The sequence below is a fragment of the Eleutherodactylus coqui genome, chromosome 3 (assembly GCF_035609145.1).
Source record: "Eleutherodactylus coqui strain aEleCoq1 chromosome 3, aEleCoq1.hap1, whole genome shotgun sequence".
NCBI lineage: Eukaryota > Metazoa > Chordata > Amphibia > Anura > Eleutherodactylidae > Eleutherodactylus > Eleutherodactylus coqui.
The window spans coordinates 49,588,998-49,661,086 of NC_089839.1; the positions used below are offsets into that span (position 1 = coordinate 49,588,998).

At 45.3% G+C, this 72,089-nt stretch overlaps 1 long non-coding RNA gene across 1 annotated transcript; it reads right to left on the reverse strand.

Annotated features, from left to right (window-relative positions):
• Positions 1–13,527: 13,527 nt before the first annotated feature.
• Positions 13,528–57,765, reverse strand: LOC136619737 (uncharacterized). The gene is made up of 3 exons (XR_010791017.1): positions 57,747–57,765; positions 40,398–40,479; positions 13,528–13,630 (listed from the first exon to the last, which is right to left on the reverse strand). It is a non-coding gene; the product is annotated as an uncharacterized lncRNA (long non-coding RNA).
• Between the last annotated feature and the right edge of the window lie 14,324 nt (positions 57,766–72,089).

Below are 72,089 nucleotides of genomic sequence, written 5' to 3' on the forward strand. Positions count from 1 at the left end.
TTCACCAAAAACTAAATTTTTAGCAAAGTTCGACCTGAAACACGGTTCTACTGGCTCAGTTCACTCAACACTAGTTGTGACTAATGTACTATGCAAGTGACCTTGACCTGAGCTATTATTTGGGTTCTTGTCCACTGTTCGAATCACTTGTCCTGGTTTGTTCTTTTCTATCTTTGATGCCAAAGGTGGGCCACGACTCAACATCTGATGACCCTCAGGGACACCAGCAGGAAATTACATTCAGGTCTCAGCTCAGTTCTGTCACTGCAAGAATAGTTAGGATTTTTTGGGGTTATCAAAAGCCACAGTACTGATGCTACAAATATTGAGGGAACCATCTAATACATAGACAGAGGAAAGAAAGAAGTGGGGAAAGATATAGGCAAAAAGTAAAGACCAAAGACTATTATTGCACTGTGGCCTCATTCAAATCACTGGGGCTGGACAACGGGATACGCCATAAATGTCTCGTAGCCGTGTCTTAGTTGAGCCGTGCTGTTTCTGTAAAGCCCATTCACTTCTGTGTGAATTTCATACACCATGTAGAACAACTGGCTTGACTATTTCTGTAATCTGTAAGTTGCCATGGTGTAAGGACTGGTATTCCCCTTTCAGTCCTGTTTGGCTGAGATGGGAACATCCCTTTAAAATAAAGCAACTTTATATTTAACTTTGTTTAGAAATTTCCTACTATTTTGTGTTCACATGAACTATGTGTCTCCAAGGTTACAGACTACAAACAAGCCCTGTGTAGTCTGTAACCATGGAGACACACAGTACCGCATAGTAGTTGTAGATATATATCGGTAGATTTTTAAATGAGTTTTTTTTTTAAAAGTCCATTCATTTTAATCTTAAACACATTGAAGCACTTTTTTTTTGCAAAAATGGAGACACATTAGACACTTGGTTTACATCAACATTACTGCTCATCTTGCATGAGCATTTCTTGGAGTCATGTGTTTTTGTTATATACTCCACTGCTCCATTTAGCTGAAGATAAACAACTTATAAAATATAGTTGCCCTTTAATATGAAATGAGATCCATTTTCCATACGGCTTGCTTACAGTCCTGACACTCACCATGACCACAGCACCCAGCAATGGAAACTTGGACTGAGTTACAACTTAATATCATAATTGAGAAGATGAAGAGACCCTGGAGCTGCCATGTTTATCGCTGCAACCACAGAGTGGATTGTATTACTGAGAAGGTTAATGAATGCCGCTCCCCAAGCAGAACCAGCTGAAGAGACGAAGACACTCTGATTACAGAACCCAAGCTCTGTGGCCCGCAGTACTAAACTGTACGTAGTTAGATTTTCAATAGTCTATAAAACAATAGGTAACAACATGATTGGGTTCACTTTGTTATCTACCTATATACCCATATCTACCATTATCTATCTATCTATCTATCTATCTATCTATCTATCTATCTATCTATCTATCTATCTATCTATCTATCTATCTATCTATCTATCTATCTATCTATCTATCTATCTCAATATATCTCCTATCTATTTATCTTCATATCTATCTATCAAAATTAATTAAATTAATGGTCAATTAAATTAAATGGTGACTTTGAGACATCTTGTGCTTAAGTGATAACTAACAAAAGTGCAAATCCCTTTATTTACTTAAAATAATATTTCTGAGTTGAAAAATGCATCTAAAGTGCTGGTCACTAGTGGTGTCCTTTCCTTCTAATTTGCTGTCCACTGCCAGTTGTCAAGTAAAGTCCATCTCCAATAACAGAGATCGCAAGATTCCCAGGTTCTTAGGGAATTAAGCAATGTGACAATCAAACCATTGTTTCTTATATTTATGGACTCTACAGTGACGGGATCTGCTCCACTTGATTGACGCATAGAAAATGTGATGCCAATATCCAAAAAGGGGGCTAAAAGTGAACCTGGAAACTACAGGCTGGTAAGTCTGACTTCTATTGTGGGTAAAATGTTTGAAGGGTTTCTAAGAGATGCTATCCTGGAGGACCTCAAGGAAAATAGTGTGTAACTCTGTATCAACACGGGTTTGTGAGAGATCGCTCCTGTCAAACCAACCTGATCAGCTTCTACAAGGAGGTAAGTTCTAGACTGGACTGGGGAGAATCATTGGATCTTGTGTATGTGGACCTTTCCAAAGCATTTAATACTGTGCTGCATGAAAGGTTGTATATAAAATGAAAATGCCTGGTCTGAGTGAAAATGTATGTAAAGGCCCTTTTACACATGACGAGTGTTGGGCAAACAGTGCCTGACACTCGTCCCTGTGTATACTCGGTCCCATGCTGTTACACAGGAATGAGTATCGCTAGATCGCTGACAGCGCAGCCAGCAGGGATAAGGGGCGGCTGGAAGAGAGTTCTCTCACTGCTCTCCCCCGCCCCTCTCTATTCACTGTAAGCAGCGAACGGCTGCTGTTTATACCAAATGATGTGTCATTCATTTTTTAAGCATGCTTAAAACTGAATGACTGGAAGATTCTTGTCCAATAGTTTAGTTTCTGCATGTTTTTACACGGGGTGCTTATCGTTCAAAACCCTGCAGGAGCTTGAACAACCAGAACGATAAACACCCTTTGTAAAAGGGGGTAAGTAACTGGCTCTGATAGAAAGCGGTGGTTATAAATGGTGCATACTCTGATTGGGTCACCATTACTAGTGGGGTACCACAGGGGGCAGTACTGGGCCCTATTCTTTTTAATATATGTTATTAATGACCTTGTAGAAACATTGGGCAGTAAAATATTAATATTTGCTGGTGATACAAAGCTATGTAAATAAATTAACACAAGAGAGGACAGAATGTGGTTGCAAATGGATCTGGATAAGTTGGGGGCAGAAAAGTAGCAAATGAGGTTTAACACTGATAAATGTAGGGTTATACACATGGGCAGAGGAAATACACGTCACCATTACACGCTAAATGGGAAACCACTGGGAAACACTGACATGGAAAAGGCCTTGGGGATCTTAGTTATCTGCAAGCCTAACTGGAGCAACCAGTGTCAGGCAGCTGCTGCCAAGGCAAATAAGATCATGAGATACATCAACAGAGACCTAGGGGCCCAGTATGAGAACATTGTTCTTCCTCTTTACAAGTCACTGGTCAGACCACACATGGAATATTGTGGACAGTTTTGGGCATCGGTCCTCAAGAAGGACATATCAGAGATTGAGCGGGTACAAAGTTGACAACTAAAGTAATAAATAGAATATGCGGACTACAAGTAGTGAATACTACCATATGTGCCGGAAAGATTGTGCGGCACCTAACTTTCCGCGGTTATTTTCAAACTCTTGCGCTCTGGTGTGGAGCTTGAAAAGTTGGCGAAGGGGAAGGGATTCCCCTCATTCAGGCGCAACTACGCTCCATGCAATGGTACTTCAGTTGTCATCTGCCATAGCCCATATGTGCTAAGGCACGGCGATTTGTGCATTTGGACACTTTAGTTAGAGCGCCAGCGTTGTATTTGACTGTTATCTGCTTGACAGTGCACCACCTGTTCATCAGAACGATTCCTGACATTCTTCTTTGACGCCTTTCGTCAACGAGTTGTTTATGTCCAAAGGATCCCCTTTCGCTGGATGTTCTTCCTTGATCACATAATTCCCGGTGTACCCTCCACTCTGTTGCATGACAAAACCCCAAGGTCGGCAATGAAATCCTGACCCCGGCTAGTTTAGCACCGATGACCCGGCCTCGTTGGAAGTTGCAGAATTTTCCACATTCTAATGTGGATTCACACTGAAACTGATCCACGGAAAACTTTCTCACTTGATTTGAAGCTGCACTCCGGGGTCACCGTTTCATTTCCATGCAGGCCCGCCCGAATCATGGTGTCCTTAATAAAGTGTCTCTTCAGTATATTACAAAGTTTCCTATTTCCATCTAATGAAAGTTACATTTCATAACCGTTAACCTTCCCAAAGTAGATTGACTGACTGCAGAAGACTGCATGGAGAAATGAAATATAATCTCAGGCCGTCACTCCGTGGAGAATGTCTCACGTTATAACGGTTCATTTTCTCTTAAAGTCATACGATGACTGGGAAAACTCTTCTGCATTCGAAAATCACTTCTGCATTCGAGCTTCTTGCAGCCATTTGCTGCCAAGCCTCTGATCGTCACTAACATTTCTTGTGCTATTCCGCAGCTGCTCATTCTTTAGTAAAAACAAATGGGGGCTGTTTGAAAGGGCCTCCGAGCCATCGGGACACTGGTGAGAAATATCATCCTGCCAGCTGTATTTATTTAGTGAGCTTTGGTGACAAGGCAGTTTTATTTTGTATGATACAGTGCTGCATTGTGCACTGGCTTTACCCAAACATCCCAGCGGAGACAATGTCACCATGCATGGCTTCCACCCTGCCAGTAATCCCGCTGCTTTCAACCTTTGTCAGCATTGTGCATTGATTGGCTCACAAGAGTCCAAAGATCTGTAACTCGGGGGCAAAAAAATTTGCATTTCTATATATTAAAATGCAGATAAACAAAAACAAGGGAAGAATCAGAGGGTTCATTCTATTCTTCTGACAGCTACCCCGTTACTTGCATTTATGCATTGTCATTGATTGAACAGCCATCCCAGCCAGAGTATTGCCATAGAGTACTATTACATGACTGCATTTAAATATGTATTTTTTCTTATTATTTGCATAGTTCTTCTGCATCCTACTACATATTCATGCACTGTAAGGACTGACGTTTGTGTGTATGGAAGGAGGGTGGGGGGATGGGTGACCCAGGGCCCCCATCACCATAGAAGCCCCCTTTCGTCAGCACCGCCACTACTGATGTTCAGCTGCAGCACCGGCCGTCCTAAGTGATCAGCTAGCATGCAGCTGAAAAGCAGAGACATGTACAGCTCAATGCCAGAAGGAACTGAGCAGCAGACTCAGGTCACAGCCTCCCTCTCCCCATCTGCGACGTCGCTTTCGAAAATTAAAGGTGTTTTCCCATTCCTTTAAATTGCTTCCCAACCACTCTGTCCTTCCCGGTTGTTGCTGACCAGGACATGTGACTGCTATAGCCAATCACTGGCCACAGCAGTGACCATCTATAGGCAGTGATTGGCTGCAGCAATCGCATGCAACAACCAGGAAGTACAAAATCTGACTCTTTTTAGCATTCCGTCACATGCTGTCCTATAAAAGTCTATGGGAGAGCGTGTGCACGGGATTCTGAAAAGAGTAATATTTTCCTACGATGTGCAGACTTCAGTGGCGGGCAATGCAGGAACCAGGAAACGGGTGAGTATAAAAAATACATCACCCGGCTCCCTGTCACCTCGCTTAACAGCACCGTAACATAGTTTATGGTGCTTTAGGCAGGTACTAGGTTCGCTTTAAAGGCTGGACAGGTGATAAAAGCAAATTCACCAGTCTTTGGTCCTCCGGGTTTCAGCTGGGTGGTTCCTGCTTCCTGTAGTCCATCACAGATGGCCCCCAGAGTTCAGGTGACCACTGCGGCCAATCAGACGCTGAAGCGTCACCACTCAAACTCCTGGCATCAGGGCTTACATCCTGGGTGCCATGATGTTAGGAGTCCGGAATGGTGATGCTATGTCATCTGATTAGCTGCAGAGATCACCTGACTTCCAGTGGCTGTCCATCTCTGGGGGTCGAAGACGTACTGGGGAAAATGATACTAAAACCAGTTCTGGAAATACCAGGCTTAGCACATTTTCCCCCGTGTGTCTTCAAAGTGGATTTCTACCATGGATTTGCATGAGGATTTTAGCCCCTTGCAGTGAGGCTAATCTGTGTACAGCAAACCAATGTTATATGTGACTTCTTTTTTTGCACAAAGTGGATTTAAAGTCCTCACATGGAGAAAATTACGGTGCGGATATTTCCATTCACACAAATGGGACATATGAGGAATTTGGGGCCCCACTTTCAATTTTGCCCATGGTCACACTTTGTCGAAAACCAGCTTTGTGCACTGTAGTACAATTTCAATGAACATTGTTCAGATTGATCCCCCTGGTTTCTGAATAGAATGCTAGCACTACAATAAAGAATGCCACTGTCGAAACAATAGGAGAAAAAAGGAAAGAAAACTAAGCTTTTGTGTTTATGTCATTCTTCATTTTGTTTATATAAAACAGAATAATTTTATGTGTATTTAACAGATAGATAAGATAGATGTTTATTTTACTTGTAGTGCCCCAGGGGCTCCTTCAGGGTAGCTACACAGTCACACGTCCTGTGACACCTAGCTATGTGCTCATACTGAGACATAGAAGGTGTTGTATGTCTGAAAGACCCTGTCTTTCCCCTTTTCTTCATGAGCTTAAGCTACCTACTTGGCAACAGCTGGCTGCTGATTGGCTGCTGATCATTCTATCCCTGATTGGTAGAGAGGGAAGGGTCAGATCCAATGGCGGGAAAGTGAGTAGGGCAAGGCAAGATGTTGGGAGGAGTTTGGAGAAAGTGCTGGAGAGGACAGGAAGTGAAGGAGGAGTTAGAGGGGAGTAGTGAAGAGGTTCTTGTCAGAGTAGAGCATGAGAGGAGGTGCACTGCAATGTGGAGAGGTTTAACATTGTCCGGAGTCAGAAACAAGCCTTTACAAGCTTCCAAATCAGGCGTAGTGTGGAGGAGAAAGATTGGGACTCATCTAAACAACAGTAAGTTGCACAACTCTAAAATGACTTCATTAACTGCATCGTAATTTTCAAGAAATCAACCCTCAGATAAATAGGTCTGTGGGAATTTTTACTGAGAAACCTTTAAATAAAGAGAGGGAAGTTTAAACTGAATTGTACTAAACTGGAACTTGGAGCAACATTAATTGTCTATGCAAAACAATACCTCTGCTATTACTGATGAACTGTACCTGTTGTTTCTAAATGTTACAAAAAGCTGAAGTAAACTGTGTACCTCCAGTTTGCAAATCAAAGCTACCAGGACACATGTCAATTATTTCATCATTAACCCTTTGAGTCCATTAAGGAAGAGGTAATGGTGTCATGTGACATACAACCATTGATAATTACTAACTGTAATAACCCTTTTGCCACTGTGCATGACTAAGCTGAGCCATCTGTCACCATTGCAGGGAGAAATTGCAGAGCCACTCGTGACATCCCTCTTGTTTACCTGTGGTCTCCGCCACATTGGCACGGCTCCGCTCAGACGCTGCATACTCACTGGCTTATCTACTGGTGTTACCCGGGTTTTTCACTCCTACAGCGTATTTCAGGAGACCCCATTCTAAATTGCTTGGCGTGACAGTAGCAACATATGTGGTCTATATGTCTAATAATAACAACCTTCACATGTTCATTGTAGTCCTTGTGAGGACCATATTGAAAATCTTATACCAACAAATTGGAATGCCTTGCTGCACTGACTCTTTCACTCTCTTTTTGAATTTGAACCTCATGCTTTTCCAAGGTCTCTGCAGCTCTTGATGTCCTGGCTCTTTCTTAGTACTTGAAATGGGGCCTCATGCTGCTCCATAGTTTTTGACACCCTTGATGTGCTAGCTCTTTCCCTCTCTTTCTGAATTTTAACCTCATGCTTTTCCGAGGTCTCTGCAGCTCTTGATGTCCTGGCTCTTTCTTAGTACTTGAAATGGGGCCTCATGCTGCTCCATAGTTTTATGACACCCTTAATGCGCTAGCTCTTTCCCTCTCTTTTTGAATTCATGTCTCATGCTATTCTGAGGTCTTTGCAGCCCCTGGTGTCCTAACTCTTTCCCACTCATTCTCAAGTCGTTGGACACATTGTTCGCTTGCCTGACTTGCTCGTAGTCATTTTGCTTTCTTTGCTTGAAGCTGGACTTGTCTGCAGACCCACGAGCAGATTTAACCCTGTTAATGGACAAAATCACCAATCACTAAGTATGAGTTTTTTGTGTGTATATGAGGAAAGTGGAGTACCTGGAAGAAAGCTGCACAAACACGGGGAGAACATGCAGACTCCATGCAGTTGTTAAGGGTAGTGTTCCAGAACGTCATCCTGGTCCCCTCCATAATTGTCATACATGTATTGTCTTATGTAGATGCACTGTGCAAATCTGTCATACGAATTTTCTGTATGTTTGTTGCACAGCTGCAGCATCTGAGGGGTTAACTCCCTTAAACTCATTGCCTGTCAGCTCTGCTGCTGAATGTATCTATCCTACTGCGTCATGTGGTACAAGTGAGGTTTTAAATGTGAGTGTCTGAGAGCGGGATGAGGGCCATCTTTAGTCCATCTTCAGGAGAAGGTAGTGCTAACACAGAGTTACATGGGCGCACCATCAGCTTTCATGTTGGTGAAGATGGAGGAAGAAGAATGACTACCCATAGTGTCTGGAGAGTGGATGTGAGAGAGTGAGTCCCAGCCAGAGCGAGAGCTCAATTTCCCAGTCCTCTAAAAAAAAACAGTTACCCGTTCACACCATAGGCATTATTTTTCCTGTGTGGCCGTCCGCTACTAGAATCACCACACAGAGGTAAGTAATTGTGACACCCACTCGGAGAATTTACGGGGTGCATCTAGGCTAAGCCTTTTCTTCCGTAATTTCCTGCCAGAGTGTATGTAGAGAGACCTCTACCTCTTACCTCCTCACGATTATATTTCATGTCCAGGACCGGTGACATATAGATAACGTGGACTATAAGGCCGTATTGTTGCTGTGTGTTTTTCCTCCCAACCTCTGAGCTTCTGCGTGTTACCTGTAATTACCTATATACAAAGTTTATTCCAGTAAAGTTTTACTGGGCCTCATTCGTTCCTGAGGTCCCGAGGTACGATACACTTGTCCAGTGTTTATTAATCCGCCTTGTATGAATGCCGGTGTGTGAAACGGTGGCGTCACGAACTTGACAACTGCTACTACCCTCATCCTGAGGACTACTGGCCCTGTCCTCTGCTGCAGTAACTCCTTCCGGGACCAGGAGTTGGTAAGTGCCACTGTGACAGGTCCATGCACTACACCCTCCAACTCCAGCCGTATGCATGAGTGGTGAGACATTCCCTGGAGTATTCCGCCACGAGTGGCTTATTGCAGAACTTGGCATCTCCCTCGCGGGATGTTACAGTTATCCATTTTCTGGTGTTGCTAAGGCCTCCCTCACACAGGGCGTTTGCAGAAACGCAGCGTTTTGCAATGCTGCGTTTACTGCAGATTCCGCCCCGTTTCAGCAGCGCTGGCATACTTTATGCTAGCGTTTTGGCTGCGTTTTCAGCTCGGCTGAAAACGCAGCCAAGAATGCTGAAAAGAAAAAAAAACTAAATACTCACTAGCCGCTGCAGTCCGGGTCGCGGCCGCTGCTCTCTGCCGCTGATCCGGGCTCCCTCTGCACTCAGAAGTCTATTGCCGGCAATAGAGTGCTGTGATTGGTTGTCGGCGCTTGCTCGATGCCCAATCACAGCCCTTCATTGACTGTCTCAGCCAATCAGAGCTTGCCGGCGCTGATTGGCTGAGACAGTCAATGAAGGGCTGTGATTGGGCATCGAGCAAGCGCCGACAACCAATCACAGCACTCTATTGCCGGCAATAGACTTCTGAGTGCAGAGGGAGCCCGGATCAGCGGCAGAGAGCAGCGGCCCCGACCCGGATTGCAGCGGCTGGGTGAGTATTACTTTCTTTTTTTCTCTCCACCTAGCAGGGACTGATTTTCGGGGTGAGGGCTTCTATTGCAAGCCCTCACCCCGAAAATCGGCGAGCGGTTAACGCTGCCAAAAACGCGGCATCAAGTGTTGCCACGTTTTTAGCAGTGCTAAAACCGCTGCCCGTTCATTTCAATGGGCGACGCAGGGCTGAAAACGGCCCAAAATAGAACATGCATCGCTGTCAAAGCGCAGCGTTGGAAGGCGCTGTGTTTTCAGCCCTGTGTGAGCAGCCCCATTGAAATGAATGGGAGTGTTGTACAGCGTTTAGCGCTGGGCTGAAAAGGCAGCGCTAAACGCTGTATAAAACGCCATGTGTGAGGGAGGCCTAACAGTACGTTACATAAGCTTGGTCAGATTTGAGCCTAAGATCTTAGACGCTAACTTCTGAGCCACCATGTTGCCAATAACCTCCCAACATAAACAACCCCACTTTTCTGAGCACCAGTGCACATTAATGAGGAAAAATTGACAACCACAAGGTTTTGCTGGGGGGTAAAAAGCTCATCGCTTTATTAAAACATTTCACAAAACAAGAATGAACATGCACTTTAAGGCCGCAGACGTTGCGTTTTAAAATATGCAGATTTCCATCGCGGTAGAACATGTGAAGTCACTGCGATTTTCCACAATGAAGCAATGATTATGATAGGTTCATCGTGAAAAAACACAGCATGCTGCGATTTTTATATGCGAGCGAAAAACCGCGGCGGATTTCCACTCATGTACATCGGGCTGCGCTTTCCATTGTTATCCTATGGAAAGCATTTCATGCATAACCCACGTGTGGACTATCGCCATGGATAACGCAATGAAGAATCGCCCGTGGACAGAAGGTCTAAGACAATTGCCTAAAATTTCTCCCATATATATAATATTTTTTATGTATTTTATATCACAAATTATTATTGTTAGCTTTTTTAATAAATATACAGTACAAATAATAAATACAGTTAGGGCCAGAAATATTTGGACAGTGACACAAGTTTTGTTATTTTAGCTGTTTACAAAAACATGTTCAGAAATACAATTATATATATAATATGGGCTGAAAGTGCACACTCCCAGCTGCAATATGAGAGTTTCCACATCCAAATCGGAGAAAGGGTTTAGGAATCATAGCTCTGTAATGCATAGCCTCCTCTTTTTCAAGGGACCAAAAGTAATTGGACAATGGACTCTAAGGGCTGCAATTAACTCAGAAGGCATCTCCCTCGTTAACCTGTAATCAATTAAGTAGTTAAAAGGTCTGGGGTTGATTCCAGGTGTGTGGTTTTGGATTTGGAAGCTGTTGCTGTGACCAGACAACATGCGGTCAAAGGAACTCTCAATTGAGGTGAAGCAGAACATCCTGAGGCTGAAAAAAAAGAAAAAATCCATCAGAGAGATAGCAGACATGCTTGGAGTAGCAAAATCAACAGTTGGGTACATTCTGAGAAAAAAGGAATTCACTGGTGAGCTTGGGAACTCAAAAAGGCCTGGGCGTCCACGGAAGACAACGGTGGTGGATGATCGCCGCATACTTTCTTTGGTGAAGAAGAACCCGTTCACAACATCAACTGAAGTCCAGAACACTCTCAGGGAAGTAGGTGTATCTGTCTCTAAGTCAACAGTAAAGAGAAGACTCCATGAAAGTAAATACAAAGGGTTCACATCTAGATGCAAACCATTCATCAATTCCAAAAATAGACAGGCCAGAGTTAAATTTGCCGAAAAACACCTCCAGAAGCCAGCCCAGTTCTGGAAAAGTATTCTATGGACAGATGAGACAAAGATCAACCTGTACCAGAATGATGGGAAGAAAAAAGTTTGGAGAAGAAAGGGAACGGCACATGATCCAAGGCACACCACATCCTCTGTAAAACATGGTGGAGGCAACGTGATGGCATGGGCATGCATGGCTTTCAATGGCACTGGGTCACTTGTGTTTATTGATGACATAACAGCAGACAAGAGTAGCCGGATGAATTCTGAAGTGTACCGGGATATACTTTCAGCCCAGATTCAGCCAAATGCTGCAAAGTTGATCGGACGGCGCTTCACAGTACAGATGGACAATTACCCCAAGCATACAGCCAAAGCTACCCAGGAGTTCATGAGTGCAAAAAAGTGGAACATTCTGCAATGGCCAAGTCAATCACCAGATCTTAACCCAATTGAGCATGCATTTCACTTGCTCAAATCCAGACTTCAGACGGAAAGACCCACAAACAAGCAAGACCTGAAGGCTGCGGCTGTAAAGGCCTGGCAAAGCATTAAGAAGGAGGAAACCCAGCGTTTGGTGATGTCCATGGGTTCCAGACTTAAGGCAGTGATTGCCTCCAAAGGATTCGCAACAAAATATTGAAAAAAAAATATTTTGTTTGGGTTATGTTTATTTGTCCAATTACTTTTGAGCTCCTAAAATGTGGAGTGTTTGTAAAGAAATGTGTACAATTCCTACATTTTCTATCAGATATTTTTGTTCAACCCTTTAAATTAAACGTTACAATCTGCACTTGAATTCTGTTGTAGAGGCTTCATTTCAAATCCAATGCGGTGGCATGCAGAGCCCAACTCGCGAAAATTGTGTTACTGTCCAAATATTTCTGGCCCTAACTGTATATACAATAAACCTGTACATACAGCTTAACTGGGGGTGGGAGGGAAAATCTGTTTAGCCAGAGGGAAGCCGCAAAAGAGGAAGCCAGTAAGCCCACCCCCTCCTTTTAACCCGCTAAGGAGGAGATGGGAAATGAGGGGGGAGGGGAGGGGTAACGTCCCACTACGCATATTAACTAAAGATAACCCATGAGACAATAGGTGAAGCAGGAAAAGAGGGGGGAGTTAACCCTCTTCCCCATTAGTGCTGCAAACTAGTCCTACCCCGGAGGGAAAGCCCAACTAACCCCCCCCCCCCCATCAGTCCAGAGGCACAGTCCTCATGTACTTGTATGCCCAACAGATAGACAGACAGGCAGATTATCAATGGCCTCAGTGGTCACATGGGTATATGAGCCTTTCATTGTTGCAACAAAGTAACCAAAGACTGGCAGCAACCACTGGACTAGTGTCACTATAGCCACCGGAGATTTAAGAGGTTAATATTGGTTATTTTTTTAATTTAGTATAATTCATGCATTTAGTCAAATGTTTTGCATTTGCAGAAATTCTCTTTAAAGCGCTTTTGGTGTATCCTCAGTACATTCTCTGGGACCCCACAATTAGCTGCTCACTGAAGCTCATATTCTAATACATGTAGCTGCTTTGCTGCCAGAAGCAGATGGTCATGTACATTGCGTAGTGGCCTGGCATGGTGAAGAGAAGAATGGGCCAGCTTGGTGGGGTTGGTAGTGTGGGCGGAGAGCCGTAAGGCAGGGGAGTAATATCATCTGCTCTAGGGGAAACATTCGCTTCCACATTCTCTGATGTAAGGACATGGAATGGGGAGGTAAGGAGGTGTACAGGTTGCGACCACGTAGCAAGAGTCCACTTATGCCGAATGACTGTCTTCAATGAGAAAAATTGTCTGCTTCAACAAACAGGTTATTTTTCATCCACATGACAGCATAGCTTCTGAAGGCAGCGTGAGTCAGATCTAACAGGGTCCAGGTCACGCTCCTCGGTCTCAATCAAACGACACCTCCTGGAGTCCAGAGCTACACTAATTTTTAGCTGCGATTTTAGGACCTCATGATGGCGTCGCTGTTGCATCACCTAATAATGTCATACCGAGGTCAGACTGTTGTTGGTAAGTACATTGGTCCTTTCTCTTTAACGTGAGATATTTAACACTGTCATCTAGAGATGTTCATGTTTTTGTACCGCCCACCGGCCCAAGTACGATTCCGAAACGTATTCTACGGTAAAAAAAAGGCCATGTCATTAAAGGGTCAATATGTTCTTTTATTAAAATGAGAAAAAAGACATCCTCTTCTACTGTTATCTAATGGTTATACATAACCTTCATCCAGTTAATAATTATATGTCCGCCAGTTGGTCCTTCATTCATATTCACATTTGGCCTCAGATGCTTCCTGGAGGATTTAAACATGACGGTGAATCACAAGGTAATAATTCATGCAGCGTCCACCCTCCTCAGATGCCCCGCTGGTCTTTAAGGTGTTGATGACCTTCTATGTTACCAGCGCTCCTTTCACAATATACAATCACCTTATCATGAAAATGACTGATTGGAGCACCTGCTTTGGTGCGTAAGTAGGTATCTGTAGACTTCACATGATGGTACGACCACCACTTAATAACTATTTGTAGACAAGGACATACGTACTATACCATAGAGGCAGAACAAGAGGCTGTTGAAGAGTGAGAGCCTGTAGATGGAGAGGGGCTTGCAGGTAGAAGATAGGAGAGGCCAACGGGAGGAATGATCATTGGAATGGAAGAGTCTTCCCACGTGACTATTTGCCAGATGTGTTTTGTTCCAGTAGGGATTAGAGGTGGTCTTTGAAGGCAGAATGAAAAGGGTTTTAAAGGGGTTTTCCAGGACTATTTTTCATTTTTCTATTGTTGACGACAGGTCATTAATAGATCCCTGCCAATCAGCTTATTCCTGGGGTCACTGTCACTGGGGTCAGCACAGGAAGCACTGACCATAGCACAGTAGCCCAGGTTGATACTGCAGCTAAGTTCCCATCTGTACCACATAGTCTACACTCATACAGCATCTTCAGCATGTGGCGCAGAGGGTTAAGGAAGCAGAATGCAGTCCTAAGCTCTCACTCATGACCTGAAGGTTTTGAGTTCGATCCCCGCATGGTTCGGGTAGCCGGCTTAAGGTTGACTTAGTCTTCCATCCTCCTGAGGTTGGTAAGATTAGTACCCAGCTTGGTGGTGGTGGGGTAATAAATAAATTACCTGTGGTATATGCTGCGCTATACAAATAACAAATCCCTTCCCCCCTGTTTCTAAAGTCAGTGTCTATGCATTGCTATAAATGCATAGTTTTATCTAAGGTAGCTACATTTTAAAGTGACCTTCCGGTCCACGTCTCTGACTACCTGATGCACACTTTGCATTAGGATGCATCTTTAGTAGAGATGAGCGAGCACCAAAATGCTAGGGTGCTCGTTACTCGGGACGAAATTATCGCGATGCTCGAGGGTTCGTTTCGAGTAACGAACCCCATTGAAGTCAATGGGCGACTCGAGCATTTTTGTATATCGCCGATGCTCGCTAAGGTTTCCGTTTGTGAAAATCGGGGCAATTCAAGAAAGTGATGGGAACGACACAGCAACGGATAGGGCAGGCGAGGGGCTACATGTTGGGCTGCATCTCAAGTTCCCAGGTCCCACTATTAAGCCACAATAGCGGTAAGAGTGGGCCCCCCCCAACACAACTTTCACTTCTGAAAAGCCCTCATTAGCAATGCATACCTTAGCTAAGCACCACACTACCTCCAACAAAGCACAATCACTGCCTGCATGACACTCCGCTGCCACTTCTCCTGGGTTACATGCTGCCCCCCCCCCCCGCACGACGCAGTGTCCACAGCGCACACCAGAGTGTCCCTGCGCAGCCTTCAGCTGCACTCATGCCACACCACCCTCATGTCTATTTATAAGTGCGTCTGCCAGAGGAACCGCAGGCACACACTGCAGAGGGTTGGCACGGCTAGGCAGCGACCCTCTTTAAAACGGGGGGGGGGGGGGGCGATAGCCCACAATGCTGTACAGAAGCAATGAGAAATATAATCCTGTGCCACCGCCATCAGGAGCTGCACACGTGGGCATAGCAATGGGGAACCTATGTGCCACACACTATTCATTCTGTCAAGGTGTCTGCATGCCCCAGTCAGACCGCGTTTTTTTATAAATAGTCACAGGCAGGTACAACTCCGCAATGGGAATTCCGTGTGCACCCACAGCATGGGTGGCTGCCTGGAACCCACCGGCTGTACATTAATGTATCCATTGCAGTGCCCATCACAGCTGAGGTAACGTCCGATTAAATGCAGGTGGGCTTCGGCCCACACTGCATGCCCCAGTCAGACTGGGGTTCTTTGAAAAGTGGACACATGCAGTTACAACTCCCTGTGAACCCACAGCATGGGTGGGTGCCAGGAAGCCACCGGCGGTACATAAATATATCCCATTGCATTGCCCATCACAGCTGAGGTAATGTCATGTTTAATGCAAGTGGGCTTCGGCCCACACTGCATGCCCCAGTCAGACTGGGGTTCTTTAGAAGTGGACACATGCAGTTACAACTCCGTGTCGACCGACAGCATGGGTGGGTGCCAGGAAGCCACCGGCGGTACATAAATATATCCCATTGCATTGCCCATCACAGCTGAGGTAATGTCATGCTTAATGCAAGTGGGCTTCGGCCCACACTGCATGCCCCAGTCAGACTGGGGCTCTTTAGAAGTGGAAACATGTAGTTACAACTCAGTGTGGACCCACGGCATGGGTGGCTCCCTGGAACCCACCGGCGGTACATAAATATATCCCATTGCAGTGCCCAACACAGCTGATGTAACGTCAGCTGTAATGCAGGTGGGCAAAAAATTAATTGGATTACACTGTAGGAGAGGGCCCCAAAAAATTGGTGTACCAACAGTACTAATGTACCTCAGAAAAATTGCCCATGCCCAACCAAGAGGGCAGGTGAAACCCATTAATCGCTTTGGTTAATGTGGCTTAATTGGTAACTAGGCCTGGAGGTAGCCCAGTTAAAATAAAAATTTGTTGAGGTGAAAGTTTCAACGCTTTAATGAGCATTGAAATGTATAAAAATTGTTTAGAAAAATTATATGACTGAGCCTTGTGGGCCTAAGAAAAATTGCCCGTTCGGCGTGATTATGTGAGGTTTCAGGAGGAGGAGCAGGAGGAGGAGGAGGAATATTATACACAGATTGATGAAGCAAAAATGTCCCCGTTTTGGATGGTGATAGAGAACGTAGCTTCCATCCGCGGGTGCAGCCTACGTATTGCTTAGGTATCGCTGCTGTCCGCTGGTGAAGAAGAGAAGTCTGGGGAAATCCAGCCTTTGTTCATCTTGATGAGTGTAAGCCTGTCGGCACTGTTGGTTGACAGGTGGGTACGCTTATCCGTGATGATTCCCCCAGCCGCACTAAACACCCTCTCTGACAAGACGCTAGCCGCAGGACAAGCAAGCATCTCCAGGGCATACAGAGCGAGTTCAGGCCACGTGTCCAGCTTCGACACCCAGTAGTTGTAGGGGGCAGAGGCGTCACTGAGGACGGTCGTGCGATCGGCTACGTACTCCCTCACCATCCTTTTACAGTGCTCGCGCCAACTCAGCCTTGACTGGGGAGCGGTGACACAGTCTTGCTGGGGAGCCATAAAGCTGGCAAAGGCCTTGGAGAATGTTCCCCTGCCTGCGCTGTACATGCTGCTTGATCTCTGCGCCTCCCCTGCTACCTGGCCCTCGGAACTGTGCCTTCTGCCACTAGCGCTGTCGGATGGGAAGTTTACAATCAGTTTGTCCGCCAGGGTCCTGTGGTATAGTATCATTCTCGAACCCCTTTCCTCTTCGGGAATGAGAGTGGAAAGGTTCTCCTTATACCGTGGGTCGAGCAGTGTGTACACCCAGTAATCCGTAGTGGCCAGAATGCGTGCAACGCGAGGGTCACGAGAAAGGCATCCTAACATGAAGTCAGCCATGTGTGCCAGGGTACCTGTACGCAACACATGGCTGTCCTCACTAGGAAGATCACTTTCAGGATCCTCCTCCTCCTCCTCAGGCCATACACGCTGAAAGGATGACAGGCAAGCAGCATGTGTACCCTCAGCAGTGGGCCAAGCTGTCTCTTCCCCCTCCTCCTCATGCTCCTCCCCCTCCTCCTCCTCCTCAGCGTGCTGAGATATAGACATGAGGGTGCTCTGACTATCCAGCGACATACTGTCTTCCCCCGCCTCCGTTTCCGAGTGCAAAGCGTCTGCCTTTATGCTTTGCAGGGAACTTCTCAAGAGGCATAGCAGAGGAATGGTGATGCTAATGATTGCAGCATCCCTGCTCACCATCTGGGTAGACTCCTCAAAGTCTCCAAGGACCTGGCAGATGTCTGCCAACCAGGCCCACTCTTCTGTAAAGAATTGAGGAGGCTGACTCCCCCTACACCGCCCATGTTGGAGTTGGTATTCCACTATAGCTCTACGCTGCTCATAGAGCCTGGCCAACATGTGGAGCGTAGAGTTCCACCGTGTGGGCACGTCGCACAGCAGTCGGTGCACTGGCAGATTAAACCGATGTTGCAGGGTCTGCAGGGTGGCAGCCTCCGTCTTGGAGTTGCGGAAATGTGCGCTGACCCGGCGCACCTTTCCGAGCAGGTATGACAAGTGTGGGTAGCTTTTCAGAAAGCGCTGAACCACCAAATTAAAGACATGGGCCAGGCATGGCACGTGCGTGAGGCTGCCGAGCTGCAGAGCCGCCACCAGGTTACGGCCGTTGTCACACACGACCATGCCCGGTTGGAGGCTCAGTGGCGCAAGCCAGCGGTCGGTCTGCTCTGTCAGACCCTGCAGCAGTTCGTGGGCCGTGTGCCTCTTCTCTCCTAAGCTGAGTAGTTTCAGCACGGCCTGCTGACGCTTGCCCACCGCTGTGCTGCCACGCCGCGCGACACCGACTGCTGGCGACGTGCTGCTGCTGCTCACACATCTTGATTGCGAGACAGAGGTTGCGTTGGAGGAGGAGGAGGAGGAGGAGGGTGGTTTAGTGGAGGAAGCATACACCGCCGCAGATACCAGCACCGATCTGGGGCCCACAATTCTGGGGGTGGGTAGGACGTGAGCGGTCCCAGGCTCTGACTCTGTCCCAGCCTCCACTAAATTCACCCAATGTGCCGTCAGGGAGATATAGTGGCCCTGCCCGCCTGTGCTTGTCCACGTGTCCGTTGTTAAGTGGACCTTGGCAGTAACCGCGTTGGTGAGGGTGCGTACAATGTTGCGGGAGACGTGGTCGTGCAGGGCTGGGACGGCACATCGGGAAAAGTAGTGGCAACTGGGAACCAAGTAGCGTGGGGCCGCCGCCGCCATCATGCTTTTGAAAGCCTCCGTTTCCACAAACCTATACGGCAGCATCTACAGGCTGATCAATTTGGCAATGTGCACGTTTAACGCTTGGGCATGCGGGTGCGTGGCGGCGTACTTGCGCTTGCGCCCAAACAGTGGCGCTAGCGACGTCTGGACGCTGCGCTGAGAGACATTGCTGGATGGGGCCGAGGACAGCGGAGGTGAGGGTGTGGGTGCAGGCCAGGAGACGGTAGTGCCTGTGTCCTCAGAGGGGGGTTGGATCTCAGTGGCAGGTTGGGGCACAGGGGGAGAGGCAGTGGTGCAAACCGGAGGCGGTGAACGGCCTTCGTCCCACCTTGTGGGGTGCTTGGCCATCATATGCCTGCGCATGCTGGTGGTGGTGGCTCCCCAGCTGATCTTGGCGCGACAAAGGTTGCACACAACTGTTCGTCGGTCATCAGGCATCTCTGTGAAAAACTGCCACAGCGTAGGGCACCTTGACCTCTGCAGGGTGGCATGGCGCGAGGGGGTGCTTTGGGAAATAGTTGGTGGATTATTCGGTCTGGCCCTGCCTCTACCCCTGGCCACCGCACTGGCTCGGCCTGTGCCCACACCCTGACTTGGGCCTCCGCGTCCTCGCCCGCGTCCATGTCCTCTAGGCCTACCCCTACCCCTCAGCATGGTGTATTACCAGTAGTGCAGAAACAGAACGCTGTAATTAAATGTGCCGCTTATTGGCCTGTGGTTGGAGGCTGACTTCGCTTACCGACCGCACAGCAGAGCCAGGAAATAATTTTGCGCAAGCCTGCGGTAACACTTAGCTGGCTGCATATGAATTAGGAGGACAACTACACCCAGCACAGACCCAGTACACTGAGGACAGTCACAGGCAGCCCAAATAGATTTTTTTTCCCAAATGTTTTTGGAAAGGCCCACTGCCTATATTCAATAAATATATGTCTTCTGTCCCTGCCTCACAATATATGTCTTCTGTCCCTGCCTCACCACTACTGGCCCTGCACTATGTATAATTACTGCAGGGCGCAATGCTCTGCACGGCCGATATACAAAAAAAAAAAAATGTGCAACACTGCAAAAAGCAGCCTCCACAGTACTGCACACGGTTAGATGTGGCCCTAAGAAGGACCGTTGGGGTTCTTGAAGCCTAAAATACTCCTAACACTCTCCCTATAGCAGCTCCGGCACCAACAGCACTTTCCCTCCTCTATGTCAGAATAAATCTGTGGCGAGCCGCGGGAGGGGCCGATTTTTATACTCGGGTGACACCTGATCTCGCCAGCCACTCACTGCATGGGGGTGGTATAGGGCTTGAACGTCGCAGGGGGAAGTTGTAATGCCTTCCCTGTCTTTCTATTGGCCAGAAAAGCGCGCTAACGTCTCAGAGATGAAAGTGAAAGTAACTCGAACATCGCGTGGTACTCGTTACGAGTAACGAGCTTCTCGAACACGCTAATACTCGAACGAGTATCAAGCTCAGACGAGTACGTTCGCTCATCTCTAATCTTTAGTCAAAAAACACTACATGCTGGGTCATATTTATCAATAAAGGCGTAAATTGCCTGACAAGTGTAATCTACGCCACATTTATGAAATAGGTGAATGGCCTTTGTAAAGGCTAGTAGATGCATCAAAATGCACCAAATTTGACAACATTAATGAAAGGGACATATACAGGCCAGAAAACAGGCAATAAAAGAGGCATAAGAAGCTGAGATGCGCCACAATTTATGCTAAAAGCAAAAAATTCACATAGATGAGCCAAAAGTGGAATTTGACTTTTCTCAAGATTGACCTCCGAGTGCATGCTGAGGTGATTATTACAGCAAGTGGCCATATAATGGATGTTATACCACTAAAATGATGAAATATGCTGGAAGAGTTTATAAAAACAAGAGCAATATGAGCGCCAAAACGATGAGACATGCACCAAAAAGAATGCTTAGTTGCGCCATAAACCACACAGATTCGCAAAAATGAGGTTGAAAGATTGCGCAATAAAATTGCGCCGAAGTCAGCAAATACATAGCGAGTGTCAATAAATGCACCAAGCCATTACCGAGGCTAGGCTATGCTTCCTTTGTGTACTGTCATGTGTTGGAAACTCCGAGGCCACGGCCGTATTCATATGGAGAAAAATATTGGCAGAGCCATTCAGCAATTTTCATTCTTTTTGGCGCAAATCAGTCGTAAATATGTTGTAAAAATAGTACGCCTTTGTCCAGTGCAAATTTGGCAGAAAAGGCTCCATAAATGCGCCCCCCCCCCCCCCCCTGTGTTAATTGCCCAATACTACTCATGTGAGCAGCACTGGTCAGTCCAAGCACCACGTAGTGTCTAAGACTAACGATGTATACTAATGCATAGTATACATAGTCAGTGAAGCGGTGCAGCCATCTTTGTTTTTGCAGGATCGGAGGGTCACTTTAAGCACCATGCTGAGGGTTGAGATGTTTTAAAAAATGAAATTTACAAGCAATTTAAAGGGAACCTGTCATCAACCATAAGCACCATAAACTAAATTAGAGTCCAGGGAGGTAAGTCTTATGCTTACCTGGTCTACCATTCTTGTGTATGCACTTCCATAAGGGTGAATGAGAATGCATGTCCTTAGCCTTCTAAAAAAAGAGCCATGCCAGCTGTGTGCCCGCTGACTTTGCTGGGGGGCACCGCAGGAACGGAGGAGAGGGTAAGGGCCTAGTTACACAGAAAGACAATCTTTCAAACGATTGAAAGATTGAAAGTTTTAGCAATCATTTTGCATAAAGTGTTAATGGACACTAATGTCCATTAACACTTTATCATCTTTATTTGCATGTAAAAGGGCCTCCTGGCGCTGTTTGCAGAGCCCAGCATGAGGTCTGAGCTCTGCACACAACTGTCAGGACTGCCGTCAGCATGCAATATAATCTCCCGGCTTGCGCTGAGAACACAGCATGCGGTCTGTCGAGAGATACTTTATCTCTCTGCAGGTGAACAATAGATTTTAAGCTCACCTTAAAATCATCATTCAGATGAAAAGTGCTCGCAACGATTATGGCTCATTTGCGGTCGTTTGAATGAATTTTGAGTGATAATCATTGCTTGTAAATAGGCCTTAAGTACCGTGTTTCCCCCAAAATAAGACCCTGTCTTATATTATTTTTTGTCCAAAAAGAGGTGCTAGGTCTTTTTTTTGGGGGGGGGGATGTCTTATTAGTTACCTAGCAGATTCAGTCCAGGTCCCTCTCGCTGTCCTCCAGAGCTCTGATGCACTTCTTGCAGTCCTCGGCCGCCCATAGAAGATCGCTTCCTGGTTATGGGATTCATAAATCCTGCCTTCAGGAAGTGATAGCTCTGATTGGTTCTCGAGTGCTGCTCAGCCAAGCAATGCGCTGTTTGATGAACTAATCACAACCATCGCATTGGTTCATCGAGCGCTGCATTGCTTGGCTGAGCAGTGCTCAAGTACCAATCAGAGCTATCGCTTCCTGGAGGTGGGATTTATAAATCCCATAACCAGGAAGCGATCTTCTGTGGACTGCAAGAAGCACGTCGAAGCTCTGGAGAGCAGCAGGAAGGACCTGGATCCAGCCTGCTAGGTAATGTATTCCTTTTTTTTCCTTTAATGTAATACAGTTAGGGCTTATTTTTAGGGTAGGGCTTATATATCAAGCCTCTACAAAAATCCAAAAAACTCGGGGCAGGGCTTATTTTCAGAGTAGGTCTTATTTTTGGGGAAACAGGGTAAGAGTCACAGCTCTCTAGACTCCCTGTCACTTAAACTATAAGCATCATAACGTCACTTATGGTGCTTATAGTTGATGACAGGTCCTCTGTAATAGTTAAAGGAAAAGACTCTCTGCAGGATGGAGTCGTCTCATCCTTGGTCATAGAGCCACATAAACTATTGACCCAGAAAGCACCATTTTTCCCCGAAGTGAGTGCTCCGGCATGTCGTGGCTTATTTGCAGACTACGGTTAAACAATGCACTTGACTCATCTGTGTCTCTTTATGAAATAAACGCCTATGAATTTCCTAGGATCTATTTATTTACACAGCACTATACTTACAGTCATTGTCTTCCCCCGACCACAGAACATGTACTGAATAGGTGAGTAGTCCAGACACAAAGCAAATATTGGGAAAAGGAGTGTCTACCTAGTAGTGCTTATCTAGGGCATTATGCAAAATGTAACACTTGTTATAGAAGTTGCTTCCTTGCTATGGTGATTAGTTACATCTATACAAAGTCAGCCGCTGAGGTCATCTCCATATTGGTGGTGGCGCTACATACATCTAGTAATGTTGTGAAAAGACACATTACCATTTCTGACATCACTCAATGTACATACATGTGAAATTACAAAGTGTTTAATATACAGTAGGAAGAAAAAACGCTCTCAAGGACAGCTGCAGTGGCGGATCTGATTCCTTGTATATGTCCTGGGTGGAATATCATCACTATGGCCTTCTAGTACAAAGGTGTAAATTCTAGATAAACTCCAGCATTTGCTTTTACACTTTGGAGACTGATCTAATTTCTCCACGAAACGCGTCTGCATGGGGAAGATCTAAAGAGGACACTGATATATATGTATGTAACACTGCTTTATATAGAATCACAGTAAAGGCGGCCGCAGAAAGACATGGGGATAAGTCTGGGGTTGATAACTTGATGTTTGGCCAGGATCCAATGATAGCTTAAATATCAATTTAATTTTGTGCAGAGAATGGTAAGCAATAGACTTTAAACTATTAATAGTTGCCAACTTCTGTATACTAGTCGGTATTATATCTATAGATGTCGTGGAATAACCCGGGGGTTGTGGTTGGCCATGATTAATAAGCTGGCCATGCACTTTAGATTATTGTGGTCCAAACCGGCAAATTTTGGCAAATTGGGCCAACCATCTAATGTATGGGATATACCCATGTTTCCTATGGGACTCTAGCAGGGAGGTGCATAGGTGCCGGAGGACCTCCATCGCCTCCCTGTATCCAGAAATGTAGTCATCCAAGTAGGTGTTCCTGAGATACAGGAACACACAATCGGTTGGAAGGATTAATATTTAGTGAATTTATTTGAGTTGAAGCCACTAAAACATATTTTTTATAAAACAGAATTAAAATAAAATGATTTAATAAAAGATAGAATAAAGACAATGATAAGATGCTACGAAGCAAATAAAAACAAAGGTAAAAAATAAGAAATACTCTGCAATGCGTTTTGGGGAGTTATAGCATAACAATCCCCCTTTTTAAAGTAGTAACTAGAGATGAGCGAGTATACTCGCTAAAGGCAATTGCTCGAGCGAGCATTGCCTTTAGCGAGTACCTGCCCGCTCGAGACGGAAGGTTCGGGTGCCGGCAGCGGGCAGGGAGCTGCGGGGGAGAGCGGGGCGAAATAGAGGGGAGATCTCTCTCTACCTCTCTCCCCCCCGCTCCCTCCTGCTGACTGCCGCTACTCACCGTTCCCCCATGCCGGCACCCGAACCTTCCATTTCAAGCGGGGAGATACTCGCTAAAGGCAATGCTCGCTCGAGCAATTGCCTTTAGCGAGTATACTCGCTCATCTCTAGTAGTAACCCTAACTGTCCACTTGACAAGTATACATAATAAAGGCAATCATGGCCCAAAATAGAGAAATGGCAGGAAGGAAAGGGGGCCAAAGCGACTGGAAATGGTATGCGCTCTGGAAGTCTTTGATCCCGCAAATGGAACTGGGTGTGTGCTCAAGGAAGCGGAACGCAGCTGGTGCGATCCAAAGGCCAGAAATGGCGAGTGGATATGGAGGGGATGTGATAACCTCTCGCAAGGTTCCACACGCCGAACTGCACAGTCCCGGCGACTGCAGTGACCAAATGAAAAGCAAAGTATATTGCACTAACATATGACATGTAGTAAATAATTACATAACTCAATAACACGATTTAAATGCAGAATAAGGTTAAAAGGGTAAGGGTGCCCACCCACTAGCGTTTTTTTTACTGCGAAATTCGCAGCGTTTTTTTCTTTCTGCAGGGGTCTTTGGGCTATGGAACATGTAAAGCTAAAATCGCGATCGCGCAAAATCGCGATATCGCGGTAAATCGCGATTTTGCGCGATCGCGATTTTAACATTACCAGTCCCATAGACCCCTGCAGGAAAAAAAAACACTGCGAATTTTGCAGTGAAAAAAAACGCTAGTGGGTAGGCACCCTTAGGCCTCCTTCCCACGAACGGATTTACGCCGCGTAAATTCACGGCAAAAATCCGCTGCGTGGCCCCCTGCTATTAGGTTCTATTGAACCTAATAGCACAATGCTCACGATGCGTAATTCCACCGCGAAATTACGCACCGCGATTTCTCCCGTCCTCACCCGCAGCATGCTCTATTTGCTGCGGGTGAGGACGGGCTGTACGCGCTGACGGCTTCCATTGCAGTCAATGGAAGCCGTCCGTTCACGCTATCTCCCGCTGTAACCAGCGGGAGATAGCGTGAAAAAACGCTTCCCCGCCTACCGCCGCAGCGTCATTTGACGCGGCCGGCGCGTCACGTGACACTGCTGGTCGCGTCACGTGACGCGGTGGGCGTGTTACACGACGCGACGGCGGTGGGCGGGGAAGCGGCTTCACGCTATCTCCCGCAGGTAAGTATAGGGGCTCTGGGGGGCGCCGTGACGGGCTTCACTGCGTAATATTACGCGGCGGAGCCCGTCACGCTCGTGGGAAGGAGGCCTTAGGGCTCCTTTCCACTGGCGAGAGAATCGTGCGTTTTCAGTGCGATGCGAGAGTGTGAGCTCTCGCAGGAAAGTCCTGCACATGTTGTTCTATGACAACCTTTCCATTAGCGATGTTTAAGGGTAAGCTGCGATGCGAGGATTAAAAATCGCAGCAGGGGGATTGTTTCAGCGTTTTGCGTTTTTCTCTCGCACATGCAGTGTAATGACAAAACAGATTCTCACATCGCATCGCAACGCAACGCAAAAACTTGCGATTTTGTAGCGATGCGATGCGATTTTGGCATTGCGATTTTCTCGCAGCGATTATCACTATCGCCAGTGGAAAGGAGCCCTAAGGGCGCCTACCCACTTGCGATTTTTTTTCCTTTGCGTTTTGCGTTTTTTCTGAAGAGCAATTAGGATAGAATGTGTTCCTGTCCACTTGCGTTTTTTTTTTCGGTCCGTTGCAATTTTTAACATAGGAACTGTCAGTTGCATATGTGTCCTTATTTTTCTCTTAATGCACCCATGAATGTCAATGGAAATTAACGGAAAAGGCGCGAAAAAGCCACGAAAATGCCACGAAAAAGCCACGAAAAACATGCGGAAAACACTGCATTTTTCACGCACGAAAATCGCAAACACAAGTGGGTAGGCGCCCTTAAAAATGCATATAAAATCGCACAAAACACACAGAATCAGGAAAAGGGAAAATAGTCCACGCAAAAGAACACTTACCCTTACTAATTTTTTTAAGTGATTATAAAAATATCCATAGTAATAAAAATATTAGGATGAGAATAAATTGGTGTTTATTCTCCGCAGTTCCAGTGGAAGTCAATGGAGTGCTAGTGCAAACAGCGCTCCATTCAGTCTCCTCCTCATGGGTGGGGGGGGGGCACAGTAACGAGGACTGTGGATACTTAACACCCGTTCTCTGGATCAGTATGGTTTTCAATGGTGAAAGTCCCATCCATCGGCAAGTTATCCCTTATTCTATGGATAGAGGATAACTTGCTATTGTAGAGGTAAAGGTAAAGTCCCCGGGTGCAAGCACCGAGTCATGACTGACTGCTAGGGTGATGTTTTCTTGGATGTTTTTTGCAGGATGGTTTGTCATTGCCTTCCCCAGTCATCTTTACCCCACCCAGCAAGCTGGGTACTCATTTTACCGGGCTCAGAAGGATGGAAGGCTGAGTCAACCTTGAGCCGGCTGCCTGAACTAAGCAATTGTGGAACAACCCCTTTAGCTAGAGATGAGCGAGCACCAAAATGCTTGGGTGCACGTTGCTTGAGTCAAACTTTTCGTAATGCTAGAGAGCTCGTTTCGAGTAACGAACCCCATTGAAGTCAATGGGGGACTCGAGCATTTTTGTATGAGACCGATGCTCCACATAGGTGATGACTTGTCAAACACCAGAAAACATCAGAAAGTCATTGAAACACCACAAAAACGGATAGGGAAGGGCAGGGGTAGCATGCATGGCTGCATCTGAGGCTCCCAGATCCCATTATTAAGCCAAAATGGGGGCAAGAGTCTGGCGTCACCCCCCTAACAATTTACTTCAGACAAACCCTCATTAGCAAGGCACACGTGCTAGCCAAGCACCACACTACTTGCCTGTGGGTGACACCGCTGCCTCTTCTCCTTGGTTACATGCTGGCATTGCTGCCCAACCCCCCCCCCTCCCCCCCCGCACGACCCTGCGTCCACAGTGCACCTAAAATTTTCCCTGCACAGCGTTCAGCTGCCCTCATGCCACACGCTCGCTTCATAGCCACACCACCCGCATGTCTATTTATAGGTGCGTAATGGATGAGGAGGAACCAGAGGCACACACTGCAGAGGGTTGGCAGGGTTACGCAGCGATCCTCTTTGAAAATGTTGGTGATAGCCCACAATGCTGTTGAGAATTGATGATAAATTGACGTACGATCATCATTCCAATCCCATGCCACCTCCGTCACAAAATTGTCAGGAGCCGCAAACGTGGGCATAAAGGGGACTCAGGTACCAGCACTTCTACACATCTTCACAATGCAGCAATACTCTGTGTGGGAAGCACGTGAGCGGGCCCAGGGTCAGGCTCGGTCCCAGCCTCCACCTTGTGTGACTCAAGGTGCCGTGAGTTACAAAGCAATGGGAAATCCATGTGTCCCCACACAATTCATTCTGTGTAGGTGTCAGATAGCTCAACACCGCAATGGGAAGTCTTTGAGTTCCTTGGGCTCGCCTATGCTGTCAGTGCACAAAGATAGTATTACACAGAAAGAAATAAGAGTGGCCAAACATGGCAGAGTTTCGCCATGCCAAGGACCTCGGCCTCGGCCCACATTTCTGCCCAAGTCAGTTAGTGTATTTGTGCCAGAGATAAAACACCGCGATGGGAAGTCTTTGTGCACCCACAGCATAGGCAGACCCCCTGTAACATTTCTGTAGCAAGAGTAAAGGCGGACCCCAGTAACATTTCTGTAGCCAAAGTATAGGTGGACCCCAGTAACATTTCTGTAGCAAAAGTATAGGCGGACCCCAGTAACATTTCTGTAGCAAAAGTATAGGTGAACCCCTCAAACCATTCAGTAGAAACTGTATATGCGGACTCCAGTAAGATTTCAGTATCCCAAAGTATAGGCGGACTCCAGTAACATTTCTGTAGCAAAAGTATAGGCGAACCCCTGTAACATTCCTGTAGCAAAAGTATAGGCGAACCCCTGTAACATTTCTGTAGCAAGAGTATAGGCGGACCCCAGTAACATTTCTGTAGCAACAGTATAGGCGGACCCCAGTAACATTTCTGTAGCAAGAGTATAGACGAACCCCTCAAACCATTCAGTAGAAAAGGTATAGGCACACCCCAGTAACATTTCTGTAGCCAAAGTATAGACGTACCGCAGTAACATTTCTGTAGCAAGAGTATAGGTGGACCCCAGTAACATTTCTGTAGCAAGAGTATAGGCAGACCCCAGTAATATTTCTGTAGCAAGAGCATAGGCAAACCATTCAGTAGAAAAGGTATAGGCAGACCCCTGTAACATTTCTGTAGAAGAAGTATAGGCAGACCCCAATAACATTTCAGTAGAAAAAGTATAGGCGGATCCCAGTAACATTTCTGTAGCAAGAGTATAGGCGAACCCCTCATACCATTCAGTAGAAATGGTATAGGCGGACCCTAGTAACATTTCAGTAGCCAAAGTATAGGCGGACCCCTTTAACATTTCTGTAGCAAGAGTATAGGTGGACCCCAGTAACATTTCGGTAACAAGAGTATAGTCAGACCCCAGTAACATTCTGTAGCAGATGTATAGGCGGACCCCAGTAACATTTCTGTAGCAAACGTATAGGCGAACCCCTCAAACCATTCAGTAGAAAAGTTATAGGCAGACCCCAGTAACATTTCGGTAGCAAAAGTATAGGCAGACCCCTGTAATATTTCTGTAGCAGAAGTGTAGGCAGACCCCAGTAACATTTCTGTAGCAAAAGTATAGGCGAACCCCAGAAACATTTCTGTAGCAAGAGTATAGGCGAACCCCTCAAACCATTCAGTAGAAAAGGTATAGGTAGACCCCAGGAATGTTTCAGTAGCCAAAGTATATGCAGACCCCTGTAACATTTCTGTAGCAATAGTATAGGCGAACCCAAGTAACATTGGTGTACCAAGAGTATAGGCGGACCCCTCTAACATTTCTGTAGCAAGAGTATAGGCGAACCCCTGTAACATTTCTGTAGCAATAGTATAGGCAAACACCTGTAAATATTTGTTTACCAAGAGTATAGGCGAAGCCTGGAAAAATTAGTTTGCTTACAGTACTGGCAATAGCCTGAAAAATTGGTGTACCAAGAGAACAAGTGCACCCCTGAAAAATTGCTCAACCGTGAGGGCAGGTTAAACCCACACACATTTTTTGAAGATACAGCTCGTTATTGGTTAATTTGTAACAGAGCCTGGAGGCAGCCCTCCGCAAAAATTGGTGTAAATTTAACTTTTATAACTTTAAAAACTGATAAAACTTTTAAAAGTTTTAAACAGAGCATTTTGGGCCGCATAGAAATTGGCATTTCAGCGTGATGACATGCTGGTTTAGGAGGAGGAGAAGTAATAATATCCGAGAGGGATAGACAAAGCTAATTCTCCCCTTTTGTTGGGGTGATAGAGGATGCATTTTTCTCCTGTTGCAGCAAAATGATTCTTTAGGATCCGCTGCTTTCCACCGATGGAGAAGAGTAGTCTGGGAGAATCCAGCCTTTGTTCATCTTTATGAGGCTAAGCATGTCGACGCTGTCAGTTGACAGGCAGGTACACTTATGATTCCCCCAGTTGCACGAAACACCCTCTCTGACAAGACACTAGTGGCAGGGCAGGCCAGCACCTCCAGGGCTTAAAGTGCAAGTTCGTGCCACATGTCCAGCTTTGACACCCAATAGTTGTATGGAGCAGAGGGATGACAGAGGACGGTGGTATGATCGGCTATGTACTCCCTCACCATCTTTTTACAGTGCTCTCTCCGACTCAGCCCTGACTGTCTAGTGGTGAACCAGCCTTGCTGGGGAGCCAAAAAGCTGGCAAAGGCGTTGGAGAGTGTTCCTCTGCCTGCGCTGGACATGCTGCCTGATCCCCATGCCTCCACTGCTAGTTAGCCCTCTGAACTGCGTCTTCTGCCCCTAGTGCTGTCAGATGGGAACTTTAGCATCACTTTTTCCACCAGGGCACTGTGGTATTGCATCACTCTCGTACCCCTTTCCTCTTCAGGAATGAGAGTGGAAAGGTTCTCCTTATACCGTGGGTTGAGAAGGCTGTACACCCAGTAATCCGTGTTGGCCAGAATGCGTCTAACGCGTGGGTCATGGGAAAGGCAGCCTAACATGAAGTCAGCCATGTGTGCCAGGGTCCCAGTAGGCAACACATCACTGTCCTCACTAGGAAGATGACTTTCAGGATCCTTCTCCTCCTCTTCAGCCCATACATGCTGAACAGATGAGAGGCAAGCAGCCTGGGTACCCTGGGTACTCTCTGCAGTGTGGCCAGCTGTCTCTTCCCACTCCTCCCCCTCCACCTCCTCCTCCTCCTCCAAAACACACTGAGATATAGACATGAGGGTGGTCTGGCTATCAAGTGACATGCTGTCATCTCCTGTCTCCTGTTCCAACCGCAAAGCGTCGGCCTTTGTGCTTAGCAGCGAACTTCTCAGAAAGCAAAGCAGTGAGATGGTAACGCTAATGATTGCATCGCTGCTCACCATCTGGGTAGACTTCTCAAAGTTTCCGAGTACCTGGCAGATATCTGCCATCCATGCCCACTCCTCAGTAAAGAATTGCGGAGGCTGACTACCACTCCGCCGCCCATGTTGCAGCTGGTTGCTCTACAACTATTGCTCTACGCTGCTCATACTGCTTGGCCAACATGTGCAGCGTAGAATTCCAGCATGTGGGCACGCCGCACAGCAGTGGGTGCTCTTGCAGCTGAAACCAATGTTGCAGGGTCCTCAGGGTAGCAGCGTCCATGGTGGACTTGCGGAAATTTCGCAGACGCGGCGCACCTTGCCGAGCAGGTCAGACAAGTGGGGGTGGTTTTTCAGAAACTGCTGAACCACCAGATTGAAAACGTGGGCCAGGCATGGCACGTGTGTGAGGCTGCCGAGCTGCAGAGCCGCCACCAGGTTTCTAGTATTTCCGCTTTCGCTCCAACACTTGTGTTAGGGACAATTGAACGCTGTGCTGAGAGACATTGCTGGATGGAGTGGAGGACAGTGGAGGTGAGGTTGCGGGTGCAGGCCGGGAGGTGCTCGTGCCTGTGCCCTGGGAGAGGGATTGGATTTGTGTGCCAGGTTGTGGCACAGGGGAAGAGGCAGTGGTGTGACCCGGAGGTGGTGAACGGCCTTCATCCCACCTTGTGGGGTGCTTGGCCATCATATGCCTGCGCATGCTGGTGGTGGTGAGGCTGGTAGTGGTGGCTCCCCGGCTGATCTTGGTGCGACACAGGTTGCACAACACTGTTCATCGGTCGTTCACGCTCTCACTAAAAAACATCCACACCTTTGAATGCCTACCCCTCTGCACGGAGGCTTGCCGCGAGGGGGTGCTTTGGGAAACAGTTGGGGGATTCTTCACTCTGGCCCTGCCTCTACCCCTGGCCACTCCACTGCCTCTTCCAACCTGTCCTGCTGCTGCACTTGCCTCGTCCTCTGAAGCCCTGTCCTCAGTAGGCTTAGCAAACCAGGTGGGGCCAGTCACCTCATCGTCCTGCTGCTCTTTCTCCGAATCCTCTATGCGCTCCTCCCTCGGACTTACTGCCCTTACTACTACTTCACTGACAGACAACTGTGTCTCATCATCCTCATCCACAAAAAGCTTTTGAGACAGTTGCCGTAAGTCCCCAGCCTCATTGTCCGGACTCTGGGAACTTTCGGAAGGTTGGGCATCAATTCCGACAAACTCCTCAGGTGAGAGACGATCCATTTTTTCCACTCATGACAGGGACCCGAGAACAGTTCCTGGGAGTCTGCCTGCTCCAAATATGCCATTTTCATGGAGTGAGGAGGCTGGGAGGAAGAAGGAGCAGCCGGAGGATTCATAGTTGCAGTCTCTGGGCAGCGAGTAGTGGACTGCGTAGAAGACTGGGTGCTCGATACATTGCTGGAAACATTTTCTGCCATCCACGACAGGACCTGCTCGCACTGCTCTGTTTGTAATAAAGGTCTACCACGCGGACCCATAAATTGTGATATGAAGCTGGGGAGCCCAGAAACTTGCCTCTCTCCCAATCCCGCAGCGGCTGGCTGTGATTCACCTGGACCAGGAACTGGGCCTCTGCCACACCCTCACTTGGACTCCCGCATCTGTGTCCTCGACCCTTACCCCTACTCCTCATCATGGCGGATTAAGAATAGAGCAGGGCCCAAATAAATTACCCCACTGTACAGCACTGACAACTGTGGCTTAATTCACCGCACACAGAGACTTGTAGATAGCGGAGGCTCTATGCTGTGACTTGAAAAAAATTAACCCGCTGTCTCGCGCTGATACCTTGGGGTAATTTACCGCTCACAGAGACTTGTAGATAATAGAGGCTGTATGGAGTACAAAAGTTGGTGCACTACTGCTCCCAGCCAGCCACAACTGTAAAGCACACGGTCAGATGTAGCCCTAAGAAGGACCATTGGGGTTCTTGTACGGAGGATCAGGACTGTATAACTTTCCCTATAGCCGTATGTAAAATCATGGCGGGGATTAAAGCCTCCTGCTTCTGTAATAAATCAGAAACAGGACGGATTGTCAGCTGTTAGTTACAGCTGATAACCCAGAGGGAGAAGTGGGTTTTAACCCTTTTTTGCCTCCTCTTTTCTTCAGTACACAGTGTTCAATTAGCGATGTGTGCTAAATGTAAAAGTGGAAGTGTTTCTTCCACTACGGGAGTCGGGGTTCACGTGACCATTGGGATTCCCTGCTACAGCAGAGCTGCAGGGTCATAGTAGACCCTGATTAGCTCTGCTAGTGACTAGTGTCACTACAAGGGATGTTTTTCCCTGTAATTGGGGCTTCTATGGATGCCCCAGCTACAGTGGGAAAGTATCAAATTTAAAAAAAGCAAAAAACATGTGAATGTCTCCCAGAGGTCTTACATGACGTCATGGGGGACAAAGATAGTAAAATACACAATTACATAAATAAATTAGAAAAAAATACAGAATAAAACGACAATATATACATGAGAAAAAAAATAACCCAAAACCGTTGCTGTAATCCAAAACCATACAAAGTCAGTGAAAAAGATATTAGAAAATAGCCCTATGTCACGGAGAAAAAAACGCAGCAAAAATAATTTTGATAGCTAAAGGAAAAAAAAATAGGGCAGTAAAACAACCACATGGGTAAAATCCCTAAAAAGTGTCTGGTCCTTAAATACAAAACAGCCTGGTCCTTAAGAGGTTAAAAAAGAGCTGGAGAGGTGATAGTTGAGTAATGGTGTGGGAAATATTTTTTGGCGCACCCTGTATTCTTTAACTGTTGATAGACACCACAATGAAATGTTGCGATTCTGAAGGCCAAAGAAGGACCAATGGACTACTATATGGGTGCCTAGAATTTGGCGCTGTATGGTTTGGCTATTTGTATACTTTTAGCCACTATACCACATGGAGTTAGGATCCAACAGAAAATAACAAAATACACATTGGACACCATCCAACAAAAGGTCGGCTCCGGTAATGCACAATGCTCTGGGAAGGAGCAGAGTTGATTGGAGGTGGTAGAGCCATGGCTAATAACACGTGTATGGTGATTGCATGATTGTTATGTAATGGAAAACAAAGTGAGATCATAAGTGAAAACTACGAATAACTCTGTCAACTTGAGGTTACTTGCAGCAGGGCTGAAAGACTTTTTTATATATTGTCTTCTATGGCACGTACAAAGTAAATAGTGATGAGGAACGGGGAACAATGGCATGCTTGTAATCGTTCTGGAGCATGGTCAGCAATGAGCACATTAATATAAATTGCTATATAGAAGTTTACATATTACTAGGAAACAATACACCAATGGCACATGTACTGAAAAGAATCTCCGGTCCAGAATAAACACATGTGAGTTTATATAATTACTGCGGTTTCCATAATTAAAAAAACAGGTTGTATTTTCTTTTTCATTTTCTTCCAAATTAAATGTTTAGCGTAGAGAGAACGCTCTATACTGCAGAGAAGTGCGAAATGTTAATCTAGTATAATATTATTTGAGCCTATGTAGCAGCAATGAGTAACCGATATGTTATGCTATCCTAGCGGGGCAGTAGTACACATTTGTTGGGGTACGCCCAGGGTATATCTATATCTTGGGCCCTGGTGCATGTGGTGGCTCAAAGGCCCTTCCACCATATAAGAGGACACCAGTATTGTAAATGGCACATGGTAAGTCAAGGTCACTAACGAAGATTTTGTATCAGGGGGCTTCAAGTTACAAATCTGGGTATACCGGGGGGAAAGCTTAAAGGGGTTGTATGAAGATTTCAAATTATCCCCTATCTATGGGTGTTTTTAACATCACACAGAAGAGAGAAAAATATGTATATGTTAGGCTGGGCTATATGGTAACTTGAGTCACAAGCTTCAGACAAATCATGCAACCGAAAACTTTTTTGCGATTTGGCTGAGACGTGCTGTAGCGTTACTATTTTAGATTTGTGATTTGGCTGTTAAAACAGTTAAATTGCAGGTATGTTGCAAGCAAGTCACAGTTGCACATGGCTTGCATTGTGGTCTATGCTGGAAAAATCATATGCAGGTTGTAACCGGTGGTCACTGTTGTAATTTTTTGCCACAGTAGTGTCATGGTAAGACTGCAGGTCACAATGCAAACTGTTGACAGCCATTAGGTGTGATGTTGCAAAGCAATGCCATCATCTTCATATTGCAAAGCCAGAGTTGCTATCTGGCTCTAGACTAAGTGGTGTTTGCTCCTTTGGACTTCGCTCTATTGGTCTAAAAGACACTGCTCTCTTCTGGTTCACCTCCTACTAATCTCACCGCTCCTTCAGCGTATCCTTTGCTGGCTCTACCTCCCCTCCTCTTCCTCTTCTGTTGGGGTCCCCCAGGGCTTGGTCCTCAGCCCCTTCCTCTTCTTCATCTATATAGCCCCTATTGGACAAACCATCAGGAGATATGGCTTTCAATACTATCTTCATGCTAATGATACCTAGCTGTGCCCCTCCTCCCATGACTTCACAGCACCGTTCCTTCAGAATGCCACTGACTGTCTGTCCGTTGTCTTTAACACTATGTCCTCTCTCTACCTAAAACTGAACCTCTCAAAAACTGACCTACTGGTGTTTCCGCCCTCTACTAACCGGACTCCTCCTGACATCTCCATCTAAGTGTGTGGCACCACCATAACTCCCTGACAGCACGCCCGCTTTCTTGGTGTTATATTAAACTCTGATCTTTCCTTTGCCCACTACATCAAATTTCTGGCCCAAACATGTCAACTGCACCTCAAGAACATCACAAGAATCCGCCTGTTACATGTGCTGCTGAGACCTGTAGTACTATTGTCTCTAGCAGCACAGCTCCACGGGTGGTTGGGGGTTAATTGAGCTAGCTGGGTGTGGTAGTCTCCTGCTACCCAATCCCCTGGGTCTGAGCTCACATATAAACCCAGTCTGACTCCTGTCAGTGTCTATCTGGGTTCCAGAGTGAGCAGTCATGAGTCCTTGTCTGTTGCAGCTCGTGGTGTGATCTGTATCTTGCTGGTTCATGTCAGTTTGTACGTTTATTTTCTGTCAGTTTTGTGTCAGCTTGCTGTGTGACCTGTTATCTGTGTCCTGTCTTGTGCAGCTTGCTGTGTGAACTGTGTCTGGTTCTGCTGGACACCTGATTAGTGTAGGGTCTAGCAGTACAACCAGGAACTGTGAAGTGGCCTGTTAGCTTCCATGTTTTGTACAAAATGTCAACTAATACCAGGGATTTATATATAGCTTATTGTCTGTTACTAGTGGTTGCATTTTGTCTGCTGTATACTGTGTTCTCTGCTCTGTGTGTCCTGTTGTTCTGTCCCTGTTATGTGGCATGTCTATGTCTCCTGTTCTGTGGCGTGGTTCCTAGGATCAGCGAGGACCCAGTTCCGAAGACCACTGGGCCGCCCTTTATTGGGGCAATGTCCCCGCTTAGGTAGGGCTCTGACATTCTCCCCAGTAGCACAGGGCAAGTTTGTCTGAAACAGTTGTGCATCCATCTCTCTCTTTCTCTTTTGGTCACGATCGCGTGGACCTCTTTCTTAGTTTTCCCACGCGATCATAACACCGCCTTTTTCTAATCATGGACATGCTACAAATGCTCACCTTTGCCCTCATCCACTCTTGGCTCCAATATTGCAACTTGCTGCTGATCGGTCTACCCCGCACCAGACTCCCGCCTCTCCAATGCATCCTGAATGCGACAGACAGACTTATCTTCCTGTCCAGCCACTACTCGGACGCCTATTCCCTGTGGCAGTCAATGCACTGCCTACTCGTTATATACAGAATTCAATTTAAACTCATTTCCTTCATCCACAAAGTTCTCCACAGGACTGTGCCACCCTACATTGCCTTCCTGATCTCAATCTACCCCCCAGCTCGCACTCTCCACTCCGCCAAGGAAATCAGATTAAGTGCCCCTTTAACTCGAACCTCTCATTCCCGCCTCCAAAAGTTCTCCAGAGCAGCATCCGTCCTCTGGAACGCACTACCAACACTATCCTTGCAATCCCTGACTCACACAACTTCAGGCACGCTCTAAATACACACCTCTTCAGGGAGGCATACCGTATCCCCTTAACAAACCCCTCTGTACTCCTACTGATTACATGCTCAGTCCTACTGATTGCAACCTCTGCTAGACGTAGTCAACCGCCCCTGCAGTCATACCGATTTAGCTACCACATGGCTCAATTTGACCATTGTCTGTGTATAGCATCCCTCACTCTCCACCTCGCCATACCGTGCACATCTCCAGCCCCTTTACCTCCTATATCACCCCATTATTTGTAGTATGTAAGCTCATTGGAGAAGGACCCTCACCCCTACTGTTTCCATCAATTGATTACTACATGTAACCATGGTTTTGTTTCTGTTCCCCCTGTCTTGTAAGCGCTGCGGAATATGTTGGCACTATATAAGTAAAGATTATTATTATTCTTTAATGTTTGGGAAGATACTTTTCCGGAGGATAAATGTTCTCCCTCATGTTTTACATTTCTTTCAAACGTTTCCAATATCCTTGATTTCTAAATTTTAAGGCTTTTAGTCCCCTTTTTATCGATTTTGGTGGTTGGTATTTGCTCCCCAGTTGGGTTACAAATTTCTTATACACGCTAAAGCTCAAGTATTATGAGTCTACCGGATTTGCTTGCTTATTACAGAAACAGACCCAGTGGATCAGTCCCTCTACCATTGGGAATCGGATGCTATACTTTTGGGATAAATATGCTCATAGGTTAGGATTTACTACATTCCCTGGTCCATTGACACAGATTTTAACAATCCCAGTTTCCCTATAAAAAAATTGCACAGATAAACATCTTACGTCTCATGGTTAAGAAACACCATAATTCCTCCACTACCTTTATGGCAATCCAATTGGTCTATTACATTCTCTCCCACAAGGCAGGTCTAGGGGAGCATGATTGCAATAGGCACAATCGTCGAAACTACATTTCCTATATTAGTCCATTGGCACAGATTGCTGGGAATGTCACCCAATTCGAGTCTCTTTGCTTGTAGTCCTCCCCTCCTTTCTCGTTTGATGTCTCTTCTTTTTGAACTTCTGTTGGACGAGAGGGGAACTTTGCCAACTCTGCCACACATGAATATATGGGAGAGGGGATTATAGCAATCTTTTCCTCCGAGAACTGGTTGAAGGCCTTTGTCCTATCACATAGGTCCAAGCTAAACTTTTGCATCAAGGTCCGTGAGCCTTTAGCTATGCCATGTGATAACCATATTGCTTATCACAAAATTGGCTTTTCTACATTCTGATCCTATTTTATGTTAAATGGCAACAGTTTTTTAATTGCATTGGATTAGCCTGTGTGGCAGTTTGCCTTTATGTCTTTGGTTGCATACAAACTCATCATTGTACATGTATGGGACCCAGATGTCAATGGCTCAAAGTCCCCAGAGAGGAGACAAAAATGGTTCTTTACCACTTCTGCTTTCTCAGTTATCTACATAGAGCTCAATGGTCGTCACGTAGAAATGAGTAGACAGAACGCAGTGGATGTTGAGTATATCATCACTGGGGATTTCCTGGATGGGGCGGTTTTATTTCTTAAAAAAAAATATATCCCTTCTCCATTTTTAACTCTAATCCTACCCCCAAACTCATTATTCACTCACATATTATACACTGACAGAAAGCTAGGGCCTGATAAACCTATTTTACTATTTTATCCTTTTTACAAGTATTCTCCAACCAATGACTTACTAGCTGTTACGGGAGTAATAATAAGGGACTTGGAGATTGCACTCTTACATAGACCCTAGTACCTGAGAAGGCCCAACACACACATAAAGAAATATTATCCCTGTACTGTGACATCACTGTGCTTACCCCTATGTTATGACATCACTGTTTTTCATCTCTGTACTGTGACATCACTATTTTTATTATCCCTGTACTGTGACATCGCAGTATTTATACATGTACTGTGACATCACTATATTTATTATTCCTGTACTGTGACATCACAGTATTTATTATCTATGTACTTTGACATCATTGAGTTTATTATCTCTGTACTGTGACCACTATGATTATTATCCCTGTACTGTGACATCATGGTGCTTACTCCCATGCTATGACATCAGTGTTTTTCATCCCTGTACTGTGATATCACCATAGTTATTATACCTATATTGTGACATTAGTATTTATAATCCCTGTACTGTGACATCATTGTGTTTATTATCCCTGTACTGTAACTTCACTGTGTTTATTATCTCTGTATTCTGACATCACTGTTTTTACTCTTTCTCTGGTAGGTTATCATTATGTATGTCATCCATGTACTGTGACATCACTGTAAAAATTAGTTCTGTTCTGCGACAACATTGTGTGCATTTTCAGTACGGTAGCAGTTTTTATGTCAAAAAGTAGAGCACCCATACCATAAACTTAATGTAATTTTGGAAGGCCCTGTTGCAAATCTTGCATTATGGCTCAGAAGCTTTAAATTGAGCCTCCAGAGCTGAGTAAGCAAAGATCGCGGCACCAGCTTCTCTGACTGCCTAATGCACACTGTGTATCAGTATGTAACAGTAGTATGAGACACTACACCTGCTTTGATTGACCAGTTTGTGATGCGCATGTGAGCAGCACTGGCCCGTAGGAGCAACACTTAAGCCTGGTTCAGACACAATGATTATCGCTAAAAAGATTTTTTGAGCGATAATCGTTGTGTGCTTTTATACAGCACAAGGTGATTGCTCAAATGTTGAGTAATCACCTTGTGCTCCGAGCGGGGTAAGCAGAAGACAATTTGGGTGTCCCTGCTTGTCTTCTGCATCCAACTTTTCTCTGCTCGGAGCGCCCAGCTGTTATACAGCCGAGCGCTCCGAGCGGGATATGGAGAACACAGCTGGACCGCTCTGTTCTTCATACCTAACCTGTCATCAGGGAGCTGGATACAGCTGAAACAATAGTATCAGCTGTTTCCCCCTGTGAATTCCTGATAACTGATCGCTGATCTTTCAGCATGCTGAAAGACAATGATGAGCGATGGCTTAAAGGGGTTGTCCCGCGAAAGCAAGTGGGGTTATACACTTCTGTATGGCCATATTAATGCACTTTGTAATGTACATTGTGCATTAATTATGAGCCATACAGAAGTTATTCACTTACCTGTTCCGTTCCTAGCGTCCCCGTCTCCATGGTGCCGTCTAATCTTCAGCGTCTAATCGCCTGATTAGACGCGCTTGCGCAGTCCTGTCTTCTGTCTTCTGAATGGGGCCGCTCGTGCCAGAGAGCGGCTCCTCATAGCTCCGCCCCGTCACGTGTGCCGATTCCAGCCAATCAGGAGGCTGGAATCGGCAATGGACCGCACAGAAGCCCTGCGGTCCACCGAGGGTGAAGATCCCGGCGGCCATCTTCACAAGGTAAGTCAGAAGTCGCCGGAGCGCGGGGATTCGGGTAAGTACTGGACGGTTTGTTTTTTTTATGCCTGCATCGGGTTTGTCTCGCGCCGAACGGGGGGGCTATTGAAAAAAAAAAACAACCCGTTTCGGCGCGGGACAACCCCTTTAATGAAAACTGCATGATGTCAGTGCAGTTACACACGATTATCGCTCAAAAGATGGCTTTGAGCGATTTTTGAGTGAAAATCATTGTCTCTACAAGGGGCTTAAGTGTCTTAGACTATCAATGCATAATGGCATCAGGTAGTCAGAGAGAAGCCGTTCAGCACATTGCTTTTAAGGAATGCCACTGAATATTGTGGTGCACAAGGGACCAGGAAGGGATTCAGAGCTCCATATCAGGGGAATGAAGCTCAGACCCCTAAAACAATTCATAAATACATCATGCAATCTTCTTGGTCTCAGTATATGTTTATCTCAAGACGTTTAGATATTTTAGACTTACTGGGTAGCTGTGTTTTTTTGTTGCATTTGGACACCATACAACGATAAGCAACACATACAGAGCGGCATTGTAATCACGTGCCCTGAAAATAAACAAGTCTCTCAAGATGGTACAAACTGAAGAACAAAGAAGAAAGGGCATGAAATAAAACAATGTACTTAGTAGAAATTCCACAAAGCCTTGTATAATCTGAGTGGAATAATCTTTTCACATAAACATCCACGATGTTTAATCCAGATAGATCTAAATTCCTCTACAGCTTTATTTCTTAATGTAGCTTTATAGAATTCGGAGCTAGACATGGAGTTAAAGGGAATCTGTCAGCTCCCACATGCCGTCCAATCTGCAAGCATCATGTTGTAGAGCCAGAGGAGCTGAGCAGGTTGATATATAGTTTTATGGGGAAAGATTATGTAGAACTTGTAGTATATTCATTTATATCTCTGCACATTCTAAGCTGAATAGTCCAGGGGGCGGAGCCATCAGTGACTGACAGCCATGTATGCTGTATATACAGAGGTAGCTGTCAATCACTGATAGGACCGCCCATTGGACTGTTCAGCTCAAAATGTGCAGAGATCTAAATGAGTAAAATACAAGTCATACTGAATCTTTCACATAAACTATATATTCCTCTGCTCGGCTCCTCCTGCTCTATAACATGGTGCCTGCAGTGTGAGAAGCATGTTGGAGTTGGCAGATTCCATTTAACCCCTTAAGGACCAAGCTGTTTTGCACCTTAATAAAGAATACAGGGTGTGCCAAAAAATATTTCCCACACCATTACTCCACCTTCACCTTTCCAGCTCTTTTTTAACCCCTTAAGGACCAAGCTGTTTTGTACCTTAAGGACCAGACACTTTTTAGGGAGTTTACCCATGTGGCGGTTTTACTGATCAATTTTTTTTCCTTTAGCTACCAAAATTATTTTTGCTGCGTTTTTTTTTTCCGTGACATATATGTCTATTTTTTAAATATCTTTCTTACTAACTTTTTTTTCAGTTTTTTAGTTTTATTGGGGGTAAAATATTAAAAAAAATATTTTTTAAACATTTATAGTATTTTTTTTTTTATTTAGTATATTTATGCTAAAATAAAGTATAGAAATGGGTTCCTCTATTTGTTTCGGACATTTTGATATATAATATATATGGTTTTGGATTACAGGGCGCATGTAGCGACGGTTTTGGTTGGCGTCCGCTTCAGGTTATTTTCTTTCTTATGTATATATTGTTGTTGTATTTTGTAATTTTTATTTACTTGTGTATGTAATTATGTTTTTTTTACTATCTATGTGCCCCAATGAAGTCATATAAGACCTCTGGGGGGCATTTTTTTTTTTTTTTTAAATTTGACATTTTCCCACTGTAGCTAAGGCATCCATAGGAGCCCTAGTTACAGGGGAAAACAACCCCTGCAGTGACATTAGTCACTGGTAGAGCTGGCCAGGGTCTAGTATGACCCTCCAGCTCTGCTGTAACAGGGAACCCCGGCAGTCACATGACCCCCCCCCCCTCCGGCTGCCGCAGTGGAAGAAACCCTTCCACTTTTACTTTCTAGTACATAGTGCTCATTGAGCACTGTGTACTCAGGGAAGGGAAAGGCAGAAAGGCTTAAAAAACCCCTCTTGCCTTCTCCTCCCAGTTATCAGCTGTCACTAACAGCTGATAACCCGTCCTGTCTCTGATTCCAGAGGCAGGAGACTTAAAGTACCGCTGTAATTTTACTATCGGTGGGGTTTTAAGCCCAGAACCAGGCGCCGTATATTTACCGTGCCTGGTCCTTAATGGGTTAAGGCCTCCACACATGGAACACTATACAGGTATAATACAATTCTGCCAAATGACTTCTGCATATGTATGGGAACCTCTCTACTTTCCCAAATAGATGATGTTGGAGAAAAGAAGGATTGGGTATGCTGAATTTTAACACCCAATCTTTTAACCCCCACTTGAAATAATCTACCGTCACCATTGTCTAGTTGTGGTTTACCTCCTTCTCTCCATGTAAAACACATGAGTGCGCAGTCAAACTGCGCAGTCATGCATTTGGGAGAACCGGTGGAAATACAATGGCTATCAGTCGAATGAACGTTTACCTGACAGATCTTGAAGGTGTATGGGCACTTTTAAATGATAAAATTCGTCCTGCTAAGGAGTTGAAGCCCACCCTTTTTCACCTACAGGAACTGAATGCCCTTATAGCATGGCCATTTTTGAGCAAAGTATATTGTTAAATCTTCCAAAAACTACCCCTCTGGTGCACTCCTACTTTTGATTGGTCCAAACTCCAAGATGCTATTTGTTATTTCTGCTTTGAGTGCCCAAACATCTTGCTCCACTCTTTTTTACTAGGCCTCCTGGGTTTCTACACTATTTTCCCCTTGGGGCATACTATATGGTGAGTAGATAATGCCTGACATTTGTGTGAGCCTCTACCAAACTCCTTGAAGTTGCCCCAGACATGTGGTTAATTAGCACAGGCATAGAACGGGCATTAAAGAAGTTTTACCACCAAAGACATTTATTGATTGTCTGCAGGAAAGAAAATAATGGTCTTCGCTGGGGGTCTGACTTCTGAAATCCCCAGTTGTATTGAGCGAATTGTTCAAACTGGTTTGGCCAGTTCATCGAACTTGGGCAAAAAGTTTGAACTCAAACTTCACCAATGCCCCTAAAACTGGTGTATAACACTACCTAAGACCCATAAAAACAAGGAGGAGGGGGTTTGCTTTTCACTCCAAACTTTTAGCAAACTGTTTAACACTAATCCCAAGTTATCCTGAAAACCGTGCTCCTAAATGCACCTGTGAAGTTAGCAGTGGTACACATGATCAACTGGACTCTGATCTCTGCAATCCCCTTCTATGGGGCAGGCAGAGATTGATACACTTTGCAGTCTCTGTCCATCCCATAAATGTTAATTGGGTGGTGGTCATGCATTCTGAGACACCCCCAGATACCTATGTAAAAGGAGTGGCAGTGGACATACTCAACCTCTGCTCCATTCACTTCCTTGGGACAGGCAAAGATCGATGTACTCAGGAATCGTCATCAGTCCCATAGAAGAGAATGGAGCAGTGGTCATGCATGAACACTGCCTCTCCATTCACATGGGGCATTCAGGGAGTTGGTTGGGATCCCTGGGAGCTCCTGTGGTCATTCCCCCACGAATTAACTCTTATCCTGAAATTAGGGAATACATTTTCTTTTAAATTGGCTTTAGAGATACCTGGGAGAGGGCATTGACCAATCTTGCTATATACAGGATATATAGGACCAGGAAATTTCTAATTGTGGGCATAGTTTTAAAATGTGTAATTAATATATAATGAACTAAGATGTATTTCTCTGTCACTATATCATTTTGTGTTATAATCCAGAGATATTGGCATCGGATCAGTAGTTGGCCCAGATTAGTGGCTAGTTATTTATAATGTTCTATGTTTAGTGTCCATAGACAGGAGAATGACATTCCGAATGGAGAATTAAAATATCATGTGTTAAAAATAGAACCAATTACATTCATGCTCTTCCAATAAGGAAGAAGTATAGGTTACATAGATGCGGTATGAAATTCAAGCCCACATGCCGTTTTATACTCTGTAATCTGGACCGTGATTCTTTCCACTCTAGTGAAAGAGCACTCTATATATAAACCCAGATAAACAGTTTAGGTGACCAGAGCTATTGCATAGTCTTTTATCCAAAGCTCTTGGACCAAGAGTGCTATACAGTTGTCTTCAACAAGATATCTCCTCCACGTGGTGGCCAACTCTGACCATCCTCTCGGGGCAATGCTACATCATGCAGCTACTTAAGCAGTTGTCATTTGGTTGGACTTTAAGATCCCTCAAAATGTCAGAAGCCGTCTTGTGACATAGCTCTCCAGTCCTGGCAGATCTCAGTGTCTCTAGGGCTCTATCCTTTTTCAGACGCTATTTTCTCCCTTCTTCCCATACCGCCGATGGAATAATGCTCTTGGTAATATGCAGAGATTCAATGAACGCGGTGGATTCCATCCAACTGCTCAAAATGAATGCTTTTCCTTAAGACCCTAAGAGAGTTGTTTATACATGACATCTAAATCTCACTCATCAGAGTAGGCCAAGTTAGCAGATGATACTTATATTGCATTCAGTAGCATTGGCTGAAGTTAGAGTATTTATCCACCTGGGAGACTTAAACGGGTTGTATAAGATTGGGAAAAAGAGGACATCTTTTTTTTTTACCAGAAACAGTGCCACTCTTGTCCATGAGCCGAGTATGGTATTGCATCTAAGACCTGTAACACACAGACGTGCTGCTGCACTGCAAGATCAGGTGCACTTGTTTTCTACAGAAAAGGACACCCGAGTCCCGGTTAAGATGGCTAAGGAAGAGGTCGTGTTTGGAGCAGAAACAGGAAGAGAAGTTGTTGCTGTGTGAAGGCAGTGTGTGTAGCAGTGAGGAGTTCTGCAGATGAGAAAGTAGAACTTTTCTGTGTATTAGTATAGAAACCTAGACACCAGTCGCCATTGGTGTGTCATGGAATAAGTGCCAGAACTGTGTTGTAGGGAGGGAGTCGGCCACTGATCGTTGTAGCAGCACTGAAGTAGAGATGACTGATCGGAGCAGTGATCCAAGTAAAGGAATTAATTTGTATCAGAGAATAAGGTAAAGATTACAGCTAATGTGAATTTAGAAAATCAAGGGCACCTGGTGTAAAAGGCACCAAGCCAAAGGAAGCACAGGGACTTACACTAAGCGCTCATTTACATGGCTGTTTGTCCTGTCCATGTGCTGTCCGTACCTTTCAACGACAGCACATGGCCCCATTATAGCCCATGAAGCTATTCACACGTGCAAGTTTTCACATGGACCATCGATCCATGCGAAAACACCGGCAGCATGTCCTATTCTGGTCCATCTTATGAAAGATAATAGGACGTACAATGTCCACTGAGATCAGACAGCACACAAATGTGTGTCCATGTGCTGCCTGATGCAAGTCGCAGCCAAGAATCTTGGGCACAACTTTGAGTGCATTAGGCTGACGAGCCGGGTCTTGCTAGTTGACAAAGGTCAGGGCCTGCTAATTTTCATATGAAATGATAGATGGCAGGTGTCTTTTACTGCCGCAGGCCTTGCAGCACTGAGAAGAGGTTGTATGCAGTTCTTTATTCAGCTTCCCTTTCCATTCCTGGACACTATATTAGTCTATATACACTTTTCTGTCCATGAACTCTCATTCATTGCACTTGCCATACAGCACCCGCGCCTTGATGTACTGTCTATGTAGGCAATGCACTCAGGTTGTGTGTGTCTCCAATATGGTCACCCCCAGGGAAGTTTTAAAAATAAGCTAAAACACAGAAGAACAAAACTAATTATATTTGTTTTCAACATACGAAAAGCACATGTCTGTTTTGTAATACTCTTTTATTGCTCCAACGCTTCTAAAGTAAGAAAAAGGCAATTTTGAAAATAGTCATGCTTAAAAGTCTTCTAGCGGTTTATGCCTATCTAAGGGAGTACCTGAAAGGGCTACATGCTTGCCTTGATGATGGACTGTGACTTGTGCCAAAAATTGTACCCAAATCATTATATATGCCAAATGTGCACCAATTTTCAGCACTTGAGACTGAGCATGCTCTGTGGGAACATTCAAGAGAGGTGATGTAAACACTATATAAGGTATTGGATCTGTGTGATAGCCTGCAACAGAAAGTGCAGAGACTGGTGGGAGGAGGACTGCTATGGAGGACACTGAGGACCAGGGGTGTAGCAATAGGGGTTGCAGGGGTAGCAGTTGCTACCGGACCATGGAAGCTTAGGGAGCCCAAAGACCCAGCTATCGCATAAGAAGACACTAGTACTATAAACAGCACATCATACGTAGAGGGCTCTGTTACAGATTTTGCATTAGGGCCCAAGGGCTTCTAGTTATGGTTCTGACCACTAGATCAGGCTCAGAGACCACATGGGGCTGTGGAGGAACAGCTGCAGAGGAGCCATTGTCTGTGGAGGAGCTATCATCCAGGACTCGACAATCTGCTGGAGAGAGGTAGCCAAGCTACTACTACAGTAGGATTACCAGACAACTCTCTAGTACTTCCAGGAATCATGGTTGAGGAACGCTCCCAACTCGAAGTAGCCTAAGTCACTCAAAGCTAATACTTCTATGCAACGTACATTAGTAAGGCCAGCCTCAATAAAAGCTGAAGGTGTACACACCATGAAGGACTCATTAGTTGGTCAGCAGGCCTGCTGTCAGGGCAGTGAGGATACAAATACAAACTATGTGGACTGTAGCAAACTAATGAGAGACTTGAACAGTTAGTAGCAAACTATTACTGGGATAGTAACCGGAGTTGAGCCTGGATATTTAAAGACAGTATTAGTAGAGCTTATGCAAGCGGCGGAGGGCTGCTTCTTAATCAATGTACAGTGTGAACTAAACTGTGATTTACTGTTCTATCACTCTGGGTTAAAGTTGAATTGCCTTATTGATGCTGTCTGTTGCCAATATTGTAATTATTCTATACAACGTGTGAAATATTATTATTTCTTAGTTTGCATATAGTACTATTTCTAAGACTTAAGGCCCATTTACATGCAAAGAAAATCTTTTAAACGATTGAATGTTTGAAAGTTTTGGCAATCTTTTTGCATAAAGTGATAATGGCCAGTACTGCCCATTAACACTTTATCATCCTTATTTGCATGTAAAGGGGCCTCCTGGAGCTTTTTGCGGAGCCCAGCATGTCAATATTTTTGTAACACTATCTACTGCGTTGTATCCTGGAGCCTATATCTCACACCATCACACCTATGTGTCTCCATAGTATCAGACTACAAACAAACACTGCACAGTCAGACTTTGCATTCATACTCTTTCATCCCTTTCCTTATTTCTTATTACCAAATGTATGTTAGAAAGCAGTACAGGACAGATAGAAGAACGTATGATCAGACAACCCACAGGGTGTGTTTGAAGTCTGTAGCCATGGAGATGCATAATAATGCCTTTGGGGCTGCGTACATAAAACAGGAGGCCATTTTTAAGCAAAACTTTTATAGAAGTTGCTATATTTTTTATTTAAGATGTATTGGAGCAAAACATTTGTTGTAGAGATGGACGTAGCCAATGAATTGAATCTAGAATTAAAGGAAATTGTAATATCATCTGTGCCTGGCACTTTAAACTGATGGCATTGCACTAAATCACAGGGTTGTCTTGAAATTGCCAATGACTCTATTAGCCATAAGACTTGTATTTATTTTAGCGCACTGTATGCTAATATATGTCCAAAGTCACCTGGGCGGCCCTTATGGTGTTTTGCATCCAGGAGTCACTCGCCTGAACATATATCTTTCACCTTGGCAGATAAATCTTCAGTGCTCTTCACATCAGCATAAGCATCATTGAAATCCCATGCACGTTCTATCTCCTCCCCATCCTAGTTATGTGCAGTGACCCTAGATGCCCAGGCTTCAGTATTGAATTGCGGACCACCCAAGGCAGAACCAGGAAGGAGAAGAAACAAGTCTAGTGCAGGATTTTCAATGACGCTAACATCAGGAGCACTGGGGGCTGTCTGCCAAGGGTAGAGAGGCGTGTTCAGGAGAGACGTGTAATTAGCATACGGCGCATGCTAAAATGAAAATATGCGTTATGGCTAATAGAGTCACTGCTGATTTTAAAAGAGCGTGTAAATTAAAGGATTAATACATTGTAGCGCCATATTGTCAGTTTAAAGGGATAGCCACTGATGACAAATTCCCTTTAACTTTATGACACATTTCTTTAAAGTGGTTGGTACAACTTACGGATTGGCTGTCCTCTAGTTTTGCATGAACATATGTATATATATATATATATGATATGGCTAAGGGACTTTTATTTACCGGTAATTTCTTGATTTCAATATGGAAAATTCTTTTTAAGTGTTACAAAATGCAATTTCCAGCTTGGAACGTGCGCAGCATATGTGTATGTGACTGCTCTTGAACAGTTGGGTTAATTAGTCTATGAAGGGAATTAATTGGTATGAATGTTATACTGCCATATGTACAATATTATATGTCACTTCCATCTGCTTGGCATCAATGTCATAATGTTTTATTGAAGAAACACATGTTAAGTTCAATGTTGCAAATGATTTGGACCATCTTAAAACAAAATAAATGAATATTAATTGAAAATTCTATTTCTTTTTCCCTTTGCATAGATTTTGAGCTACATATGTTCTCTTCTCAAACACAATAGGAAGAAATGGCTTCTAATGGATTTAATATTCAAAGTGATAATCACTTCAACTACTACTCAATTATGCTGATACTTCATGGGATATTAGAGCAATTTTATGGAAAGTCTCACATGTATCAAGGCAGTTGTACTTTTTCGTTTGATCATTGTATCTTAAAAAGGAGTCAGATCGCATGTGAGTCATATTTGGTACCTATGTGTGAGAAGAACAAAGTGGCATGTTCAGGGCTTCCTTTGTTCTCCAGGTTGGCCCAACAGGCAATGAACAGACATGGCTCCAGAACAGAGAGTTCCCGACTGAGCTCCAGAAGCAAGGTCATGGACCCTTTTTCCTCTTGTGTGGACTGATAGGACATCATAGACTCATGACTCAATGATTCAGGGGAGGACTTGGTCCTGAAGTAGGCCCTGTTGGCTGCTATGGCCAAGTGGCTTTGCAGGTAATTAATATAGGCTACTAGAGATTGCTGCAGAAAACAATAAACTGTAATGGCAAAAGAAAGAATCAAATTGAGTCCCATACTCCAGGATAGCTTAGTCTCTTATACCGTATGACGCAGGTTAACAATCAACAAGATCGATTTCGGTGTTCTGCGTTAGTGGCAAAATAATGAAAGTCCATACCTGGTTACTGGGATCAACAATGGGTATTAATAAGCTCACCTAGATAGTTTGAAGACCTGTTAGTATGGGATATCAGTAGCTTATTTCCACCTGGTTGGCTAGGGATGACTCTTTTACAAACAAGCTCTGAGTTGTTGGAAAGGAGGGAATAGGGGAAACACTCTTGGTTCACCATTTGGTGCTCCTTTTCCCGTTCACTGAAGAAACGCCTATTCGTAGAACAACTACTGCGTCACTGTGGCCTCAACCAAGAAAAACTCTTTTCTGCCATCCACAGCGTAGCTGTTCCTCCTCTAACTCTTCTTCCGGCACTTCCCGCTCCAGTGACTTCATGCATATTCCTCCATTCCTATCCCATCTTAAAGCGACAGTACTATTCAAGAAAAGCCTCATCGTATTAAACAGTAAACAATGATCCATACTCACCTTACACCTATGCATATAGCTATATAACCACCCCTGAAAGTGATGTGGCTTGACTTAAACGGATCCCATGTTTACAGGATATTCTCTTCTAGAAGCATAGGCCTTCACACAAAATAGAGTCTGTCCTGGAAAGTGTGGCAGTGTGGCTGCTGAAGTAGCATATTTGTGCCACTATAATGGCATATTTCAGGCAACCAGAATCTGTATAACAAAGAAAGAGGCATTTCTCTAAAAAAAAAAACCCGGAATAGGACCTGGTTGCTAGAGTTGGAGGAGAGAAGGATGAGCTCCTACTTCCCCCATCACTATTTTGAGTTGGTCAATTACTTTAAATACTAGCCAGCTAGGACAGCCTAGGGTGGTGAAGCTTTTTTTGCAATGCTACCAGTATGGGAAAGATGAGTCTGTGCCAAGCCTGGGGAGCCAAGCCATGATGTCAGTACGAACTGTTTGTTTTGAGGTATTGGGTAGTAGTTCCAGGATCTTATGGTGAGGGACACTGAGTTCATTTATGTAGAGGCTAAGTTGCTTAGGGTTTACTTCTGCGCTGTCTTGTAAAACTCTGTTGACATTGACAAAGACAACAAAATTGGTTGTGGTCACTTTTAAGCCTAATTTACAGTGTTGAAGTGAGAAATTCCTTGTGGCAAATATTTCACCATGAAGAAGTTCTAGTTCAAGTTTATCTCCTTTTTAATATTTACTAGAGATGAGCGAACGTACTCGTCTGAGCTTGATATTCGTGCGAATATTAGGGTGTTCGGGATGCTCGTTACTCTTAACGAGCACCACGCGGTGTTCCGGTTACTTTCAGTTTCCTCTCTGAGATGTTAGCGCGCTTTTCTGGCCAATTGAAAGACAGGGAAGGCATTACAACTTTCCCCTGTGACGTTCAAGCCCTATACCACCCCCCTGCTGTGAGTGGCTGGGGCGATCAGATGTCACCCGAGTATAAAAGTCGGCCCCTCCCGCGGCTCGCCTCAGATGTCTTGTGAGTTAGCTGAGGGAAAGTGCTGCTGGTGCCGGAGCTGCTGTAGGGAGAGTGTTAGTAGTGAGTGTAGGCTTCAAGAACCCCAACGGTCCTTCTCAGGGCCACATATATCCGTGTGCAGTACTGTGGAGGGTGCTGTTAGCAGTGTTGCACAAAATTTTTTTTTTTCAAAATCGGCAGTCTGCAGAGCATTGCGCCTTGCAGTAATACTACAGGGACAGAAGTGGTGCTTAGGTAGGGAGAGTGTTAGGAGTGAGTGTAGGCTTTAAGAACCCCAACGGTCCTTCTTAGGGCCACATTTATCCGTTTGCAGTACTGTGCAGGCTGCTGTTAGCAGTGTTGCATATTTTTTTCTTTTCAAAATCGGCTGTCTGCAGAGCATTGCGCCTTGCAGTAATACTACAGGGAGAGAATTGTGTAGGCAGGGCCAGAAGACATATATTATTGATTGAATATAGTCAGTGGGCCCTCCGTTTCCCAAAAAGGGAAAAATTGTATTTGTCCTGCAGTCTTGCGCCAATTTATTTCCTGCCTGGGAAAAGTAACCGCTGTGCTGCACTTCATATAACTGCATTTCTGTGCAACACATATCTTATCTGATTGAATATAGTCAGTGGGCCCTCCGTTTCCCAAAAAGGGAAACATTCTATTTGTCCTGCAGGCTTGCGCCAATTTATTTGCTGCCTGTGAAAAGTCTCCGCTCTGCTGCACTTCATATAACTGCATTTCTGTGCAACACATATCTTATCTGATTGAATATAGTCAGTGGGCCCTCCGTTTCCCAAAAAGGGAAACATTCTATTTGTCCTGCAGGCTTGCGCCAATTTATTTGCTGCCTGTGAAAAGTAACCGCTCTGCTACACTTCATATAACTGCATTTCTGTGCAACACATATCTTATCTGATTGAATATAGTCAGTGGGCCTTCCGTTTCCCAAAAAGGGAAACATTCAATTTGTCCTGCAGGCTTGCGCCAATTTGTTTGCTGCCTGTGAAAAGTAACCGCTCTACTGCACTTCATATAACTGCATTTCTGTGCAACACATATCTTATCTGATTGAATATAGTCAGTGGGCCCTCCGTTTCCCAAAAAGGGAAACATTCAATTTGTCCTGCAGGCTTGCGCCAATTTGTTTGCTGCCTGTGAAAAGTAACCGCTCTACTGCACTTCATATAACTGCATTTCTGTGCAACACATATCTTATCTGATTGAATATAGTCAGTGGGCCCTCCGTTTCCCAAAAAGGGAAACATTCTATTTGTCCTGCAGGCTTGCGCCAATTTATTTGCTGCCTGTGAAAAGTCTCCGCTCTGCTGCACTTCATATAACTGCATTTCTGTGCAACACATATCTTATCTGATTGAATATAGTCAGTGGGCCCTCCGTTTCCCAAAAAGGGAAACATTCTATTTGTCCTGCAGGCTTGCGCCAATTTATTTGCTGCCTGTGAAAAGTAACCGCTCTGCTACACTTCATATAACTGCATTTCTGTGCAACACATATCTTATCTGATTGAATATAGTCAGTGGGCCTTCCGTTTCCCAAAAAGGGAAACATTCAATTTGTCCTGCAGGCTTGCGCCAATTTGTTTGCTGCCTGTGAAAAGTAACCGCTCTACTGCACTTCATATAACTGCATTTCTGTGCAACACATATCTTATCTGATTGAATATAGTCAGTGGGCCCTCCGTTTCCCAAAAAGGGAAACATTCTATTTGTCCTGCAGGCTTGCGCCAATTTGTTTGCTGCCTGTGAAAAGTAACCGCTCTACTGCACTTCATATAACTGCATTTCTGTGCAACACATATCTTATCTGATTGAATATAGTCAGTGGGCCCTCCGTTTCCCAAAAAGGGAAACATTCTATTTGTCCTGCAGGCTTGCGCCAATTTATTTGCTGCCTGTGAAAAGTCTCCGCTCTGCTGCACTTCATATAACTGCATTTCTGTGCAACACATATCTTATCTGATTGAATATAGTCAGTGGGCCCTCCGTTTCCCAAAAAGGGAAACATTCAATTTGTCCTGCAGGCTTGCGCCAATTTATTTGCTGCCTGTGAAAAGTCTCCGCTCTGCTGCACTTCATATAACTGCATTTCTGTGGAACAGATTTCTTATCTGATTGAATATAGTCAGTGGGCCTTTTCTTTTTAAAAAAAGGGAAAAATTCTATGTGCCCTGCCTCTGTCAGTCCTCAGCGTTCTGTGTACGTGTGTGGTGGGTGGAGATAGTAAACAAATCATACGCAGCCAGCTACGTTTAACAGCAGGCTTGCGCCAATTTATTTCCTGCCTGCGAAATCAAATCACTGGTAATACACCATGCTGAGGGGTAGGGGTAGGCCTATAGGATGTGGACGCGGGCGAGGACGCGGAGGCCCAAGTCAGGGTGTGGGCACAGGCCGAGCCAGTGCGGTGGCCAGGGGTGGAGGCAGGGCCAGACCGAATAATCCACCAACTGTTTCTCAAAGCGCCCTCTCGTGCCATGCCACCCTGCACAGGTCAAGGTGCTCTACGGTGTGGCAGTTTTTCACAGAGACGCCTGACGACCGACGAACAGTGGTGTGCAACCTTTGTCGCGCCAAGATCAGCTGGGGAGGCACCACCAACAGCATGCGCAGGCATATGATGGCCAAGCACCCCACAAGGTGGGACGATGCCCGTTCACCGCCTCCGGTTTGCACCACTGCCTCTCCCCCTGTGCCCCAACCTGCCACTGAGATCCAACCCCCCTCTGAGGACACAGGCACTACCGTCTCCTGGCCTGCACCCACACCCTCACCTCCGCTGTCTTCGGCCCCATCCAGCAATGTCTCTCAGCGTAGCGTCCAGACGTCGCTAGCGCCACAGTTTGAGCGCAAGCGCAAGTACGACGCCACGCACCCACACGCTCAAGCGTTAAACGTGCACATTGCAAAATTGATCAGCCTAGAGATGCTGCCGTATAGGCTTGTGGAAATGGAGGCTTTCAAAAGCATGATGGCGGCGGCGGCCCCGCGCTACTTGGTTCCCAGTCGCCACTACTTTTCCCGATGTGCCGTCCCAGGCCTGCACGACCACGTCTCCCGCAACATTGTACTCGCCCTCACCAACGCGGTTACTGCCAAGGTCCACTTAACAACAGACACGTGGACAAGCACAGGCGGGCAGGGCCACTATATCTCCCTGACGGCACATTGGGTGAATTTAGTGGAGGCTGGGACAGAGTCAGAGCCTGGGACCGCTCACGTCCTACCCACCCCCCGAATTGCGTGCCCCAGCTCGGTGCTGATATCTGCGGGGGTGTATACTTCCTCCACTAAACCACCCTCCTCCTCCTCCTACGCAACCTCTGTCTCGCAATCAAGATGTGTCAGCAGCAGCATGTCGCCAGCAGTCGGTGTCAGGCCGTGCTGAAACTACTCAGCTTAGGAGAGAAGAGGCACACGGCCCATGAACTGCTGCAGGGTCTGACAGAGCAGACCGACCGCTGGCTTGCGCCGCTGAGCCTCCAACCGGGCATGGTCGTGTGTGACAACGGCCGTAAGCTGGTGGCGGCTCTGCAGCTCGGCAGTCTCACGCACGTGCCATGCCTGGCCCATGTGTTTAATTTGGTGGTTCAGCGCTTTCTGAAAAGCTACCCACACTTGTCATACCTGCTCGGAAAGGTGCGCTGGATCTGCGCACATTTCCGCAAATCACACACGCACGCTGCCACCCTGCGGACACTGCAACATCGGTTTCATCTGCCAGTGCACCGACTGCTGTGCGACGTGCCCACACAGTGGAACTCTACGCTCCACATGTTGGCCAGACTCTATGAGCAGCGTAGAGCTATAGTGAAATACCAACTCCAACTTGCGCGGCGCAGTGGGAGTCAGCCTCCTCAATTATTTACAGTAGAGTGGGCCTGGTTGGCAGCCATCTGCCAGGTCCTTGGAAAATTTGAGGAGTCTACCCAGGTGGTGAGCGGCGATGCTGCAATCATTAGCGTCACCATTCCTCTGCTATGCATCTTGAGAAGTTCCCTGCAAAGCATAAAGGCAGACGCTTTGCGCTCGGAAACAGAGCCGGGGGAAGACAGTATGTCGCTGGATAGTCAGAGCACCCTCCTGTCTATATCTCAGCGCGTTCAGGAGGAGGAGGAGGAGCATGAGGAGGATGAGGAGGAGGGGGAAGAGACAGCTTGGCCCACTGCTGACAGTACCCATGCTGCTTGCCTGTCATCCTTTCAGCGTGTATGGCCTGAAGAGGAGGAAGAGGAGGAGGAGGAGGATCCTGAAAGTGATCTTCCTAGTGAAGACAGCCATGTGTTGCGTACAGGTACCCTGGCACACATGGCTGACTTCATGTTAGGATGTCTTTCTCGTGACCCTCGCGTTACACGCATTCTGGCCACTACGGATTACTGGGTGTACACACTGCTCGATCCACGGTATAAGGAGAGCCTTTGCACTCTCATTCCCGAAGAGGAAAGGGGTTCGAGAATGATGCTATACCACAGGGCGCTGGTGGACAAACTGATGGTAAACTTCCCATCCGACAGCGCTAGTGGCAGAAGGCGCAGTTCCGAGGGCCAGGTAGCAGGGGAGGTGCTGAGATCAGGCAGCATGTACAGCGCAGGCAGGGGAACATTCTCCAAGGCCTTTGCCAGCTTTATGGCTCCCCAGCAAGACTGTGTCACCGCTCCCCAGTCAAGGCTGAGTCAGCGGGAGCACTGTAAAAGGATGGTGAGGGAGTACGTAGCCGATCGCACGACCGTCCTCCGTGACGCCTCTGCCACCTACAACTACTGGGTGTCGAAGCTGGACACGTGGCCTGAACTCGCGCTGTATGCCCTGGAGGTGCTTGCTTGTCCTGCGGCTAGCGTCTTGTCAGAGAGTGTGTTTAGTGTGGCTGGGGGAATCATCACGGATAAGCGTACCCACCTGTCAACCGACAGTGCCGACAGGCTTACACTCATCAAGATGAACAAAGCCTAGATTTCCCCAGACTTCTCTTCTCCACCAGAGGACAGCAGCGATACCTAAGCAATACGTAGGCTGCACCCGCGGATGGAAGCATCGTTCTCTCTCACCATCCAAAACGGGGACATTTCTGCTTCATCAATCTGTGTATAATATTCCTCCTCCTCCTGCTCCTCCTCCTGAAACCTCACGTAATCACGCCGAACGGGCAATTTTTCTTAGGGCCACAAGGCTCACTCATATAATTTTTCTAAACAATTTTTATACGTTTCAATGCTCTTAAAAGCATTGAAACTTTAACTTGAACCAATTTTTCGTTAAACTGGGCTGCCTCCAGGCCTAGTTACCACTTAAGCCACATTAACCAAAGCGATTAATGGGTTTCACCTGCCCTCTTGGTTGGCCATGGCCAATTTTTTGGATGTACATTAGTACTGTTGATACAGCAATTTTTGTGGGCCCTCGCCTACAGTGTAATCAAATGAATTTTTAGCCCACCTGCATTACAGCTGACGTTACATCCGCTGTGTTGGGCAATGCAATGGGATATATTTATGTACCGCCGGTGGCTTCCTGGCACCCACCCATGCTGTGGGTCCACAGAGAATTATAAATGCATCTGTTTCCACATCTAAAGAACCCCAGTCAGACTGGGGCATGCAGTGTGGGCCGAAGCCAACGTGCATTAAGCACGACATTACTACCTCAGCTGTGTTGGGCAATGCAATGGGATATTTTTATGTACCGCTGGTGGGTTCCAGGGAGCCACCCATGCTGTGGGTCCACAGGGAATTATAAATGCATCTGTTTCCACTTCTAAAGAACCCCAGTCTGACTGGGGCATGCAGTGTGGGCCGAAGCCCACCTGCATAAGGCACAACATTACTACCTCAGCTGTGTTGGGCAATGCAATGGGATATATTTATGTACCGCCGGTGGCTTCCTGGCACCCACCCATGCTGTGGGTCCACAGAGAATTATAAATGCATCTGTTTCCACATCTAAAGAACCCCAGTCAGACTGGGGCATGCAGTGTGGGCCGAAGCCCACCTGCATTAAGCACGACATTACTACCTCAGCTGTGTTGGGCAATGCAATGGGATATTTTTATGTACCGCCGGTGGGTTCCAGGGAGCCACCCATGTTGTCGGTCCACAGGGACTTCACAATAGGGAGTTGTACCTACCTGTGTCTATGAATTAAAAACCGCGGTCTGACTGGGGCATGCAGACACCTTGACAGAATGAATAGTGTGTGGCACATAGGTTCCCCATTGCTATGCCCACGTGTGCAGCTCCTGATGGCGGTGGCACAGGATTATATTTCTCATTGCTTCTGTACAGCATTGTGGGCTATCGCCCTGTCCCTTTTAAAGAGGGTCGCTGCCTAGCCGTGCCAACCCTCTGCAGTGTGTGCCTGTGGTTCCTCGTCATGGCAGACGCACTTATAAATAGACATGAGGGTGGTGTGGCATGAGGGCAGCTGAAGGCTGCGCAGGGACACTTTTGTGTGCGCTGTGGACACTGGGTCGTGCAGGGGGGGTTGGTCAGCATGTAACCCAGGAGAAGTGGCAGTGGAGTGTCATGCAGGCAGTGATTGTGCTTTGTTGGAGGTAGTGTGGTGCTTAACTAAGGTATGCATTGCTAATGAGGGCTTTTCAGAAGTAAAAGTTGTTGGGGGGGGGGCCCACTCTTGCCGCTATTGTGGCTTAATAGTGGGACCTGTGAACTTGAGATGCAGCCCAACATGTAGCCCCTCGCCTCCCCTATCCGTTGCTGTGTCGTTCCCATCACTTTCTTGAATTGCCCAGATTTTCACACATGAAAACCTTAGCGAGCATCGGCGAAATACAAAAATGCTCGGGTCGCCCATTGACTTCAATGGGGTTCGTTACTCGAAATGAACCCTCGAGCATCGCGATAATTTCGTCCCGAATAACGAGCACCCGAGCATTTTGGTGCTCGCTCATCTCTAATATTTACCCCATGTGCATATAAAGATGATGTGTTTCGTCATATGCCCTGTTAAAGGAGTTGTCTAAGTTATCTAAGTTGTCTAAGTTATTGGCGGCAGTTGGGGATATAGTCTACATAAGTAAAAAAGCACAATTCTCACCTCCTGCTGCCCCGTCTCTCCCCCATTGATCACCTTTGCTCCAGTCTTCTGTTTATAAGCGCTGCAGTGGTCACATGGCTTGTTTACCCATGTGACTGCTGTAGCCAATAGAAGACCCAAAAAGGATGTCACTGATGACATCACATAAATCATGGGGTTTTGACTAACCTTATTTACTGGCAGTAGAAAAACTAAGCTGCATATTTGTGTCATGCTACAGATTTTCTATTTGTTGCGGAAAGCTCAATGCAGATTCCATTCATTTCAATGTACTGTCTGAAGTCCTGTGACTATATCAGCGACAAAACCATGTGCGCCTTTCATTGAGGATGAAAATACAGAGGCATTTTCCAGCTGTGTGTGAAATTGGCATTAAAGACATTATCCGTGCTTAGAAAAACATTGCCACATTCTTCAGTAAACAATGGGTCAAGAACACTATCTTTTCTCCTTAGGGAGAGCACCTAGATGGTGAGTGAGTGAGGAGATGTATAAGGCCATTCATGCTCCTCTGGGTAATATGCAAATAAGGGAGATGGAACATTACCCCTGCAGTGCCACCTATTGGAAGGCAGCATTCCTTCATGTCAATGTTAGACTCTTTATACAAGCCTTGTAACAATGACTGGGAATTAAAAGCAAAGCCAGGATCCATGCACAGACAGCTGTTTTGGGGTGTTTGCCCCTAATCAGTGTGCAGCGGGATTCTGGCAATGCCACACCTAACCATGGGTTGTGTTTGGTCTTTCAGCTCTGCTCCCTTCACTTCAATACAGCTGAGCAACTATATACTCTATCCTACCAAAAGTAATTTGAGACCTGAGCAAGAATCAAAATTATTTATTTTCATATGTTACTACTTAGTGGGGCTCCTTTGGCCCTAATGACATCAGATACTCTCTGTGGCATACTTTCTACTAATGTCTAATACACTTTATCTGGTATTTTCCTCAATTCATCCTGCAAATGTCTGATGTGTTCTCTCAAACAAGCGCTGCGGAATAAGTTGGCGCTATACAAATAAAGATTATTATTATTATTATATTTTCTAGCCGGAGGTTCCAGTTCTTCCCGAAGTTGTTCAGTAGGGTTTAGGTCAGGACACTGTGCAGACCAGTCCAATCTTGGAACATCCATATCCTCAAACCAGCATAAAACATCAACAAACCATAACAGAACCTCCACCATACTTAACTGTTGGCACGACACACTCAGGTAGTGGGTGTTCCCCAGGATCCTCACACCCAGGTACATCCATCTGATGTGAAGATGGAGTAGCTTCATTCATCACTCCATAGAACATTCTTCCATTGCTCAACTGTCTAATAAGGACCCTCTTTGCACCATTGTAGATGGGCCAATGCATTGCGCTTTGTGATGGGTGGCTTGTGTACAGCAGCATAACAAGAACTATGGCGGCCACCTTCAAGGGTCTACATCTTATATAGCATGGTTTAGGACACGTGACATGGTAATAAGACGCAATCCATTCCACTGATTTATGTTGTTGTCAGCTGCTTAGTCATTCCCGACCCTAAGTGTGTCCAAATACTTTTGGTAGGAGAGTGTACAACCCATGTACAAATGTGGTGCTGCTTCTGGAAAAAGCAAGGAAACATGTTTTATGCTCTTCAAAAGCTTTTATGTTTTTTAGCTGTAACCCAATGATGTACCATTTACGCCTGCTGATTGTGTATTGCGAGTTCTAACAAATAAATATGTTTAGAGTAACGCAGTCCTCTTTTGTGTTTATAGGAGGTTAATTACACGGACTAATTTATGTCTTTACACAACATGGGAAACAGCAGAACAACTTTTAATGAGAACAATAAATCAAATGGATTGTGGTGAAGGAAATGCCACAACGAAACACAAAACTTCATATGCAACAAATATGGGGAAGTATGAAATGATAAGTGCAATGCACACAAGCTACCAAATCATTAAATCACAAAGGGCAACATCTTGACACAAGGCCAAAGCTAAACTAAAGAACGTGATATACAGTACAGCAAAAAAAATTAATAGGAAACTCATATCCATAAATCTAAAGAGCTCGAAGAAGTTTACTGCAGTGTGTTTAGCTATCTGCGTGCCAACAATCTTTTAAAAGGGCGGTTTGGAACTTTTACTATAGATGACCTACCTTCAGGATAGGTCATCAACAGTTGATTGGCAGAGGTCCACCGCTTTAGGTCATGGCCAGCTCCAATCAGCTGATCACCTGGAACTTTTACTATAGATGACCTACCGTCAGGATAGGTCATCCACAGTTGATTGGCAGAGGTCCACCGCTTTAGGTGATGGCCAGCTCCAATTAGCTGATCACCTGGAACTTTTACTATAGATGACCTACTGTCAGGATAGGTCCTCAACAGTTGATTAGCAGAGGTCCACCGCTTCAGCTGATGGCCAGCTCCAATCAGCTGATCGCTCATTGTCAATCTGGACAGTGCTGGAAGCAAATATTACAAGCACAACTTCCATTGAATTCAGTAAGAACTGTGCCTTTAGAACCGAACTTGGCCACTGAAATACAGACAGAGCTCTCTGCTTCCAGTGTTGGTCTAACAGCTAGACTAGTGATCAGCTGATCAGTGGGGATCCAGAGCTATTGATGACCTATCTTTACTCCGCCTGATAACATGCTCCCTGTCCTACCGACTGCAATTCCTGCTAGCCACAATAAACTACCCCTTGCAGTCATACTGATTCAGGCACTATACAGCTTAGGTCTGACCATTGTCTATGTGTATAGCATCCCTCACTCTTCACTTCGCTGTACCATGCACATCTCCAGCCCCTTTACCTTCTTTAAGTTATCCCCAGCTCTCCACTTCCTGCTGCAGCATCAGGAACATGTGTCCATTGCAATTAACCACCAGCTGAAGTGAGCCAATGATTGGCTGTAGCTGTCAGATATCTCTAAAATTAGTGACGTCATCTCCGCAGCAGGAAGTAGAGAGCAGCTGGGGACTAAACACTAGCGAAATGAGAATCAGGTGAGGTAAGTATGGCTTTTTTAGGTTTCTCCACCACCCTGATCAAGTGTCAAAATCTTTTTGTGGGCTGGATAACCCCTTTAAAAAATTGACTACGGTGATAAACTCTGGTTATTCCCAGTCAAGTTGCGAAGCCTATTAGAAGGTTAGACACTAACTAATAGGGAGGCTGCCTTGCAATAAGTGGCGCTGTAAAGGCATTGTATCATTTTTCATTTGCATACCAAATTTCGCAGAGGAGCATTGCATGGTCTATAAGTCTTCTCAAGCCTCTTTGGTGCACCCCACAAGAAGAAACTGCATGTCTCCCACCTCATGAAGTAAACCTATGACAAATACTGAGATCATTCCAGGAACAGCAGAGCTAAGTTTACCAATGTAATATGGTTAAAGGGGTTATCTGAAGAGATATGCTTACCCCAATCTAGTCCGGGTGCAGCAGTCCACATTCAGCCCAGTTTTGACACCAGTTCCCTATGAAGTTCAATGACATCATCGTATGGAAGGGCTGGTTGCCTGACTAGTTTCACTGGCTAAGCCATCATCCATCTCTATCATGGCCAATGCAGAGAGAGAACAGATAGATAGACTAGTTATTGAAATTAGACAGTCAGACAGCTCCCTGCAACAACATGACTGACCCTGACATGGGCATGGAGGCTCTAGTATTCTGTTGTACTGCCTCTAGCTTGGATGTAAGATGTGATACAGATGGGCATGGAGGCTCTAGTACCCTGTTGTACCGCCTCTAGCTTGGATACAAGATGTGATACAGGCAGGCATGGAGGCTCTAGTACCCTGTTGTACCGCCTCTAGCTTGGACACAAGATGTGATACGGGCAGGCATGGAGGCTCTAGTACCCTGTTGTACCGCATCTAGCTCGGACACAAGATGTGATACAGGCAGGCATTGAGGCTCTAGTACTCTGTTGTACCACCTCTAGCTTGGATGTAAGATGTGATACAGATGGGCATGGATACATATAAGCACTAGACTATATAGATCACTCAGAGCCTTCCAGAAACTTCCATACATGAACTTCTGTAAACTACAACTACACACACAAGTAGCCTCTGAGAGCCTTTTTATAGACCAAGGGTGGAACCAGTCTAAGGACCTCAGCTGGCAAGACCATTCATCCAATCACACCATAGCTCTAATTATTTGCGTATCTGCTTGAGATGGAACTGCATGCTGAGTTTTGCAGCAAAACAACTTCTAGGAGCTTCATTTTTTTTTTTTACAAACAGTGCTTATCTCTCCGGGTAACCCGTTGAGGATTGAAGATTGAACTCATGGTGACATGATGAGATTGTGTGATGTCATCTGTGGTTTTTCCGAGTACTTGATGAGTACACAAAAGTAATGACAAAGCTGCCTCTGCCACATCTTTAAGCAATGAGTACATTCTGCATTGGACTTTCACATTCATACATATCATATGACACTTTTTATGAGCCCTGGAAATAATTAGGGACTGTTCCCTCAAAACACGCGCTGTTATTCGTCATGTCGAAATTATAAAACAAGCTTATCACTCTAAATTCTGTAGATCTTCATCATTGTGACAGCTGCCCACGCTTTGACGTCATATGCTTCATGATAACCTTGTAATGTGGTTAGATAAGCCTGTCATATGTTCTTCTCTCAATAATAGCATATTTTACAGTGATACGGTCACATTTCTGCAGGGCACGGCTGAAGATTTCAATGGTGTGCATAGAGAGATGTGGTATTTCTGGCTCCTGCCACCCTGCAGACATAATCCTAAGAAAGGGGGTGCCCGGCCTCTGTTCCTGGTAGACCTTTGTGAAAGTCAATGAGAATGCAAATAATTAGGAAGTGAGCTGGCTTTCTAGTGCCTATTAGATAGCCAGCCAGGTTTTTTTTTCTACTGAAGGAAAGCTTATTTGCATAACCTTTTCCCAGGAAGCATTGCATTGTTTATAAGACTCCCTACACCAACTTGTCAGTCTCCACAAGGAGAAACACTATCCCTAGTATAAGTTTCTAGAACCTATTAGTTGATTTAATTTCCACCAAAAATTGTGCCAAAATTTGGGTGCAATTTGGCATCATTTTTAGGCCACACTTTCTTTTCATAAGTTGAAAGTTGGAAAAATTGTCTGAAAGCGTCTAAAAACACACAGTAAATGTGGTGCAAAGATGTAGAACAGTTCTCTAGTGCAACTTGTGCCAAAAAACTCATATTTTTAATAATAAATCTGCCCCAATGTGTTTTTAATGTAGAGTAGTCGGAGATGAATGTTTGTGATAGTGTTACTGCAGAGTACTAGTTTTGAACCTTTTATGACCACATGCCGTACATGTACCTAGCTTGGTCTTGGGCTTTAAACATGTGCAATTCTAAATGTTAGGCATGGGTTTAAAGTTCCTGCAGGTACAGACCAGGTACCCAGCTGCCAGACCCCTTCTATGCTTTTTTCTCAAGCTTACATAGTGCTCAATGAGCCAGTGTAGTGAATTAGGGAAGAGTCAGTGCCACTGTCTCTATTGGACGTGAAGCTCACGTGTTCACCGAGTACATGTACAAGTACATCTCAGAGCTACTGAGTATTAGCAAATCCAGAACAGCTCTGCCAGTGTCTGATATCAAAACAGCTAAATGTTTTCACCTTAACTGGGGCTAGTATGGGAGACCCAGTTACAGTCAAAAACTGCAAAGGAAAAAGAAAAAAAGTTAAAAATTGTGAAGGGTTCACAAAAGTCATTGATGATGTCATGGCTCAATGGTTAGCACTGTTACCTTGCAGTCCTGGAGACCTGGTTGTAAATATGACAAAAGGGGAACATTTGCATAGAGTTTGTATATTCTCTCTATGTTAGCATGGGGTTTACTCTCATACTCCAAAAACATATCAACAGGGAAATATAATAGGTGAATATAGATTTTGAGCCCCATGGGGATAAGTACCAAACATAAAAGTAATCTGTGTGCGCTATGTAAATGAGTGAATTATATATATATGTGTGTATATATATATATATATATATATATATATATATATATATTACTGTGGCAGGCCAAGGTTACTCGCTTCTTGGATTGCACACATGTACAAATGCTCCAGAGGCGCCTGCCAGCATTTATTTCATGTCACAGCACAGCAAACTTGTGGTGCATACAATGTCATGTGCATACAATGGGTTCACAACCAACAGTGTCAGTAACCCCCACCCAGGGCATCTAGAGTACATGAGGGGACAACATATGGATCTCTCCCGCGGTCTGTTTACACCCAGGACCACGACGGTAACAAGAGGACATCCGCTACGATTAGAGGAAAGTAGGTTTCATCACCAACACAGAAAGGGGTTCTTTACTGTAAGAGCAGTTAGACTGTGGAACTCTCTACCTGAGGAAGTGGTGATGGCAAAATCCATAGAGGAGTTTAAAAGGGGACTTGATGTCTTTCTGGAGAAGAAGGATATTACAGGATATAAATATTAGGTTAAGTGTCAATCCTGGTATATAGGCAGGTAGGAACTATTAGGGGTTGATCCAGGGAACAGTCTGATTGCCATTAGGGAGTCGGGAAGGAATTTTTCCCCCAAAGGGCTAATTGGCTTCTGGCCTTGGGGTTTTTTGCCTTCCTCTGGATCAACACAGTAGTATAGACAGGCTGGACTAGATGGACATTGTCTTCATTCGGCCTTACATACTATGTTACTATGTAGAGGGCATCCTCTTTCAGACAAGTGACGGGCCCAAACTGGTCCACACCAGACCTCAAGCTCCAAGTTCCCGATGGCCGATGGCTAGCAGCCAGCTTTTTCCCCCTGAGTATGGTGGGAACTGATCCTTTCATCTGGTTTCTGCCACATCCACAGGTGTTGTCTATCACCCTCTGCAGGCCATTTTGAATACTGCACTCATATATATATATATATATATATATATATATATATATATATATATCATGCAAAAAGATACATAATTTATACACAGAGAAATGTAAAAATCTAATCTCGGAGGACAGCCCCTTTAAGAATACATTCAGCTCCACTAAATCTGTAAATGTATATGATTAGCCCAAGCAAGTTGTCTTTATTGTCCAAGTTCTGCATCCATCTACATGCATTTCTCTGGGTTCTGCATTCCACTTGATTGGCTGCCCCTCCTTGCACAAACCCCTAAAAATATATTTTTATAACTTCCTCTTTCATAAAGGTTCACAATGGTGATCAAAGGAAAGAAACAGAACATTGAACCTCGCACAGAGAACTTACACACAACTGTGCAAAAGTGCCGTATAATTTATAGGATTAAAACCCATGCCAAGATGTGAGAGCGCGATGTATGAATGTTACTAGCACGCATGAGCGTGGAAACTTTCCAACACTCCATAATAATACGTTATGAATTACCACCTTATGTAACATGTGCCATCTTGCCAAGCATTATGCCTTGTGCTGAAACACTCTGAATGGTGAGGTCGGCAGTGTGCAAACATTAACTACAAAGTCAAAGACTTATTAATATGGAGGTAAGTGTAAATAGCCGTATACCGGCTTATCCCTAGTCCAGCATCAAGGCGTTGCAATAGAATTTTACATACTGAATCCTTCTCAGAAAGAAGGCTACAGTACATATATATATATATATATATATATATATATATATATATATGATATATGCTGCATATATATATATATATATATATATATATATACTGATGATAATAATAATCTTTATTTCCCGAGTGAAACCCTGTGTGCGATGGATTTAAGGTACCATCCAAATCAATAGGCGATGCATTCTGAGGAACGCGACAAAGTAGATCATGCCACAACTTTTTTCCTCGCAGCATCACTGTGACGAAAAACATCACTCACATACATTCAAAAGAATTGAATTCAGCAGCTACCACGGCCCAGAGAGTGACCAGAGGGGCCACTTATCCCACTTATCGGCCTGCACAACAGGTGAAGAGATAGCTATTAGAGATGGAAGAGTGACCAGACCACCAGGGCGAAGCACCCCATAGTGCATGAGAGGAGAGGGAGTCTCCGTCCCCGCAGTTTCTGACACATGAAATGCGAGCTGACCATCAGTGTGGTAATGAAGACCAAGCGCCATAGAGAGGCCGATACTTGGCGAAGCAGATGTCACATGGTCATAAGTGCAGTAATTGCCCCTCTTCCCGACTGTATTTTGTTAAATTCTTGGCCAGGATGGGCGTCTCTGATTTAATGGGACTATCCGATAAGGAGTAACGCGAGTGTGGTTGAATATGGCACCATAGTTAATGCAAGGCGCCTGTGTCCCCGGCGCAATGGTCTCCTTAGCGGTGTGACAAGCTGCTTGAGAATTCTCCCTGCTGTCATCTCCCTGCTCGGCTTTGAATTCCCCTACCGTCTGTGCTGTGTAAGTAAGTGCTGTGATTGGATCGAGCGCCAGCCAATCACAGCCAGCGCTCAATAAACCAATCACAGCCATTCAGTGATGTCATTCACTGAATGGCTGTGAATGATTGAGCGCCAGCTGTTATTGGCTGGCGCTCGATCCAATCACAGCACTTACTTACACAGCACAGACGGCGGGGGAATTCAAAGCCGAGTAGGGAGATAACAGCAGGGAGAATACTCAACTGCTGGGGAGACCATCGTGCTGGTGACACAGAGGCCAACTGGGAGGTGAGTATTGCATTTTTTTTACCTCACTCGATTATAAGCCGAGGGGGGCTTTTTCAGCATAAAAAAATGTGCTGAAAAACTTGCCTTATACTCAAGTATATACGGTAAATACTGTTCTTGTTCTGTAATTTTTAATAAAAATGTACTTGCTCCGTCTCTGGCTGCCATCGCCACGCCATAACACACCATCTATCTGCTTCACGTGTACGACTGCAGCCTTGTTCATTTTTGTATGCACTGAACTTTTATTCTCAAGGTAGGTGGGGGTCCCAACAGTCGAACCCCCATTGATATGTGAATTATGCCCTATCCTGTGGATATGGAATAACTTGCTTTCATGAGACAATTTTTTTAGGTCTGGCATAGGAAATACCTGTCTAAATCAGGGCCTTAGGGCAAAAATAGACAGCTATATTCGCAACTACGCTCGCCGCTTCGGAGTGTAGCTGTGCATGACGGGACAAATACACGCCCATGTGAAGAAGCCCTTAGTGTTTTATTTTTTGCTTATGCAATACATACATATAGCCTATGGGTTCATTCACATCAGTGTTGGAGGTTCCTTTCGAACCCGTGTCACTGATTTCTGGTAGAAAACAAGAAAAACAATGCAGCTCGATTTCATCTTGTAAGTTCCGGCAAAATGCCGACTGCTTGCATGTCTTGAATGGACCCCATCATAGTCGATAAGACAGAATCATTCGGCCGGGGGCGGGCTCCGCTTTCCTGCTCCCCAAAAGGAGCAAGAAAAGTGAACTCCCTAACACTGATGTGAATGAGCCTTAAGTAAACTTTTTACAAAGTTTCCAAAACTTTCCAAAACAATTCACATAACAATATATGAAAGACATTATTTACTCTTTTTTTTTGTGGAAAATGTAAAAAACTGTGAGTTAGAATTTATAAGGGTCTGGGTAGTTACATAATTATTACCGTGAATGTGCATTTCAGTAAAAAGGAAGCGTGGAGGTTTTGGTGGCTGATTCTGTTTAATATTGATCCATACAGAGCGCTCAGTTTCAGTTACAAATGACCCTTTCAGGAACATCTTGTGGCTTTTATTGGTTAAGCTGTTGAAATATGGTTTAAATGCCAACAGGAAACTGCTGTGTAAATGCCTGGTATCAAAGTCAGAGTCACACTGGCAGTTGAACAGTCTCTTTTGTTGGTAACAGAATATTTATGTGGCATTCTTCATAGTTATATAACACAATATTTCACTCACTTGGAAGGAGATTCGAACGCTGAGTCTACTGTTAGGACATTAATGTTCCAATAATACAGCGCTGTTAGAAGCAGAATCCTAAAAAGAAGCAGAATCCTAAAAAGCACATTAAGTCCTAAAAAGCAAAAGAATAATAATTCACTAAAATGATTTTCCGCAGCAAATCAACAGGAAATTTAACAGTGGCAAATCAGCATCATTTTGGTGGTGCATTTGCCACCAGCCACCTTGCCGGAAGTATTACTGACTAGAGATGAGCGAGTATACTCGCTAAAGGCTATTGCTCGAGCGAGCATTGCCTTTAGCGAGTACCTGCCTGCTCGAGAAGAAAGGTTCGGGTGGCGGCGTGGGGGAGCGCTGAGTAGCGGCAGTCCGCAGGAGGGAGCGGGGGGGGGGGGGGGGGGGGGAGAGGGAGAGAGAGATCTCCCCTCCGTTCCGCCCCGCTCTCCCCCACAGCTCCCTGCTGCCGCCGGCACCCGAACCTTCCGTATCGAGCGGGGGAGATACTCGCTGAAGGCAATGCTCGCTCGAGCAATTGCCTTTAGCGAGTATACTCGCTCCTCTCTATTACTGACCATTCCCAGAGTATTGCCACATTTTTATAGTCAAGAAGGACAAGGTAGTCTGCTATGTTCATGGTTCTTGCCACTACAACCAACGGACCAAGCCTATACTACGTGAAAGATCCCCAGACCGTAATGGAGCATCTGCCATACTTAACTGTTGGCACAACACAATCAGGTAAAAGGTGTTACCCAGCTGTCCTCCGCACCCAGGTACATCCATTTGACGATGGAGATGCATGATTCGTCACTATATAGAATGTTCCTACATTGCTCAACTGTCTAATGACAATGCTCCTTGCACTATTATAGACAGATGCATTCCCCTTCATGGTTTAGGACAAGTGTCACGCTAATAAGACACGATCCATTCTACTAATACAGAAGTCCTCTGGCGTAACTATAGGGGATGCGGTTACACCCGGGTACAGGACCCTTAGTGGGCCCATAAGGCCTCTCTTCTCCATATAGGGAGCCCAGTACTATGAATAAAGCATTATAGTTGGGGCCCTGTTACAGGTTTTGCATTGGGGCCCAGGAGCTTTAAGTTACGCTTCTGCGTTAAGGTGTTAAGAGAAGTTGAGGGGCCCCAAGATAAATTTCTTGCGCCCGGGCCCAAGAGCCTTTAGCTACACCCCTGGGGAAGTCCAAATGCTTTTGATAGGATAGTGTAGTGTAGGGTTTCAGGACTGCGGGTGAAAACCCACACAAACCTTGGGAGCAAATACAAAATGTGCAGATGATGACTTTGATCAGATTTGTATCCAGGGCGCTAGCAGTAGAATGCAACAGTGCTAACCACTGAGCCATCTTATTGCTGTACAGGCTCGCTAAGAGGAAACAAAGCATCATTTGCATTTTCAACTAGTATTTGCATGTCAACTAGTATTAGCCCCTAGAAAGTGGCAGCATTGCATGTGTACCAGTATATGGACTCTCCTTCATCTCCTTTTTTACTTCTGTGACATAGATGAGAGGGTTAAAGGCATACAGACATCTCACTCATAACTCATATGTGACTATATCCAATCTCATCTCAATTGCAGATACCCTACAGATGTGGCATAATTTAACTTGACTTGATACATTTTTGCAACACGCTATCTAACTGAAAAGCTATTACCCTTTTTTCTTAAAGGTGTTAGTGCCAGGATTGACTGTTATCATCAATTGGTAGGATAAGTGATAAAAATCTGATTGCCAGAGGTCTCATCTCTAAGGCCCTCACAAATATTGCCCTATATTCCCCTCTTCTTCTCATTGTTGGCTTGCTGCAGCCATCCCCAGTGATGTCAGATTGAATGGAGCCGCAGTTGCACATGCACATTTAATTGGAAACAGCTGAGTACAAGTGCTTGGCTATCTCCTGCAGTCCCATTGAAGATGAATGGAACGACATGTGTGCTTGTCGCAGGGCGTAACTAGGAACCTTATGGGGCCCATAAAGCCTCTCTTCTCCATATAAGGAGCCCAGTACTTTGAATAAAGCATTATAGTTGGGGACCCTGTTATAGATTTTGCATTGGGGCCCAAAAGATTCAAGTAATACCTTTGGGCCTCCAGTCGATCTCTTTCTCACTGCAGCAAGCCTATAGTGAGGAGGAGAAGGGAACACAGGACTCCCGTTTCAGGATTGATGGGGATCTCAGTGGTGAGACTTCCACCAATCGACAATAAAAGTCAGTCTTGGCACAACCTCTTTGACAGAACAAAAGTTATTGAAATGTCAAATAAAAGTGTGGTACAGAACTTGTTCCGTAATGCATTAAGTGTCAAGTTAAATTTTGTTACATTTGTACATGTTTTGATTATTTGAGTACAATCTTAAGTCTTCAGAGTCCGACTGAGTTAAATGAGAATGAGCTGCAACACGAGACATAACCCATGACAAGAATGTTACTGTACCTGGAAATAAAAGCAGACCCTTTTATGTAATCCTGAATAACCCCTTAACCCTTTCCAATCCAATTTGTATCCTGGTTTTCCTAGGGGGCTTACTCTTTTTCTGCCATTATACAACGGCGCTATATGCTGGCTAACTCCAGTACTGCATGAGGTGACACGTTGGATAGGCTCCGACAGCAGAGAGGCTGGCAATATACAGTAAGAGAACCCCGATAGATGTCTTCCAACATCGGAGCTGTACAGCCTTAAATCATAATGTCTTCAGAGGTCAGACAGTGGATTGGAAAGGGTTAATGATCTAGTCCTTTCCTGTCACATTAGGATTAGATTTACACTAGAAGTGAAAAGCATCTGTAAATTTTCCATTTTCAGCTTTCAAAGCGTGGTGGTGCCATCACTCTTGGTCAGATCTGAAGCTACAACTCCTTAACTGCAAAGTAGCAGTGCTAAGAACTGAGCCACCATACTTGCTCTTTTGTCTCCATAGAAATGGAAGATCAAGAAGAATAAACACAAAGAGAATATAATAAACCAACACAGACATCACCCTTGGTCAGACTTGAACCTACAGCTGCAGCGCTGCAAGTCATCAAGCTCTCTCTTCCTTCTTTTTTCTCTGGAAGATGAGAACAAGAAACAAAAAGAGAACATACAAAGTCCACGCAGATGTTGTCTTTAGTCAAATTTCGAACCTATCAATGCAAGTTCTTCTTCTGCCTAGCGACCTCTCAGTGGTACTCATCAACACTTAATTGCTTGCCCAATAGCCATGATCATTTTTTTCCTGAAGAAGTCCACCGACATTAGAGGGGAAGAGGGAGCAGGCTAATGTGCAGAATCAACACAGCGGTTCCAAGTTCCCACCCTTAGAGCAAAATAGCTTTGCATATACTTGAAAGGGCTGTGCTGATTGGCTGAGCGCTCAGCTAATTACAGCCAGCACTTAGCTATTCATTCATGAATTTTTAAATCCCCGCCTGCTGAAAGTACTGGACAGCAGTGCAGGGGAGCCAGCCGGAGGACGCGTCTGAGCGGCGGAGAGGTGAGTAATTTTTTTTTTGCTTTTTTTAACCAGCTAATGATGATTTTCAGGGAAGGGCTTATATTTCAAGCCCTTCCCCGAAAATCATGCTGGGGGGGGTTGCCACAAACCACTGCTTTCAATGGGGCCGGCAGCAGCGCTGACCCCATTAAAAGCAATGGGATAGTATGCTGGACATCTGCCACAGCTGTCACAGCTGTGACAGCTGTGGCAGAAGTCCGCGGTCTTATCTCTATGTTTTCAATGGGGCTAGTGCTGCTGCCGCCGGCCCCATTGAAAACACTGGCGATATCACAGTGCTTTTCTTGCGCTGCGAGGCGAGTGTTTTCACTCACTCTCGCAGCACAAGAGAGAAAAAAATGCTAGTGGGTAGGAGCCCTTAAGGAAGCAGTCTTTATTACCCACAGACACATTCCTAATAGCAAAGCATCAGTAGAACACGGAAGAAAATATACCCCCTTTACACATGCTTAGCTTATAAATACAGGAAGGGGAGAACCAAAATATCCAGCAGTTAAAGTCCAACTGTCTGATTTTGATCTGCCCCAATATCTGCCATTGGGAGAAAGTAGGACACCCCTCTACACATTAGACGATCATTCGGTTAGGCCAATATACATCTTATGTGCATGGCCACCTTAGAGCCAACCTTGGGATGCATATACACAGCTGAATTATAGGTCTCCAAGTTGTATGGAGCCATAATACACCATCAGTAGAAGTTTACGGGTTCCTACTCTACCCAGGGGTGTAGCTATAGGTGGTGTGGTGGCAGCAGTTGCATCAGAACCCTTGCTTGTTACAGATTTTTGCACTGGAGCTGAGGAGCTTCACATTATGCCTTGGACTATACCTCCATAGTTTCCACAAACATTTCTCAGAATACTCCCTTTATTCCCGCTAAACAAATCACCCCTTTGACGATGTTTTCCCTTTGTACCTGTAGA